The following is a 60,948-nucleotide window of genomic DNA, read 5'->3' as shown; positions in this document are numbered from 1 at the left end:
GTGGAAAACTCAGCAGTGGCCACAGGAATGGAAAAGGTCAGTTTTCATTCCCATCCCAAAGAAAGGCAATGCCAAAGAATGCTCAAACTACTGCACAGTTGCACTCATCTCACATGCTAGTAAAGTAATGCTCAAAATTCTCCAAGCCAGGCTTCAGCAATATGTGAACTGTGAACTTCCAGATGTTCAAGCTGGTTTTAGAAAAGGCAGAGGAACCAGAGATCAAATTGCCAACATCTGCTGGATCATCAAGAAAGCAAGAGAGTTCCAGAAAAACATCTATTTCTCCTTTATTAACTATGCCAAAGCCTTTGACTGTGTGGATCACAATAAACTGTGGAAAATTCTGAAAGAGATGGGAATACCAGACCACTTGACCTGCCTCTTGAGAAATCTGTTTGTAGATCAGGAAGCAACAGTCAGAACTGGATATGGAACAACAGACTGGTTCCAAATAGGAAAAAGAGTACGTCAAGGCTGTATATTGTCATCCTGGTTATTTAACTTACATGCAGAGTACATCATGAGAAACACTGGGTTGGAAGAAGCACAAGCTGGAATCAAGATTGCCGGGAGAAAGATCAATAGCCTCAGATATGCAGATGACACCACCCTTATGGCAGAAAGTGAAGAGGAACTAAAAAGCCTCTTGATGAAAGTGAAAGAGGAGAGTGAAAAAGTTGGCTTAAAGCTCAACATTCAGAAAACGAAGATCATGGCATCCGGTCCCATCACTTCATGGCAAATAGATGGGGACACAGTGGAAACAGTGTCAGATTTTATTTTTCTGGGCTCCAAAATCACTGCAGATGGTGACTGCAGCCATGAAATTAAAAGACGCTTACTCCTTGGGAGAAAAGTTATGACCAACCTAGATAGCATATTCAAAAGCAGAGACATTATTTTGCCGACTAAGGTCCATCTAGTCAAGGCTATGGTTTTTCCTGTGGTCATGTATGGATGTGAGAATTGGACTGTGAAGAAAGCTGAGCACCAAAGAATTGATGCTTTTGAACTGTGGTGTTGGAGAAGACTCTTGAGAGTCCATTGGACTGCAAGGAGATCCAACCAGTCCATTCTGAAGGAGATCAGGCCTGGGATTTCTTTGGAAGGAAGGATGCTAAAGCTGAAAGTCCAGTACTTTGGCCACCTCACGCAAAGAGTTGACTCATTGGAAAAGACTCTGATGCTGGGAGGGATTGGGGGCAGGAGGAGAAGGGGACGACAGAGGATGAGATGGCTGGATGGCATCACTGACTCGATGGACGTGAGTCTGAGTGAACTCCGGGAATTGGTGACGGACAGTGAGGCCTGGCGTGCTGCAATTCATGGGGTCGCAAAGAGTCAGACACGACTGAGCGACTGAACTGAACTGATTCTGAATGGTGTGAGGTGGTACCTCTTTGTAGTTTTGATTTGCATTTCTCTAATAATTAGCAGTGTTGAGCATCTTTTCTTGTGCCTATTGACCATCTGTATTTTTTTCTTTGGAGAAATGTCCATTTAGGTCATGAAGACTTTTATTTTTAAGGTCAGGTTCTGAAATTTTATTATAGTATAAGCAGGCCTATTAAAAAGAATTTTAATGATGGAAATGGAGAAAGGAATAAAAATGTTATTTAATAACAGTAAAATAAAGAGGCTATTGTTTTCCTTCTTCTATTTTTATTTTACTTTTTGGCCATATTGTGTGGCCTGCAGGATCTTAATTCCCTGACCAGGAATAGAACTTACATTGCCCTGCAGTGGATACATGGAGTCTTAGCTACTGGACTACCAAGAAAGTCTCTCCTTTTTTTTTTTTATTAAATGCCTAATATACTTACAAATTCTTCCTAAAAAGACCTTGAAACTTCAGAGAAGAAAAATGGTCTATCCTTGGGTTTAAGTTATAGAATATGTGCATTCTGGTTTAATAGCATTCCAGAGAGGAAATATTTAGGGCTTTTACACAGTTCAATATTTGTCAACAGTGGAGATGATTGACTAAAGAATATACAAATGTAACCTGCATTTAAAGGTATATTATTCAGAATAGGTGTTTCTCAGACTGCATATGGAATATTGAGTTTAATAATACTTAACAATATGTACTTAGGAATAAAGAGGACATGGTGGTAAGGGAGAAAGAATTGTGTTAGGCGGCTTCAGCTAGAAGAGGGATTGAATTTTGTGATGCTAAATAGGAAAAGGAGTACGTCAAGGCTGTATATTGTCATCCTGCTTATTTAACTTACATGCAGAGTACATCATGAGAAACGCTGTGCTGGAAGAAGCACAAGGTGGAATCAAGATTGCTGGGAGAAATATCAATCACCTCAGATATGCAGATGACACCACCCTTATGGCAGAAAGTGAAGAGGAACTAAAAATCCTCTTGATGAAAGTGAAAGAGGAGAGTAAAAAAGTTGGCTTAAAGCTCAACATTCAGAAAACTAAGATCATGGCATCTAGTCCCATCACTTCATGGCAAATAGATGGGGAACAGTGGAAACAGTGTCAGACTTTGTATTTTGGGCTCCAAAATCACTGTAGATGGTGATTGCAGCCATGAAATTAAAGACACTCCTTGGAAGGAAAGTTATACCTAGATAGCATATTCAAAAGCAGAGACATTACTTTGCCAACAAAGGTCTGTCTAGTCAAGGCTATGGCTTTTCCAGTGGTCATGTATGGATGTGAGAGTTGGACTGTGAAGAAAGCTGAGAGCCGAAGAATTGATGCTTTTGAAGTGTGGTGTTGGAGAAGACTGTTGAGAGTCCCTTGGACTGCAAGGAGATCCAACCAGTGCACCTGAAGGAGATCAGTCCTGGGTGTTCATTGGAGGGACTGATGCTGAAGCTGAAACTCCAATACTTTGGCCACCTCATGCGAAGAGTTGGCTCATTGGAAAAGACCCTGGTGCTGGGAGAGATTGGGGGCAGAAGGAAAAGGGGACGACAGAGGATGAGATGGCTGGATGGCATCACTGACTTGATGGACATAAGTTTGACTGAACTCCGGGAGTTGGTGATGGACAGGGAGGCCTGGCGTGCTGCAATTCATGGGGTCGCAAAGAGTCGGACACGACTGAGTGACTGAACTAAACTGAGAGAACAGAACTAGGGAGGCAAACTTTAGTTTTAGCCATAAAGAAAAATTTGACCTCTTTGCAAAGCACCTAAAGAATTTTAAAAGTGGCCTTGCCTTCAAAAAGCTGTGGTCCAGTGATAATTTTGAAGAATCAGATTAAATAATGCACATGAAAGTACTTTTAAAAATGTCAACTATGATATATGTTAAAGTTGCTGTTGTCTCCCTGAATTCTTTTTCTCAAAGGAAGTGTGTGAAAGTGTTAGTTGCTCAGTAGTGTCCAACTCTGTGACCCCATGGACTGTAGCCTGCCAGGCTCCTCTGTCCACACAATTCTCCAGGCAAGTATACTGGAGTGGGTTGCCATTTCCTACTCCGGGGAATCTTCCCAACCCAGGGATTGAACCCCAGTCTCCCACATTGCAGGCAGATTCTTTACTGTCTAAGCCACCAGGGAAGCCCATTTTCTCAAAGAAAATAGATGGAAAGATATTAAAGAAACAAACACCAGAGGGCATTGTGGTAGCGTTTAGAAAACAATGACAGTCCAAGACAGTTTGAAGACAGTTAATACATGTTAAAAAATCATTTTTTTTCCTTCTAAGGAGAAGTGATGGCATTGCTTTTATCCAGGTATTATTCACCCTGTTACCTGGCATTCTTAAAGATTTCTAATAATTGCAGGTCACAATATCCTTAAAAAACACACCTGTGTATCTTACTATGTTAGAGAATACTAACCTTTACCTGGTGGATTTTTCGTCTCATATTTTTATTTTGGAGGGGTCAAATTCCATTTCAGTTTTGTTTCAGTGGCTTTGTGCCTTAGAAATACTATAACTTGTATTGCTCCTAGTATTTCAAAAAGTAACACTTTAGGGAATTTTCCGGTGGTTGGTCCAATGATTAGGACTTGGAGCTCCCACTGCTGGTTAGATCCCACAAGCCAAGAGGCACAGCCAAAAAAAAACCTGGTAACACTTTGGAGAGGGATGAATTGAGAGTTTGGGGCTAGCAGATGCAAACTATTGTATGTAGAATGGATAAACAACAACGTCCTACTGGACAGCACAAGGAAATATATTCAATATCCTATAATAAACCATAATGAAAAAGCAAAAATTTTTTAAGTAACATTTAAAAAGTAACAGATGACTATTAGAGCCCTCAGGAAAACCATACAGTTGTCAGTAGTTGGCAGATTATTTTTTATGTCTCTAAAGTGCAGGTTTTAAATGGAAGTTTTCTGCATATTAGCAAATGAATTATTGTTGCATGATTTTTATTGTTTCTGGAGTACTCTGTAAAAACTCAGCATTATTTCTTACCTTAAGAGGGAGCTATTTGGATAACTTCGACATTAGATGTACATTTTGGAGAATTAGGCTATTTAAATTCACTAGTAATTTCAACTGGGGACCTGGATGAGAAAAAAGGCCTTTGCTGCTAAAGGAATGATAATGGTTAAGCCTTAAACCCCATATATATCACCCTGAGTTTTCACTGATTTCATAAATATTCCCAGCATCTTTGTTAGGAATAATGAGCCTTTTTTTGTTTTTCAAATCAAAGAAGCAGATATGGAAAAATAGAAGACTGATAGAGGCAGGGATGGTGAGCATGAGTGTTTGGAGAGAGAGAGGGAAACTACTGCTTCACAGCTTAGTTAATTGTTATTAGCCTAGTTATTAATTTTACTAATTAACTTTATTAGTTAATATTTTTAATTAATTAATATTACTAATTAAAAATAATATTCCTAATGGCTATTCCAAGTTATTAGGGTTAGATTTGCATTTCTCTATATAGGAAAAAAAGAGGGCTATAGAAATGTTTTGGAAAAATTTCATTCAAAAGGTCTAATACAAACTATTCGGAGACTTGTTGAAGGAGGAAACAGACAGAACAGGCTCCATCTTGAAAGCGGGACTCCATCTTGGGCTGGACTGTGGACTTTGAGCTGTATGCCCAGTATCTATGGAGACGACATACCAACTAGAAAACCAGACCCCCACCCCCTCCATGGAAGAGCGTCAAGGATCGTACCTAGACTCTCCGTTACCTAAAAGAATACCCTAATTATCTGTGTAACCAAATAGAATCATAAATTCTATTATGCTTATTGGGGTATGACCACAGGCCTATTGATAATTGTCCACTGTTAACTACCTAGGCTTAAGGCATATGAATCACAGGTTAACTTTGATTGTATCTTTCTTTTCATTTGTTCAGACTAGTTTCAGGGAATTTGGGGAGGCAGGTTTGAGTGGGTACACTTAGGGTATATAGTGAAGTGAAGTCGCTCAGTCGTGTCCAGCTCTTTGCGACCCCATGGACTGTAGCCTACCAGGCTCCTCTGTCCATGGGATTTTCCAGGCAATAGTACTGGAGTGGATTGCCATTATATATAAGGTTTTCACAAAAACTGGTCGGGGTCCTTGGCTAAGAGGAGACTCTGCCTTGGGCCCGCCGGTGTAATAAACTGCACTCTGCTATCTGCATTGTCCTTCTGAGTGAGTTTGTTTCCTGGAACGCATGGCTACAACATTGTGAGGATAAATTTTGGTATCAGACACCATGTATCCATTGAGCATTTCTAATAGAAGGGTGGATTCAAGGATTGTTCTACCTTTAAGGAGTTTACCAACATAGACTTGAAAATAACAATGGAAGAAGCTGCATGCGGTAAGGTTTCACTAAAGACACTAAGAGCCAAAGGCGATCAGGGAATAAATACAGCTTTGTGGCTGCCAAGATCCGAGAGGAGGTGGGTCTCAAGCTAGACCTGGGAAGGACTGAGGAAGCCAAGGAGAGGAGGGCAGGGCATGAGGAGAAGGAAGAGAACTACCGTGGGAATGGCATGAGAAGGGGCCGCCACACGCGGGGTGCGTCCTATCCCCCACAATGCCAGCAAAGGGAGCCTTTACTGATGGATCGACTGGCTGCTATTTCTAAGGAGAGAATTTACATAAACAGAAATATAAGTTTCTACTTTGAGATACTACCACCTTCCTCAGCCAAAACTTCAGAGAAGTTTATCTTCTCTCAGAGTTCAGTGTGTTGTAAACATTAAAAACAAACAAGCAAAACCCCAAACTGGTAGATTTCAGAAATTATGCTAAACTGAGAAATAGTCTTTGTTACTCTGAACTGAATTATTATCTATCTTAAACTGTCCATTGTAAAATCTGTTAGTATAATAGTTTGAAAACTCTCATTTTGCTTTTCATATAAATCTTATTGTCTATTATGTCCTGCAACTATTAGTAGCTTTATTTACATTTATAATAAGTACATTGTTCTTTGTCATTTCTAGTATACATCTGTGACTCTATCTCTGTTTTATAAATAAGTTTATTTGTAATAGTTATTTAGATTCCACATAAAAGCAATATATATTTGTCAAAAAAAAGAAAATAGATTAATTGAGTTATTAATAGATTATTTAGTACAACTTTAGTAAATAGATGTTCACATTGTACATTGTGATAATTCTGAAATAAAAAGGGGACTTATTTAATAAAAACAGAAATTAGAGAGTATAAATACATTTTCTTAAAAAAATATATATATACACTCATTTATGTAGTTTCTGATATCCCACTACTTGTGATTATAGTTCACAGTGGTGAAGTGGAGCTAAGAGAAATTAACAGGTATTAAAATTATTTAGCAGCTAATTAAGGAAGAATAGCTTGTTACTTATTTTAAATTGTGTTACATATATGATGTGTATTTTAAAGATATATGTATCTTATTACAGTCTACATATCAATAATGATTTTTTTCTGGCAAAAAGGTTTTTATTATGGAAAAATTAAAACATATATATACAACAGTAGAGAGAGCAGTATAATGAAACCCCATATATATATCACCCCACCTAAAAAATTATAAACATATAGACAATCTAGTTTAATTTATGACCCCTTCATTCCCCACTTCCAGCTCTCAGAACTAGTTTTAAACAATGTCCAAACATCATATGACTCTCTTCATAAACATATCAACTATCAAGGTTATTCAACATAGGAAATATTGATGTATTTTATAGCTATTTAATATTGAGTATTAACTGTAAATATCTGTTTAAACTCATGGCTATCATTAGTCATCATATCAGGTAATGGATTAACAAGACAGGTTCAGATTTAGTCAGCTAGTATTCCAAATTGTTCCTGGTGTTGTCAAAACAGCAGGACTGTCCGAATGCTGTTAATAATAATAAAACAACAATCAGTATAATTTTCATGGTAAATTTCACCAAAATCCACAAATAATTTTTCTTTGTTTGTTTCAAGATTGGGTTTAATATTTCTGTATAAATACCTACTTTGCTAAGCCTAACTTCTTTTATCTTGTCACCCACTTCCATTCATGACATTACTAATATTTCATATGGTGTTAGTAACCTGGGGAAAAATTGGAGACCCTCACTTGACTCTGGCAAAGTTCTTGTTGCCCACTGGTGTTATAGAGAAGTAGAGCACTCCACTACAGTGGAGACTGTAGTGTGATTTTCATCTTGGGGTAACTGTTCTTGGCTCTCCTGTAGCTTAGAGAAAATTGGGCACCAAAAAAATTAGTGGTTGATGTGGTGGAATGCTGCTTTCAGAGAATTCAAAGATTTCTACTCCTTCAATATATGCAATCTTCTCCTGGACCTTACTGTTGGAGCTGTGAAATCCCTGGCATCAGCACGTTGCCAGCATACATACTGTTTTCACCCAGGACCTGGAGCTGCACCTTCCGATGGAAGGAGAACTTCTGTGGCCTTTCCACAACATAAGTCAGGGTCACTGCACCTTAAGAGGCCAGCTGGGTGCTGTGTTCCCTCCACTACCTTGCTACTATGCAGTTAGTATGGCAGGAGGGTCTAACCTCAATTGTACTTCCTGTTCCTGTATGGTATCAGCATACCTGGCTGTATCAGCATCCCTGGGGAGGCCCATCCTCTGCCTTCTCTTTTGCCACCTTTCTAGCTGTGTGGGCAGTCAACTGGTTTTCTTGGTGAGCCAGGGGGAAGCCGGAGACCTCATTCAGGTGGTCTACCTCTTGGCCTCCATTCTCCACTGATTATCAGGCCTACATGGTATAGTGTGGGAGTCTTGCCCAGGTATTGCTAAAGTAGTGCAACATTTTCCATTTGGCTGCTACTTAGTAGTCCTTGTGGATATATGCCATGACTGAAAAAAGAGTGCTGGAGGAGCTTGAATGCCAGTAAGGCTCTAAAGTGAAAGTGAAAGTTGCTCAGTCATGTCCAAGGCTTTGCAACCCCATGGACTGCAGCCTGCCAGGCTCCTCTGTCCATGGAATTCTCCAGGCCACAATATTGGAGTGGATAACTGTTCTCTTCTCCAGGGGATCTTCCCAACCCAGGGATCCAACCCAGGTCTCCCACATTGCAGGCAGATTCTTTACCATCTGAGTCACTAGAGGAGCCCAGTAAGGCCCTAAATCCTAATCCAACTCCTAATGTGATGAATACTACTTTACAGGGTTATTGAGATTGTACAAGATATTGTGGGGCTTACACACTAAATTACTCTGTGTAGCTTAAAGAATAATGCTTATTTTTCCTCTTTTTTTTTTTTCTCTAGAAAATCTTCACTTTGCAATAGCTAGGAAGTAAACCAACTTTATATCTGTATGGATTAGTTTCAGGTTAGCTCCTAACCACTGTTAGGATACCAGAAAAAGACTGAGTGAAGTCAAGATATTAGGAAAAGTGTGGACAGGGAAAGACCTTGTGAAAAGGAAGGAAGGAGAGCCCAGAAAGAGCAGCGAGTGGGAAGGGACTCATGAGAAGGGACAGAATGCAGATAGTCATAAACCGAACTCAAGGATCCCTGGGAGTGGCTCAGACAGAGCCCACACATTCCACCCCTGTGCTTTTGTCATTCGCTGGACTTCTTTCTTTTGCAGAAAGAGCTCTGCAACTTTAAAATAGAGGTCTAAAAGCAAGGGCTATGACAGATAGTTATGGTCATTGTCAGTGCCCACAGATAATTAGAAACATTTGGGAAAAAAAACTACCTCTACCTAACTCTTAAAACACAACCATGTGTGCCATGTTACAGCTCCTTTGTAGGCATGATTTTCTGGCAGAATCTACTGCCTCCTGGAAGAGCAGAGGCCTTTGCCCACCTGTAGAACTTGTCTGACCTTGATGTCTCTCTCATTGGGCTTGCCATTACTCTTGATACAGAAGATGTCTTATGTGGCCAATTCAGTATAGCTCAGGGGTGTCCAGGTCTCTGCCTTTGATGTAGTTTGATGTATTTCTGGTAGTATTCTGGATTCAGATCTATATCCATAGGCTCCTTCTGTGAGTGTTTTACAGGAATGGACAGCTGCGTGTCCACCGCGAAGGCCTCAGGGTAGAGGTATATACACTTTCACCCACTTGATATTGAATGGCATGCTTGGTAACTGAACCATAGGGAACTCGGCCATCCAGGTGCTCAAGCTGCTCTGTGATCTTGGGAATTTCTTGTTGCCTCATTTCAGTCAGATACGCACAGCTTGTGTAGACTTTTTACTTTTCCTCCATCACCTGAGTTTTTGGAGGGAACTTGAATCTCTCACAGTCTTGATCATACCACTGCTTGTGGATATAGGTCTCCCTATCATCCTCTGCCATCAGGGCATCAGAATCCACGCCCCCTCCAAGGCCTAGTTTTCTGACAGAACTTTCTAGACCTTTACTTTGCTGTGAATGTGTGAAAAGCTACATGTCCTCACATTTGCCTACTAGGAACAGCTCCAAGAGGTCTGATGTGATATCATCCAGGTACTGTCTGCATTGAATGCACTTCAGAGGGTGGGTCTTGGAGGACACCACTGTTTTAGTTTGAGCTGTTTTTTCTTTTTCTCAGTTGGGTCTTTGGATGTAGTTTTCCGTCTCTTCTCCTCTCTGCTGGCACTTTAATCTTGGACTTCCAGTGTCCAGAATTTTTCATCCTTATCTTTGTAATGAGAAACTTGTGATTTTTCTCTTTCAGGTTATTTTTCTTCCTGTCTCTGGCAGCTAGAGTCTTTGGGCTGTCTTTTGTGTTTCTTTCCATCTTTCTCATCTCCTTTACCCATTTCAGCCTGAACTTCTGGTTCTGTGTGGCTCCTCCTTAGATTTCTGTTTAGGCATTGGTTCTTGGCTTGACTTCTAAATCTCTTCATCTCTTTGTTCTTCCATTTCCAAGTGTGTTTACGGGTTTTACTCTTTCTGGTTCTTCTGCAGCGAGTGGTCTAGCAACTGGTTCTCTGGATGTGACTTTATGTCTTTTTTCCTCTTGGTCCTTTTCTTCTTCATTGACAAAATTGTCCAATTTTGGTCTTTCAATTTCTTCCTCAGGTCTCCTTGTGAAATGAGATGTGATGGTGGTCTGCCTGCTAGTTTGCCTTATAATCCTGGGTGGGCCTAAACTTTGTTTCTCATCAGACTTGCTTTTTCTAGGTATACAAAGTTTAGAAACAAGTTTGGGGGACTTGTTTTCCTCTGCTGTTCTCATTCTGCAGTCTTTACCACTTGTTTTCTAGACATCCATTCACTTCTCAACTGAAAGCCTGAGCTCTGTTCTCCAAGGACAGATCTTTATATAAAAAGGATTTGATTTTACCCAAGTAGCCCTCCACTGATAATTCTTCTTTATGTAATTTACATAGTCACATAACTGCTTCTTTATTTCTGTTTGCAGAAATTCATGCAAGAGATTCAGTTTCTTCTTCACACATTCCTTTTCTGTTAAGCTATCTGAAAGCACAGGGAGTCTGCTCTCAAACTGCAAAGAAAATTATCTTCACCTCACTCAGCAGGGATGATTTCCTTTCTTTTTATTGACATTCCTTTTGATATGTTGCAGTGAACACATTTGCCAATTAGGAAGTTCATATAGTAGAGATATTTTCTCAGGTTTCTTCCTCAGGAAATATCCTGGGTCTTCACACTGTGGACCTATTTTCTTCTTTTGCAACATTTATTCTCTGCTTCAGATTCCTGTCATTTAACTGTATGGTTTTCCCCTGCCTCTTTTGTGATATATTTTCTTTTTGTTGCCTTTTTGCATTTTCTCTATTCAATACTGTTCCTGGTGTTTTGTCCTGTGCTCCCGTTGACCAATGCTGTGGTTATTTTAACCAAAATCATTGATCCTAGTCTTGCTCCCCAGTTACTAGGGATCCCATAATTGGGATACTTTTATAAATCAGTTCTTAGGGTCTGTGCCAAGAGAGAACAACATATCTGAAATTGTAGACTTGAATTACTTACAGGATACCCATGACAAACCTAGAAAATGAGAAAGTTGGGACATCCTTGAAGTATTGGACATCTGCCCCCCACTGCTCACATTTTCATGGTTTTCATTTGAATCTGATAATGAAGGGCCCGGAGTGGGCCTTCTATGTCAATTGCAGACCACAGTGATTCCTGAGCCAGGGCAATAATGTACCAAAGGAACCTGACATTATAATCTAGAAATCACTCTCTCTCCAGAGTAGCCCCAACTGAGTTAAAAATTGTTTACAAAGGGGAAAATGTGTGTCAGTTTATACCATCACTCTATTTTGGAACAGTGTATGGAAATCAACTCTGAATATTCATTGGAAGGACTGATGCTGAAGCTGAAGCTCCAATACTTTGGCTACCTGATGTGAAGAGCTGACTCACTGGAAAAACCCTGATGCTGGCAAAGATTGAGGGCAGGAAGAGAAGTGGGCGACAGAGGATGAGATGGTTAGATGGCATCACTGACTCAGTGGACATAACTTTGAGCAAAGAGAGAGTGAATTAGTGAAAGAGAGAGAAGATAGTGAGAGACAGTGAAGGACTGTCTGGGAGATAGTGAAAGACAAGGAAAGCCTAGTGTGGTGCAGTCCATGGAGTCGCAAATAATCAGACATGACTTAATATACTCCATGTATATTTGGGAGATAGAGTAGGAAGCTTTTCTTTTTTCCAAATGGCCACTATTTAATCTTTTAAGGGTTTTGAGTACTTCTGATAATGTGGAAGTGTCAGAAAAGAAAAACTGGTTAGTTTTCAACATCAAATGAAAATAGAATCATTGTAAAGATTTTTGAGACTGCTCACTCATCTGGTAATTTACCTTTTTCCTTGGTACATTAGGTCAAATGCCTCATTGACTTTGTCAAAAGGCAGGGTATGGGAGATCAATGCATCCAAATCCAATTTCTTATTCTTGTAGTCAGCAGCCAGCTTTGGAACAGAAGTGACACTTTTCCAACCTGTAATTGCCCAAAATGTCAAATAAACCCATGGATCTTGACATGAAGGGATAGTTTAACCAGTGTTTGTCAAATGAACGAAATTTTTAGGTCAGATATGGGTTGTTTCAAATAGATTATCCTCCTGCCATCTTTAATTTTTTTTTTTTTGTATTTTTAATCTATTAAATTTTTTCTTCAAGAGAAAAATTCAAGATTATTTTCTATTTCTAGATAAGAAATTATCTCAGTTTGATCCAAGTCTACCTTTTGTTCCCTTATGTTGGTCTATTTTAATGTAAATTGAATTTCAATTTGCAAATTACAGTGATCCTTCTATAAAAATTCTGTTTACTTTCAAGTAACCAATAGAGTAAATAGCTTTCATGTAGTCTTCAGATATGTTCTAGGCACTCAATATTTTAAAAAATAATTTTTCTTTCCATTCAGTAACCTTCATTATGATAATTTGAGTAGTACTGTGAAGAAAAAAGAAAATAAAAACTGACCACCAAAGCTTGTGCCAGTTAGAGTACGGCCCATTAATAGCTCCACTGCAGAAACATTCAATCCATTGTCACCAACGTTTACTCCAATGATAGTGCATACTCCCCAGCCTACTGTTACACTGTCCAGGGCTGCTCTCTGGAAGGTCAAACAAAAAAAGATTAGCTGAGTAGGTAGAAAAGTAGAACATGAACTGCAATGTGGGTGTGTTCAGTGCTTCGGGGAAAATTTACACAACTCTGCATTATGACCTTATGGTCATAATATAGATTGAGACTTGCACTTATGTTCTGTTTCAGATAGCACATCCAATAAAATTCTGAACATCATCAAAAATGATATTTAAACAAAACAAAACATATTTTACTCTGTTTAATACCACAGTTACGCTGAACCTATAGTGTATTTCATTGTATGTCAAGAAAAATACACATACATGAAGTTAAGGAAGGATCTATAGACGATATTGTAAACTAGAATCAACAAGTTTTTGACCATCTACAATGGAATGTGCAAAGATATTTGCAATTCCAGAGGCTTAGGATCTAAATTAAGTCATGAAGAGAGTGAATAAGTAAATATGAGGCATATACTGTAACTTAATAGATCTCAATGTAGGATAAATGAAAAGAAATGCTATTTAAAACAGAAGACAGAACAGTTAAACAGAAAATGATAGTGGCTGCTGCTCATCAAACATTTTATCTGCTTCCCTATAGTTCTGAGCTCTCCTGCTGTTACATAGAGTCCCATGACTAGTTCTGGGCTACAGGACAGAGTGATGTGTGCCATTTCCTGGCCAAAATGGAAAAGCCAGTGGGCAACCTGCCAGCTATCCCTTCTGCTCTAACAACCACAAGAACCTCGTGTTAAGATTGTAAAGCCATAAATTAGAACTTCCTTCATTGCTAAGTCACCGCATGGAAAACAGGGACCCAGAGGATTTGCACTGATCTTTGCATGATAGAAGAAAAAATATTGTTATCTTAACCCACTGCAGGTTTGGAGTGAATATGAAATGCCTAGATTGAAAACATAAATAAGTTTAAGAAAAATATAAACCTGTGGATGGCCATTCCACATGGAAGCCCTGTGGTATAGTTGAACATTTAAAAATCTTTGAGACTAATATTATAGAAGAAAAGTATAATTTACCCCATATCCTTTGCCATGCATGCTTAGTCACTTCAGTTGTGTCTGACTCTGCGACCCCATGGACCGTGGCCCGCCAGGCTCCTCTGTCCATGGGATTCTCCAGGGAAGAATACTGGAGTGAGTTGCCATTTCCTTCTCCAGTGATAAAGTATGAAATGAGTGAAGTGAATAAAGTGAAGTCGCTCAGTCGTGTCCTACTCTTTGTGACCCCATGGATTGTAGCCTACCAGGCTCCTCTGTCCATGGGATTTTCCAGGCAAGAGTACTGGAGTGGGTTGCCATTTTCTTCTCCTTTGCCATAGTACGTAGTCAACTTGATTCTCGCTTGTCAAGGTGACTTTTACTTCTACAGAAGTTCCACTAGAAATACTGTTCCTTTTCATCACTGATCACTATATGAAAGAAGCAGTCTGAAGTATAGTATATTCTCTCCCTCTTCTCTCGCTGTCTCTGTCTGTCTTACTAGGGATGGAAAATGACCTAGAACTTTTAGAATGTGTTTTGAAATCTTTATTTGAATATGTGTTTATTTATAGTTTTGAAAATTTCTAACATTTCTAAATAGCAACTCTTTTACTTTCTACACTTCTTGTATGGCAGAAGCATTTTTGTTTAATGCATATTGTACAGAAGAACCCACAAAGAGAGGAAAACCACACAGGCACTGCTTGTTACCTTAAGGGAGCTGCTTAGATTATTCCCATTTTGGGTTTGGCTGTGCATATGGCTTAGGGATCTTGTTCGCTGGCCAGGGATTGAACCTGTGCCCTCTGCAGTGACAGTGTGGAGTCTTAACCACTGGACTGCCAAGGAACCCTCCTATTTATTTTTAAATGTAATGTCTTTCCTATTGCCCTTTTCTCCATTTCTGAGCTTTTCTCCAAGCAGGGAATTGACCTCCATAAATATGACTTAGTTAAATGGGTATTATATGCAAATAGAGGGTTTTATTTAGTAGTCTCTGAAAAGTTTTGATGAGAATTATTTTTAATTTTCAAAATCTTATAAAATTGTCCATTACTGTAAACTTCTAATTGTTTTGTTGGATTTCTTAGACTGCTTTAGAGCATTAGAAATCATCAGAATGAAGTTCATACCCTTTACTGGAATGTCTTCCACAACCTAGCAATTTAGCTTTCCTTTCCCTTTGTGGAAGTGTAGGCAGCTCATTTTTTGTGGTTAAATAAACCCATCTCTTTTTATTCGGATTCTCTAGTGTGATTCTGTTCCATGATTTAAAATACATTTCTTGGTGTAATAAATAAGATAATAATGGAACCTGAAAGATTTAGATCAGTGGTTCTCAGCTTGAGAAACTTGTAAAAAATATTAGTACCTTGGTCCCCAGTGCATGAGAATATCTTAGGTATGGGTCTATTCATTGACACTGAAAAACAACTCCCTTGATACTTCTAAAGTATAGCCAGTTTTGAGAATCTCTGTACTAGAAAAATAAGGTTAAATGGGCTGAATTTCAATGTTTGTGAAACATGTGAGCTGTGGGAAGTGGAGGAGTGGATGTGGCACATTGCAGTCCTCAGGTTCCAAGGGCAATTTAAAAAGTAGGGCCTGAAGCTTTGGATGCAGGGGAGCAGTGCAGGACAAGGAGCCCTCCCTGCATGAATTTCAGTAATAGCATTTATTGAGTCCTTCCCAGGTGGTGCAGTGGTAAAGAATCTGTCTGCCAATGCAGAAGACACAGGTCGGGAAGATCTCCTAGATGAGGAAATTGCAATCCACTCCAGTATTCTTGCCTAGGAAATCACATGGACAGAGGAGCCTGGTGGGCTACAGTCTGAATCTGTGGGGTCACAAAGAGTCAGACAGGACTGAGCAACTGAGCACATATGCGCATATGCTTATTACCGGCCAGATCCTCTCTCTCTCTCTCTCTTTTTTTTTTTCTTGGAATGCCCTCTTCTGAGGTCTTTATTTATTCATTTTTTTTAATTTTTATTTTTACTTTATTTTACTTTACAATAGTGTATTGGTTTTGCCATACATTGACATGAATCCACCTGTTAAGCAGTCGCCCCATTTGCAGTGAAACCATTCTGAGAGGCAAGACCCAGGAAGGGCAGCCTATTGCTCTCAGCAGCTCTTCCCAATTTCCATTCTCTCCTGGGGAAGACATGTCAGGTGAGAACTGAGGAGAAGAATTAGCAAAGCCTGCTCCTGGGAGATTGAAGTACAGAATTGGATTCTTTATGGCCTCCCAGTGCCCAGTTGTGTCCGCCTCTTTGCGACCCCTGGTGTTTGGATGGCAAAGAGTCTGCCTGCAGTGTGGAGACCCAGGTTCAATCCCTGGGTTGGGACGATCCCCTGGAGAAGGGAAAGGTAACCCACTACAGTATTCATGCCTGGGAAATTCCATGAACAGAGGAGCCTAGTGGGCTACAGTCCATGGGGTCATAAAGAGTCAAACACGACTGAGTGACTAAGATACACACACACTTTGCAATCCTGTTGACTGTAGCCCTCCAGGCTCCTCTGTCCATGGAATTTCCCAGGCAAGAATACTGGAGTGGGTTGCCATTTCCTTCTCCGGGGATTACACCCTCGCCTCTTGTGTCTCCTGCATTGGTAGGTGGGTTCTTTACCACTAGTGCCACCTGGAAAGCCTCTCCTTAGAGGAGAGTTTTAGGAGCCAGGCTGAGTGAAGGTGCAAATAAAAAGGAAGAGTGTCATAACTATTAATACTTCACAGTTCTCACTAATGAAAGAAAAGTTCTCTCTAATTTCTCCACAGGCAGAAAATTTAGTTGATGATTTCTCTAGTCATCTTGTTAAAAAAAAAACAAAACTCTTCCTAATGGTGTCTTTGAGCAAATATGCATTAGGCGAGTATTTGCTGGAGACTGAGGCTGTGCACTCTGGAGGCTAACTAATCCTTACGTTGCCTGTTGGCTCTTTATCCCATCTTTTGGAGCAGAACATACAAGACTAGAGGTGTGGATTTGCAATCATGCAGTTGCTCAGGACCCTACACTTAGAAGGGCCCTCCTTTCCTGTCCTGAGAGGAGAAGAAATCTGAATGAATCAAAATTGTAGTGTTTAGGAAAAAAGGATTTAGATTTAATTTTGCAGCTTGTTGATTTTTTAATTGAAAATTTCACACATAATTTGGACCTAATTCTGCAGACCGTTTATTTAGATCTAATGGACAGAACTGGCTTGTTTGCAGGTTGCTAACCTCTCCTGCCTGTACTTTAATGTGAGAGTGGATACCTTTGGCTGTTAGGAGGGACACCAGTCACCCTGTCTATTCCCTCTTCTAGGACTGCCTTTTCTTTTTCCCTCACTTCTCATAGGCATAATTCTTTTAATTTGTAAGTTTTCTCTTAATGTTTTTGCTGAATTTCATGTGAAAGAATAAACAAATGTTAATAACACATTAATATTAAGTAGTAATTAGGAATATAACAAAAATTAATTACATGTTATATAATGTATAATGCATCTAATATATTAAGTAATGTTTATATAAACTTAACATATATACATAAATATAAATATTAAATATAAGCATATTAATATATTTTCAATGTTAATTATGTCAATAAGCAATATTTATTATATCTTATTATAAAAAATACATACCATGATTTTAGCTCCTCCTACACACTCAAAGGCAAAGTCCACACCTCCATTGGTCATTTCAACGATGACCTCTTGAATGGGTTTGTCTAGGTCTTTAGGATTGAGGCAGTCAGTGGCTCCAAGGGCTTTGGCCTTTGTAAACTTCTCACTGTTGATGTCAATAGCTATGATTCGGGAAGCTCCTGATGCTTTACAACCCATTACAGCAGAGAGACCGACACCTCCTAGGCCAAAGATGGCACAGGTAGAACCAGGTGTGACCTGCAGGCAAGAACATTATAAATTAACTTTTCAAGCAGCTGGTCCCATTTTTGAAAAAAGGACAGAATGAAGTGGGAGCAAAAAAAGGGACAGAGTTAAGTGGGGGCAGGAACAGATATATAAAAGCCTGTCTGTTGTAAAGCTAAATGATATAGCTAAATGGGGGAAATTTGCCAATGTGAAAATGTATGAATCACTGGCTAAATTTGAAGAAACATTTGAAGGCTATTAGAATTAGAATTATCAGCTCATAATTCTACAAACCCAAGTAAAAATCATTCCCTTGTCTTCCTTTTCCCTTTAGTGTTATGAGAACAAAAACTGAAGCCCAGACATTTTAAAAGGCTTATTGGTTTCTTTTTAAAATAGATCTTTCCTGGTGGCTCAGACGGTAAAGCGTCTGCCTACAATGCAGGAGACCTGGGTTCAATCCCTGGGTCAGGAATATCAACTGGAGAAGGAAATGGCAACCTATTCCAGTATTCTTGCCTGGAAAATCCCATGGACGGAGGAGCCTGGTAGGCTACAGCCCGTGGGGTTGCAAAGAGTTGGACATGACTGAGCAACTTCACTTTAAATAGATCACAAGCCCCAGTGTTCATTGCAGGACTATTTACATATGAATATATGTATATGTATAACTGAATCATTTCACTGTACACCTGAAACTAACACAACATTGTAAATCAACTATATTGCATTATAAAATAAAAAATTAAATTTAAATAAGATATAGATCAAAAAAAGTCAAGTAATTTGACATCTGTATTTCTAATAGGTCTTTTTTATTTTTTTTGGTATTAATGTTGTGATTGGTTTTGAATGACCAATAATATGCCTCTAAATATGAATTAATGTTATCATCCCAAATCATCACTTCATTCAAATGGAACAAAGAAGGTATGTCTTTGCATGGTATTGAAGGATTTTTATTATCTTGGTCTGATACCTTTCAACTTCTTCTCCATAATCATTGCAGTACTACAACTACGGCCAAATGTTGCAGTTTTCTTTCCCCATGCCTTAGTTCATGCTGTTCCCTCAGCTTGATGTGCTTTTCACCTTATTTCCTTTAGTCAAAATATAATCTGTATGTCTAGATCTAACTTAAATCACACTCTACCCTCGAAATGTTTCTTGATTCTACAATTAGAAATTAGTACCCATCTTTTTGCATTTTCTATATCATTTAATTCAAAATTAGTTTTGAATGATTTTGTGTGTGTGCACGTGGACTAAAGTCTTTGAGGGCATATAACTTTTCATATTGATATCAAGGAGTCTTCTGTATGTTTTGTCTTTAGTAAATGTTTGTTACATTGAATTCAACAGAAACATAATATATGAGATGACAAGGAAAGCTGCTGTAACTGGAATATGCTATTTTGTAGAGTGGTATAGTGGGAAAAATACTATACAGAGATATGTTCAATTAATATTTTCCAGTGGTGATAAGAACCTGTTAGAATTAAAAGCATAAACACAAGAGAAAGAGAAAATGTGTCCAGGAAAAGTCCTTGATATATTCTAATTTGAAAACAAAACCGTTAAGGAAAGAGAGACTTTTTTACTTTAGTTTATGTGTCATACTCCGGAGAAGGCAATGGCACCCCACTCCAGTACTCTTGCCTGGAAATCCCATGGGTGGAGGAGCCTGGTGGGCTGCAGTCCATGGGGTCACTAAGAGTTGGACACGACTGAGTGACTTCACTTTCGCTTTTCACTTTCATGCATTTGAGAAGGAAATGGGAACCCACTCCAGTGTTCTTGCCTTGAGGATCCCAGGAATGGGGGAGCCTGGTGGGCTGCTGTCTATGGGGTCACACAGAGCCGGACACGACTGAAGTGACTTAGCAGCCGCAGCAGCAGCAGCAGACGTGAATACACTGGCTTCTGCCACTCAGGGAAAAAGAATATATATATTTTGCATATATTCAGAACACTGTTCTATACATACTATGTAATCTTTACTATGATACTGTGGCATGAGTTTAGTATATTTCCAAATATATTTCTCCAGAGACTGTTATAAATTTCGCCAGTAAGTCTAACTGGAAGTAGACATGCATTTTTCTCATTGAAGCAATGTTGTACACAGTTGTTGTGCATAGCTTACAACAGTGCATAAACAGAATACACTGTACCAATTGTGTTATACAACTGGACATTTGTGTGTAAAAGTGTGTTTAATTGCAGTTTGGGGTGGGGGGGGTCATTATAAAGTATTGTTTTTTTTTTGTTTGTTTGTGTTAGTTGCTTAGTCATGTCCGACTCTATACAACCCCATCGACTGTAGCCCACCAGGCTTCTCTATCCATGGGATTCTTGGAGTGGATTGCCATGCCCTTCTCCCAGAGACCTTCCCGATCCAGGGATTGAAGCCCAGTCTCCTGCATTGCAGGTGAACTCTCTACCATCTGAGCTACAAGGGAAGGTTATCAGGTATCAGTCAATCAATCAATCAGTTCAGTCACTCAGTTGTGTCCGACTCTTTGCAACCCCATGAATCGCAGCATGTCAGGCCTCCCTGCCCATCACCAACTCCCGGAGTTCACTCAGACTCACATCCATCGAGTCCATGATGCCATCCAGGCACCTAATCCTCTGTCGTCCCCTTCTCCTCCTGCCCTCAATCCCTCCCAGCATCAGAGTCTTTTCCAATGAGTCAACTCTTCGCATGAGGTGGCCAAAGTACTGGACTTTCAGCTTTAGCATCATTCCTTCCAAAGAAAGCCCAGGGCTGATCTCCTTCAGAATGGACTGGTTGGATCTCCTTGCAGTCCAAGGGACTCTCAAGAGTCTTCTCCAACACCACAGTTCAAAAGCATCAGTTCTTCAGTGCTCTGCCTTCTTCACAGTCCAACTCTCACATCCATACATGACCACTGGAAAAACCATAGTCTTGACTAGACGGACCTTAGTCAGCAAAGTAATGTCTCTGCTTTTGAATATGCTATCTAGGTTGGTCAAAACTTTTCTTCCAAGGAGTAAGCGTCTTTTAATTTCATGGCTTCAATCACCACCTGCAGTGATTTTGGAACCCCAAAAAATAAAGTCTGACACTGTTTCCACTGTTTCCCCATCTATTTGCCATGAAGTGATGGGACCGGATGCCATGATCTTCGTTTTCTGAATGTTGAGCTTTAAGCCCACTGTTTCACTCTCCTCTTTCACTCTCATCAACAGGCTTTTTAGTTCCTCTTCACTTTCTGCCATAAGGGTGGTGTCATCTGCATATCTGAGGTTATTGATATTTCTCCCAGCAATCTTGATTCCAGCTTGTGTTTCTTCCAGCCCATCGTTTCTCATGATGTACTCTGCATATAAGTTAAATAAGCAGGGTGACAATATACAGCCTTGACGTACTCCATTTCCTATTTGCAACCAGTCTGTTGTTCCATGTCCAGTTCTAACTGTTGCTTCCTGACCTGCAAACAGATTTCTCAAGTGGCAGGTCAGGTGGTCTGGTATTCCCATCTCTTTCAGTATTTTCCACAGTTTATTGTGATCCACACAGTCAAAGGCTTTGGCATAGTCAATAAAGCAGAAATAGATGTTTTTCGGGAACTCTCTTGCTTTTTCCATGATCCAGCGGATATTGGCAATTTGATCTTATAATCCCAATTAAAAATAGAGCTTTAAATAGTGTATGATTATCTATCTACAGACAACACTCTTAGGACATTTTTATGCTTTCAGAGATCTCTATGAAATGTAATTAATTTGGCAATAAAATATGCAAACAGATTGAAAAGAACAAGGAGTTCTGGTGATGCTGGAGGAATGGTCCTTAATAATTAATCAGAGTTATTGTATCACTTTTCTTCTCAGAGGTAAATAAAAAATTACCAAAGCTCTTGCCTTTTTCTAGATTACTGACAATTCACTTCTTTTTACTTGCTCCTATCAAATTTATTTCTCTTTTTTGAGTATGTCATGAGGTGGATTAGCTGTTCTTCAGCATCAGGAAGATCAGATTCTGGGAATTTAGGTAAGCTTTGACTAGATTTAAAAGAAAATTATGGCTGAATCGCGAGGCTTAATATCCCTGAAGAAAGACTCCAGTGGTAGAAGGTGATAGTCGACATGGAGTCCAGAAAAGGGCAGGGTGAAAAGGTGGCTGTGGTGGTGGTGGTGCTGGTGATTGTAGCAAAGAACAGTAATTCTTTCCCGTGTCTCCAGTGTTATCTAGAGGAAAATATGCCTGGACTGCCAGGGTCACATCAGCTTTTAACTCCTCCCAGCTAACAATGCCCTTCCTGAAGGAGCCTTCAGATTATAGTTTGACTTCCCATATAGTCTTAAATTTTTGCTAACGAATAAATGAATGAACCAATTTTTAGAAAGAGATAATATACTGAGAGCCAAGAATAGCATCCCTATCTGCTTGACTGATACAATTCTCAACGAAAAGTTGTATCTTGATATTTTGGCTACTAGATCAGCCTTTTATTTTGGTTAGGCTGACTTCATTTTCTTGACACTGAACAACTCTATGTAATCTTATAAAAAAGAACAGTTGGATTGCAAAGCTGAGGACCAAGCCTCACCAAGATGTTTTAGGGATTACATATGAACCTGGCTTTATTCATTCACTTGCTGAAAACTTTCCAAGCTCATACTATGTGCCAGGCACAAGGCTAGGCTCCAGAGCCATCACAATGAACAAGAGAGAATTCTTGTCCTTATGGAGCAAATCATCTAATAAGAAGGAGAAATAAGTGGGAAATATCTCCATAGTGTGATAAGAAGGAAGAAAGGGATAAATACAGATACTTCAGGGGAAACTGTGAGGGATGCCCAATGCATGCCTGGGAGGATGGAGTAGGTTTCCAATGGGAAGTGACAAATAACTGGAGTCAGACAGAAGAAGTGGGGGAGCTTTCCAGGCAGTGTTGGTGGGAGCCAGGTGTCAAAAGTCTAGAGGCCACATTTAGAACCCAGAGCCTGGGGGTCAGGCCCAGGGGAACAGTGAGCCATGAAAGGAAATAGAAAGGTTGACTAGCATATTGAAGGAAAAGGGGACTACTTAAAGGGGAATGAAATCTCCAGATTTTGTTGTTTAGGAAGACCACTCTGGTTGCATTTTGCCGTTTAGAGTTAAGGGATAAAGATTGATGTCAAGGAGGTTCAAATAAGGAGGTCACCAGTATTCTTGCCTGGGAAATTGCATGGACAGAGGAGCCTTGTGGGCTACAATCCATGGGGTTGCAAAGAGTTGGACACAACTTAGCAACTGAGCATGCAAAATCCTGCAGAAGTGGTAGAGTGGGGTTTGAACCTACATGTGCCTGACTCTGGCAGCTCTGTGCTTTCTCTCAGCCTCCTGAAGCTCAGAATGAGGCCCTTGAAATAGGCAGAGAGCGAGCGCTAGTGGACAGATGGAGAGAGGGAGAAAGGGTAACTAAGGACAGGACGACAAGAAAGATGGATAGTGTGCTCAGATCTGCCCGTGGGGGCGCGCTTGGAGGCAAGGGGGTGGGTTCACCTATCCGGGGTGCTGCATGGGGACAGCGAGGGCAGCCTGGGGACCAGCTTCTCAGGTGGCACCAGAGGGAGGAGGAAGTAGGAATGGCTGGAAGGGGAGCCTTTGCTCGCAGGCAGGCAGTACAAATTTGAAAAAAAAAAAAAAAAAAAGGAGGTCATTTGAAGCATCCAAGTGATAGTGAGATCTCCCTAGTCTGTCAGTTGAAGAGCTTTGTAAAAGCTTCTAAATTCTAACATGGAATTTCAGGGACACATCTTGCCACCATCAGGACTGCCATCTGAGACCCTCCCTTGAAGCCACATAGGGGCAAAGTGAGACATAGAGATGAATTACTACACTTGAGAGAGAGGAAATGGCAACCCACTCCAGTATTCTTGCCTGGAGAATCCCATGGACAGAGGAGCCTGGCTACACTTCACGGGGTTGGACACGACTGAGCGACTTCACTTTCTTTCACTTTCGCTTTCTAATCTGCCGCATCAGGGAGAAACTAGGTGGCTATATGGGTGTAGTTTCTGTTGTCTCTTGACCGGATCTGCTGTCCCAGGACAAGGGACATATTTAAGGGACATGTTTAAGCAGACTGTACTTAAATCAGGGATAGTCAATAATCTAACATACTAGTAAAGGAAAGGAAATGAGCATGAACTGGGTGCCAGCTATATGCTAGCCTCTGGGCCAGATGCCTTGCATATGTAATATGATTTAATTATCCCCACAACTATTTGTAGTAGATATTACAGTAGAGAGAGGAGTGGAGAGGGTAAATATCTTGCCTAGAGTCACCAAGGTAATAAATGACAGGGCCAGTTTTTGAAGATAAGTCTGGCTGCTTTATCATGCTGCCTCCCAGTGACATCTATCTTACACAGCCTGGTGATTAACCATTTTACCTTGGCGTTGTTGATGACAGCTCCATAGCCAGTTGAAAATCCACATCCAAGCAGACAAACTCTCTCTAAATTGGCATCGTCATCTAGTTTGGCAAGGTTGACATCTGAGACCACAGTGTATTGACTGAAGGTGCAGGTCCCCATGAAATGGTAAATTGGTTTTCCTTTGCAGGTAAACCTGCTAGTTCCATCTTCCATTAATTTTTGATCACCAATAGGATTTTTAAAATTCCTAGGGAAAAAAAGATACAAAAAAGGGAAAATTGATGGACAACTGATAACTTTCCTGGAAAAAAGTGCTTACCTGCTCCCTGATGCAAGCACCTACCCTCCCCACTTTGGACTATTTTCAAGTAAATCTCAGACATCACTGTTTCATCTGTAAATATTTCAGTATGTGTCTCTAAAAGATGCTTTTAATTCTACAGATTTCGTTTCGTTGGTATGTCTCTTATGTCTCTTGATTTATAGGTTCTCACCCTAGCCCTTGTTTGTTCCCCTGCAGTTTTTTTGTTGAATAAATAGTGATTTGTCCTACAGAATGTTCTTCAATCTAGATTTTTCTGATTATGTTCCTATAATCTGGTTTAACATATTTCTCCATCGCTGTATTTCCCCTAAACTAGTATTTTTGATTTAAATGTTTGATCTGATTCGAATTTTATGTTTTTGTAGGAATATTGCTAAAACAGTGTAGTGTATTTTCACCTGGAGGCATGTAATAGCTTATCTCTTTGTGATGCTGGAAAGAACTGATGGTCATTGTCAAAATCTGTTATTTCATTAGAGGTTTGCCAAAGGGTCTATTCATTTTTTGAATATCTGCAACAACCCTGTGAAGTAGGTATTATTATTGTCTCCTTTTTATAGATGAGTAAATTGAGGCACAGTATGGGCAGAAGAGCCTGGAGGGCTATGGTCCATTGAGTCGCAAAGAGTCCAACATGGCTGTAGCCACTGAGCACGCATGCATGCATAGATATGAGTAGTAAAATTTTAGCTTCTGAAATAACTAGTTTCAGTTAGCATTAAAGATAAATATTTCATTTCTATAGTCTAAGTAAAAAATAAGGCAATTAAGATTTTTGACTCTGGATCCAGACTGCCTAGGTTCAAAATCTAGCTCCAATCCGTGTGGCCTTGGAATAAATTACTGTGACACATTGCATTTCTCTCTCATCCTCTGTAGAAGTAAGAGGGTAACAGGCAGGTAAGGAACTGAAAATCAGTCTGGGATGCCATCAGGTATACCCCTGATGCATCTCCACCCCGCCTCGGTGGTAGAACCGGGAGGTATGAGTATGGTGCCTGCGTCAGTAAGGGACAGACTAAGTCAGACCAGGGAAGGGAAGCTTCGGTGGAAAGTCTGTCTACATCCCCATCTAGAGCAGGGAGGGACGCCTCCGGTAGAAAGATGGCACTGGTCACTTTTTTTCTCTCTTACAGATGGGAGCTAACAATTCCAGCCTCACTCCTTTGAACTGTATCCTGAAAAACTGGGATAGATTTGATCCTTAGAGCTTAAAGACGGTATGCCTGATCTTCCTATGTGATACTGCATGGCCACGGTATCCATTGGAGGAAGGCAAACAGTGGCCAGTTGGAGGGTCTCTTAATTATAATACTATTTTACAATTAGGCCAGTTCTGTAGAAAACAAGGGAAATGGGTAGAAGTAGCATATGTGTTGACCTTTTTCTCTGCAAGACATGCCAGACTTATGTCCTAAGGGTATAGATTTGGGTATGAAACCTTCAGCTCCCTCCTGTCCTCCTACTTTTCCCCTGTACCCAGGGCTCCAAACTGAAAGTCAGGCCCTTCCCCGCCCCTGCCCAGAAGGGTTGCCTCAGTAAAAACCCAAACTGAGATTCAAATTGCCCAAGTAGAGGTCCAAACAACCCCTGTCTTGTTATGACCTCAGACTACGCTGGTTTCAAAGAAATTCAGACAGTTGAAGTAAGAGAAGCTCAGACAGCTGTAAGGTGAGTGCAGAGGAAAAAAGAGTGAGCTGGGCAGTCAGGCAAGAAAAAGGAAATTTATTAGAGGGAAAAGAGAGAGTGACTGGCTCTTAAGGAGAACCAGTGTTCTCTCTTTCTGATGGAGTCCTTCTTATACCCCACCAATGAAAAATTCTGTGAAGAGATGGTCACATAGCCAGAGGTCTGGAATCTGGTGGTCTTGCAGCTTTGAGAAGATAAGTGCCAGTGAGATAACAGGATGCCATTTGGGCAATTTGGTCAGTCTCACAGATCACTGTGATTTTAGTCTTCATTTGCAAGGTCGACATAATGAGCCATCTTATCAATGAGACCCCATGTGGGTCCTATCATTCCAGCCTTTTTGATTTAGGATAAGGGCCAAAGGCCACTCTTCTGTAACTGCTTCCTTCAGGACAGGGGCATCATGGGGGTAAGATAAGACATTGTAGGGTTAGATAAGAAAAGGCTGGAATGTGGGTCAAGGGGATTTGTGTGGGGTCAAAGTGTTTGATAATCTGAGTGAGTTAGAAGTAGCTCATGGATAGTTCAGTTGGTGAAGGCTTGTAAGCGGTCTTGCCACTGTAAGAGTTACCCTGGGCTCCGTAGAGGTAATGAGAGTCGGGGCCTGGGGCCCTGGGCACCTTCAGTCTTCAGTGGCAAGTCTGTGGAAGCTGGGCAGAGCTGGTCGGAGGACTCCTGCTCGGAACCAGGAGGGGAATGTCCAGATCCCTGGAGGTGGACTTGGGCAGTTGACCTTCCAATGTCCCGTTATGCCACAGCTGGGACATGAACCTGGAGGGGGCCTTGGCTTTAGGCACGAGCGGGTCCAGTGGCCTTCTTTGACGCATTTGAAGCAGGGTCCAGGTGGCTTCCTTTCTTTATTGGTTGATGGTGGCTTGGAGCCACGTAGGGCAAGGGCTAAAAGGTGGCATTGCGCCTGATCTCTTTGGGCCTTCTCTAGCTTTGACTATTCTTCCCGGTTATGGAAACTCTTAAAGGCTAAATTTAAAAGGTCTCATTGAGGGGTTTGAGGGCCTTCTGCCTTTTTTAGTTTCTTTCAGATATCTGGGGACAGCTGGGAGATAAAATTGGTGTTAAGGACAATGGTGCTCTCTGCTGAAGTGGGGTCTAATTTTGTATTTTTGGTAGTGGTTCTGTTAACCTGGCTAGAAATTGTACTGGGTTTTCATCTAGCCCTTGAGTTATTTCCCAGAGCTTATCAAAGTTGATGGCTTTATGCCCTGCCTTTTTTTTTTTTAATGCCCTGCCTTTTGAAGGCCCACAGTGAGACAAGCAACCATGTGATTACAGGCTACTCATCCAGGTCTCCCTGCCTGATAATCCCAGTTGGGAACTTCTTGGGTGACAGCTGTTTCCCCTACGGGCTTAGGGTCATCTGTCCTATGTATCTTATCAGCATGCACCTGAAAGGCTTGCCATACTCATTCTTTCTCTTCTGGGAGAAGAGTGGAGGAAAGTATGATGTAAATATTATGCCAGGTTAAGTCATAAGACTGGGTAAGACACTTGAATTCTTTTAGATAATTCTCCAGGTATGAGGAGAAGGAGCCAAGATGGTTTTCAGTCTGAGACAGATCGTGAGGGAGAATGGGACATGAACCCTAACAATGCCTTCTGCTCCAGCTACTTCCCCTGAAGGGAGGACTGGAGCAGGGGAAGGACTGGGGTCCTGCAGTGAAGTTTCCTGTTTTAAAGTTGTTCAGGACTGGCTGTGGGGAGGAGATCTAGGGAGGTCTGGGTAAAGCCTTGGGACCCTCAGGGTAGAGGGTGGGGCTGAGAACTCAGAGCTTACTACAGGCAAAGCCTGGGGAGGGGAGTTGGGAGCTGCCTTCAGAAAGAGGGAGAGAAGAGGGGATGTAAGGTGGAGGCTGTGGAACTGGATCTGGAGCGACTGCAAGGGGATTGGGAGTGATAGGGGGTAGTCTGTGGTTGGAAGGGTCAAGGAAGAAGAAGAAAAGTCTGAACAGGAATCGAGAGACGTTGTATTAGGAGGATGTGGCCCAGAGAAGGCTAAGAGTATTTGAGAAGTAGAACTGGATTCACAGAGAAAGGGTTGAGAGCGGAGAAAGAAAGCCTGAACATAAGGATTTCTAACCACTTGCCATTGTGGCAGCAGATGTTATCAAGGTCCCATCAGTTCAGTGGCTCAGTCGTGTCCAACTCTTTGCGACCCCATGAATTGCAGGACGCCAGGCCTCCCTGTCCATCACCAACTCCTGGAGTTCTCTCAGACTCAGGTCCATTGAATCAGTGATGCCATCCAGCCACCTCATCCTCGGTCGTCCCCTTCTCCTCCTGCCCCCAAATCCCTCCCAGCATCAGAGTCTTTTCCAATGACTCAACTCTTCGCATGAGGTGGCCAAAGTACTGGAGTTTCAGCTTTAGCATCCTTCCTTCCAAAGAAATCCCAGGGCTGATCTCCCTCAGAATGGACTTGTTGGATCTCCTTGCAGTCCAAGGGACTCTCAAGAGTCCTCTCCAACACCACAGTTCAAAAGCATCAATTCTTCGGTGCTCAGCCTTTTTCACAATCCAACTCTCACATCCATACATGACCACAGGAAAAACCATAGCCTTGACTAGATGGACCTTAGTCAGCAAAGTAATGTGTCTGCTTTTGAATATGCTATCTAGGTTGGTCATAACTTTTCTTCCAAGGAGTAAGCGTCTTTTAATTTCATGGCTTCAGTCACCACCTGCAGTGATTTTGGAGCCCCCCAAAATAAAGTCTGACACTGTTTCCACTGTTTCCCTGTCTATTTGCCATGAAGTGATGGGACCGGATGCCATGATCTTCGTTTTCTGAATGTTGAGCTTTAAGCCAACTTTTTCACTCTCCTCTTTCACTTTCATCAAGAGGCTTTTTAGTTCCTCTTCACTTTCTGCCATAAGGGTGGTGTCTGTATATCTGAGGTTATTGATATTTCTCCCAGCAATCTTGATTCCAGCTTGTGTTTCTTCCAGTCCAGGGTTTCTCATGATGTACTCTACATATAAGTTAAATAAGCAGGGTGACAATATACAGCCTTGACGTACTCCTTTTCCTATTTGGAACCAGTCTGTTGTTTCATGTCCAGTTCTAACTGTTGCTTCATGACCTGCAAACAGATTTCTTAAGAGGCAGGTCAGGTGGTCTGGTATTCCAATCTCTTTCAGAATTTTCCACAGTTTCTTGTGATCCACACAGTCTAAGGCTTTGGCATAGTCAATAAAGCAGAAATAGATATTTTTCTGGAATTCTCTTGCTTTTTCCATGATCCAGCAGATGTTGGCAATTTGATCTCTGTTTCCTCTGTCTTTCCTAAAACCAGCTTGAACATCAGGAAGTTCACGGCTCACATATTGCTGAAGCCTGGCTTGGAGAATTTTGAGCATTACTTTACTAGCATGTGAGATGAGTGCAATTGTGTGGTAGTTTGAGTATTCTTTGGCATTGCCTTTCTTTGGGATGGGAATGAAAACTGACCTTTTCCATTCCTGTGGCCACTGCTGAGTTTTCCAAATTTGCTGGCATATTGAGTGCAGCACTTTCACAGCATCGTCTTTCAGGATTTGAAATAGCCCCACTGGAATTCCATCACCTCCACTAGCTTTGTTTGTAGTGATGCTTTCTAAGGCCCACTTGACTTCACATTCCAGGTTGTCTGGCTCTACATGAGTGATCACACCATCGTGATTATCCAGGTCGTGAAGATCTTTTTTGTATCGTTCTTCTGTGTATTCTTACCACCTCTTCTTAATATCTTCTTCTTCTGTTAGGTCCATAGAGGAGCTCTTCCACTTTGAAGGTCAGGAAGGGTGGCGGTGAGGAGATACCCTTCGTCCACGGTAAGGAGCAGCGGATGCGCTTTACTGGAGCAGCCATGAAGAGATACCCCATGCCCAAGGTAAGAGAAACCCAAGTAAGATGGTAGGTGTTGCAAGAGGGCATCAGAAGGCAGACACACTGAAACCATACTCACAGAAAACTAGTCAATCTAATCACACTAGGACCACAGCCTTGTGTAACTCAATGAAACCAAGCCATGCCCGCAGGGCAACCCAAAACGGGCGGGTCATGGTGGAGAGGTGGTCCACTGGAGAAGGGAATGGCAAACCACTTCAGTATTCTTGCCTTGAGAACCCCATGAACAGTATGAGAAGCAAAATAGTAGGATACTGAATGAGGAACTCCCCAGGTCAGTAGGTGCCCAATATGCTACTGGAGATCAGTAGAGAAATAACTCCAGAAAGAAAGAAGGGATGGAGCCAAAGCAAAAACAATACCCAGCTGTGGATGTGACTGGTGATAGAAACAAAGTCTGATGCTGTAAAGAGCAATATTGCATAGGAACCTGGAATGTCAGGTCCATGAATCAAGGCAAATTGGAAGTGGTCAAACAAGAGATGGCAAGAGTGAACATTGGCATTCTAGGAATCAGCGAACTAAAATGCACTGGAATGGGTGAATTTAACTCACATGACCATTATGTCTACTACTGTGGGCAGGAATCCCTCAGAAGAAATGGAGTAGTCATCATAGTCAGCAAAAGAGTCTGAAATGCAGTACTTGGATGCAATCTCAAAAATGACAGAATGATCTCTGTTCATTTCCAAGGCAAACCATTCAATATCACCGTAATCCAAGTCTATGCCCCAACCAGTAACGCTGAAGAAGCTGAAGGTGAATGGTTCTATGAAGACCTACAAGACCTTGTAGAACTAACACCCCCCAAAAATGTCCTTTTCATTATAGGGGACTAGAATGCAAAAGTAGGAAGTCAAGAAACACCTGGAGTAACAGGCAAATTTGGCCTTGTAATGGGGAATGAAGCAGGGCAAAGACTAATAGAGTTTTGACAAGAAAACACACTGATCAAAGCAAATACCCTCTTCCAACAACACAAGAGAAGATTCTACACATGGACATCACCAGATGTTCAACACCGGAATCAGATTGATTATATTCTTTGGAGCCAAAGATGGAGAAGCTCTATACAGTCAGCAAAAACAAGACTGGGAGCTGACTGTGGCTCAGATCATTAACTCCTTATTACCAAATTCAGACTTAAATTGAAGAAAGTAGAGAAAACCGCTAGACCATTTAGGTATGACCTAAATCAAATCCCTTATGATTATACAGTGGAAGTGAGAAATAGATTTAAGGGCCTAGATCTGATAGATAGAGTGCCTGATGAACTATGGAATGAGGTTCATGACATTGTACAGGAGACAGGGATCAAGACCATCCCTATGGAAAAGAAATTCAAAAAAGCAAAATGGCTGTCTGGGGAGGCCTTACAAAAAGCTGTGAAAAGAAGAGAGGTGAAAAGCAAAGGAGAAAAGGAAAGATACAGCATTTGAACCCAAGTTCCAAAGAATAGCAAGAAGAGACAAGAAACCCTTCTTCAGTGATCAAGGTTCCATAGAGTATTATAATTGAGAGTTCTGTTTTCTGGCCATTGGAGCCTGTTATCAAGTTTGTATTGTGCCAGCCAGTGTTAGTATTGTAAATAAGCCTTTTTGGTCTTATCTCCCCTTGGAAGCCCAAGGTTTTTAGGTTTTGGAGAAGGCATCTTCAGTTCAGTTCAGTCGCTCAGCCTTATCCGACTCTTTGTGACCCCATGAATTGCAGCACACCAGGCCTCCCTGTCCATCACCATCTCCCGGAGTTCACTCAGACTCACGTCCATCGAGTCCGTGATGCCATCTGGCCATCTCATCCTCGGTCGCCCCCTTCTCCTCCTGCCCCCAATCCCTCCCAGCATCAGAGTCTTTTCCAATGAGTCAGCTCTTCGCGTGAGGTGGCCAAAGTACTGGAGTTTCAGCGTTAGCATCGTTCCTTCCAAAGAGATCCCAGGGCTGATCTCCTTCAGAATGGACTGGTTGGATCTCCTTGCAGTCCAAGGGACTCTCAAGAGTCTTCTCCAACACCACAGTTCAAAAACATCAATTCTTCAGCGCTCAGCCTTCTTCACAGTCCAACTCTCACATCCATACATGACCACAGGAAAAACCATAGCCTGACTAGATGGACCTTAGTCGGCAAAGTAATGTCTCTGCTTTTGAATATGCTATCTAGGTTGGTCATAACTTTTCTTCAAGGAGTAAGTGTCTTTTAATTTCATGGCTGCAGTCACCATCTGCAGTGATTTTGGAGTCCAGAAAATAAAGTCTGACACTGTTTCCACTGTTTCCCTGTCTATTTCCCATGAAGTGATGGGACCAGATGCCATGATCTTTGTTTTCTGTATGTTGAGCTTTAAGCCCACTTTTTCACTCTCCTCTTTCACTTTCATCAAGAGGCTTTTTAGCTCCTCTTCACTTTCTGCCAGAAGGGTGGTATCATCTGCATATCTGAGGTTATTGATATTTCTCCTGGCAATCTTGATTCCAGCTTGTGTTTCTTCCAGCCCAGCGTTTCTCATGATGTGCTCTGCATACAAGTTAAATAAGCAGGGTGACAATATACAGCCTTGACGTACTCCTTTTCCTATTTGCAACCAGTCTGTTGTTCCATGTCCAATTCTAACTGTTGCTTCCTGACCTGCAAACAGATTTCTCAAGAGGCAGGTCAGGTGGTCTGTTATTCCCATCTCTTTCAGAATTTTCCACAGTTTATTGTGATCCACACAGTCAAAGGCTTTGGCATAGTCAATAAAGCAGAAATAGATGTTTTTCGGGAACTCTCTTGCTTTTTCCATGATCCAGCGGATGTTGGCAATTTGATCTCTGTTTCCTCCGTCTTTTCTAAAACCAGCTTGAACATCAGGGAGTTCACGGTTCACATATTGCTGAAGCCTGGCTTGGAGAGTTTTGAGCATTACTTTACTAGCATGTGAGATGAGTGCAATTGTTCGGTAATTTGAGCATTCTTTGGCATTGCCTTTCTTTGGGATGGGAATGAAAACTGACCTTTTCCAGTCCTGTGGCCACTGCTGAGTTTTCCAAATTTGCTGACATATTGAGTGCAGCACTTTCACAGCATCATCTTTCAGGATTTGAAACAGCTCCACTGGAATTCCATTACCTCCACTAGCTTTGTTCGTAGTGATGCTTTCTAAGGCCCACTTGACTTCACATTCCAAGATGTCTGGCTCTAGATTAGTGATCACATCATCATGATTATCTGGGTCACGAAGATCTTTTTTGTACAGTTCTTCCGTGTATTTGTGCCACCTCTTCTTAATATCTTCTGCTTCTTAGGTCCATACCACTTCTGTCCTTTATAGAGCCCATCTTTGCATGAAATATTCCCTTGGTATCTCTAATTTTCTTGAAGAGATCTCTAGTCTTTCCCATTCTGTTGTTTTCCTCTATTTCTTTGCATTGATCGCTGAAGAAGACTTTCTTATCTCTTCTTGCTATTCTTTGGAACTCTGCATTCAGATGCTTATATCTTTCCTTTTCTCCTTTGCTTTTCACCTCTCTTCTTTTCACAGCTTTTTGTAAGGCCTCCCCAGACAGCCATTTTGCTTTTCTGCATCTTTTCCATGGGGATGGTCTTGATCCCTGTCTCCTGTACAATGTCACAAACCTCATTCCATAGTCCATCAGGCACTCTATCTATCAGATCTAGGCCCTTAAATCTATTTCTCACTTCCACTGTATAATCATAAGGGATTTGATTTAGGTCATACCTAAATGGTCTAGCGGTTTTCCCTACTTTCTTCAATTTAAGTCTGAATTTGGTAATAAGGAGTTAATGATCTGAGCCACAGTCAGCTCCCAGTCTTGTTTTTGCTGACTGTATAGAGCTTCTCCATCTTTGGCTGCAAAGAATATAATCAATCTGATTCCGGTGTTGACCATCTGGTGATGTCCATGTGTAGAGTCTTCTCTTGTGTTGTTGGAAGAGGGTGTTTGCTATGACCAGTGCATTTTCTTGGCAAAACTCTATTAGGCATCTTAGAGGAGTAGATTTTGACGGCTAGGATTGAGAATTTCCCATTGTGGCTGAATAGGGAGGTTAGACAAGGGTTAGAGCGAGCAGATAGGTCTGAGAGAAAAGGCATACCCATTCTCAGGACTTTCTCAGGGAGTAATAATAGTCTGCTTTGTAATGGGAGTCCCCTATTTCAAAATCAGCTGGGGCACAAGGCCCAGGGCCCGAGGGCTGTGGGGATCCTCCTGCCTAGCGCTAGGACTTGGAATAGAAGAGAGAGAGAGAGAGAGTCTGAGGGAATGGGATTTCTCTCACTCTCATAACTGATGGATGAAATGTGGGCTGGTGTATGGATGTCACTCCAGCAAGGCAAGTGGAGAGTCCCATCCTGGAGGTCATCTCAGTTTCTTGGCAAGGTCCAAGGGAGGGGACCACCGGAGGAGCCCACCCAGTTGCGGTGGATCTTCCCTCCCAGGTTTTCTGACAATGAGGCCCCATGTGTGTTAGGGCCCACATGGGGTCTCATTGATAAGATGGCTTTTTATGTCGACCTCGCAAACAAAGAATAAATCACAGTGATCTGTGAGATTGCCCAAATTGCCCAAATGGCATTTGCTTATCTCACTGGCACCTAACTTTTCAAAGCTGCGAGACCACCACATTCTAGACATCCGGGTGTGTGACCATCCCTTCAGATAACTTTTCATTGGTGGGGTATAAGAAGGACTCAGTCAGAAAGGGAGAACACTGGTTCTCTTTAAGAGTCAGTCACCCTCTCTTTTCCCTCTAATAAATTTCCTTTTTCTTGCCTGACTGCCCGGCTTGCTCTCTTTTTCTCTGTACTTGCCTTACAATGTGGGACCTGCTGCTGCTGCTAAGTCACTTCAGTCATGTTTGACTCTGTGCGACCCCATAGACAGCAGCCCACCAGGCTCCCCTGTCCCTGGGATTCCTCAGGCAAGAACACTGGAGTGGGTTGCCATTTCCTTCTCCAATACAATGTGGGCCCTATCAACAGCAAAAACTAAGGGTAACATACAGGATGAGATGGAAGACAGGAGACAAAGAGATAAAGAAAAGTAGGTTTCTCCAGTCTATCCCTGGGATCATATGCGCAGAGCAGCCAGAGGGGCTGAGGAATAGCCACACAAGCTGTTGCATCTTCATGAAGCACCCACTGGGAGAAATAATCAGTCTATGAGAGTTAATAAGCCCTTTTCTTATCAAGAAATACAAAGAATCAAGGAGGATCTGGGAGACTGTTTAGAGCACCTAGAAAAATATATTAGCACTTTTAAGGGTGTTACTCTGCTTTATGACCTTACTTGGAAGAGTGTGATATATGTCTTAGGACAAACACTAACTCTTTCCTCAAAAACTCGAGTTTTGGGGAAAGCGGTTGCTTATGGAGATGAATGGCTTGGTAACGAATCAGTAGGGAAGATAGAGTACAAGATAGCCACCCTCCCCACTAAGAATCAGGAGGTCCCAACTATAGAATGAGATTGGAACTGTAACACAGCTAAAGAAAGATGGGATCAGAGTCATTTTGTTAGATGTGTTTTTGAAGGACTCAGGCAAACATGTGACTTTAAAATAAGTCTTTAAACTTTGCCAAACTGGCAAACAGAAAACAGAACAGGAAGAGAAGGAAGCTCCTGGTGAATTCCTAGGTAGACTGATCCCAAAAATGAAGAGGGAAGAATGATCTTAAAAGATAGATTTTTCACTCAATCGGCTCCAGATATCTGCTGTAAGCTATTAAAACAGGTATATGGGCCAAATCAGTCTTTAGATAATCTGTTGCAACAGGCTCAGACAGTCTATTCTGGCAGGGAATATGAGGAAAGAAAGGCAGAGAATGACAGAAGAACAGGCAGAAGCCCTTGTAATGGCTGTCCGAACCATTCTTTAACAGCCTGAGAAAAATTCCCAGAGGGACCCAGGTGAACAGGGATAGGCTTGCTATTACTGTGGAAAGGAGGGGCACCTCAAACAGGATTGCCCTCAGGCATCTAAGTCGCCAGCTCCATGTCCGGTCTGCAAGGGACCACACTGGAGGAGAGACTGCCCCCAGAGGCATAAGTTTCAGGGGTCAGACTCCCAAGAAAATCAGGATTGAAGGTGCCCAGTGGTCCCCACACAAGCTCCCGTCCTAATTTACATCTGAGGAACTCTGAGTATTAATAACTGTAGGGGTGCCAATCCGTCAATTTCCTTTTGGACACTGGGGCAACTTAGTCTGTGCTTACTGAAGCCCCTGGCCCACTTTCTCCCAGATCTGCTTCCATAATGGGACTGTCTGGATGAGCCAAATGTTATTATTTCAGTATGCATTTTCATACGAGTTTCAAACTCTGCTATTTTCATACGAGTTTCTGATCATACCAGAGTCTCCCTTACCCATTTTGGGGAGGGATAATAGTGAGTAAGGTCCATGCCTGTTTTTGTAAATATGGAGCCCTACCTTTCTCTCCCTTTAATTGGACAAAATGTAAATCCGAGAGTGTTGGCTGATGGAAAGTCTGTGGGTCAAGCACAAAATGCTATTCCTGTAGTTGTCAAGCTCGAATACCCACACTTATTTTCACATAAAAAGCAGTATCTGCTGAAACCTGAGGTTAAGGGAGAGTTAAAACCCATTGTTGAGAATTTAAAGGAGCTGGGGCTATTAATTCCCTGTAACAATCCCTGCAACATTCCTATTCTGGGTATAAAGAAGTCAAATGATAAATGGAGACTAGTTCAAGATTTACAAACAATAAATGAGGCTGTAGTTCCTTTACACCCCATGGTGCCTAATCCTTATACTCTATTGTCTGAAATTCCTGAACGAGTCAAATATTTTTCAGTCATTGATTTGAAGTTTGCTTTCTGAGTTAAACCTATAAATCATCCTCTACCTATGACTTTAAGACAATTGAGAGGATTTTTTGGAATCATAGGGTACTGCTGCATTTGGATTCCCAGTTATGGGGAACTTGCCCAGCCTTTGTATAAGCTTATAACTGAAACTCAACAAGCCCAAACTGACAAACTGCTTTGGTCTCCATATACTCAAAGGCTTTTAAGGCTCTTCAGACTGCTCTCCTGCAAGTTCTAGCTTTGAGCTTGCCCACAGGGTCAGAAATTAACTTGTTTGTCACTGAAAGAAAAGGTATGGCCTTGGGATTTTTGACACAACCCCGAAGGCCTCACCAGCAGCCTATAGGAGTGTATTCTTAAACTCTAAGGTTAATGTTTGGATGACAGACAGTTGGCTTCTTAAATATCAGTCGTTGTTGTTAGAAGGACAAATAACTAACCTTTAAGTTTGTGGAAACTTAAATCCTGCCACTTTCCTTCCTGAAAAGGAAAATGAGACACCTGATCATGATTGTTCCCAATTTCTAACTTTATGCAGCTTGGGAAGATCTGATGGATACCCCATTAGACAATCCTGACATGGAAATATTTACAGATGGCAGTTCTTTTGTTTGGGATGGGAAGCATAAAGCAGGTTATGCCATGGTAATGGCTGAACAGGTTTTAGAAGCAAAATCTCTCCCAGGGAATAAGTGCTCAGTTAGTGGAGATTGTGATGCTGGCTCTTGAGTTAAGCAAAGGGCAGTGAGTAAATATCTACACTGATTCTAAATATGCCTATTTGACTTTACATGCTCATGCTGCAAACTGGAAAGAAAGACAATTTAAAATAGCAACAGGAGAACCAATTAAGCACATTTCAGAGAGACTGAGAGACTTAACTGCTATATATTGTCCTAAAGAAGTAGCTGTTATGCATTGCAAAGAGCACAGCAGGGACAGGAGTAAAGGAGCCATGGGTAATCAGCTGGCTGTCAAGTCAGAAAGGTGGCACTTAAGGAAACCCCTTCACTGCAGAGGACTTTGATCTGGACAGGTCCTGTGGATAAGGAAAACCACAATATACTGAGGAAGAATTAGAAAGATATGAGAAACGAGGAGCAAAGTTTACTGATAAAGGATGGTTACAGTCTGAGGATGGACGATCAGTAATTCCTGAAAATGCTCAGTGGAAAAGTTTTCCTAAAGCCCTGGAATTAACTGATTATGTAACTCAGCTCTCAGCTTTTCAGCAGGCATTAAAGGAACTCTGGGAGGTAACTCCTGACCCAGCCTCTGAATCAAAAAAGCTTCTGTTTGAGCCAAGAACAGAGGTCCTGACAAAAGCATTGGGATCTGGGGGCCAATCCCTCAAGCCCCTCTGGGAAGGCCCTTACCAGGTTATTCTTTCTTCTCCCACAGCTGTCAAAGTGCCAGGAATTGATTCATGGGTGCACCACACTTGAGTTAAGAAGTAGCACCCTGACCAGAACTAAGTGATGTCATTTTATGCCTTTACTTTCTATGCTCTTACTTTGTATGTTTCAGATGGGCCTGATAATTTATGTGAGCCTGCTTCTGCTGACTCCAAAATTCCCGAGTCTGCTGTTTGATCCTCAAGATTATGCCTTCCTGTCCTGGGCTCACTCCCATACTGCATTCCACAATCTATGTAACTACTGGGTCTGTGGAGTGCTCCCCTCTTCATCAGTGGATGGCTTCCCGTGGTGGGAGTCCTTCCACTTCAGGGAAAGGACTTCCTCCAAATCTGTGACTACCTTCGATAACAACAATCATGTGATGCCTCATTAATCTGATGACATCTAACAATCCTAAAATCGACAGGTGCAACACTTTGTACCTTAACTATGGACATAATGTGACTTTTTGCTTATGGTTCTGTTTTTGCTGTTTGCTCCCTGCATCTGTAACTGTGTAGCTGGATTTCTTTCTAGTTGCATGGAGGTTTTTAAGTTACAAATGGTTGCTCAAACTCCTGTTGACTGTGGCAGCTTCCTCCAACTACTACTTGGGGCCCCTGGATCAGAGACCCTCAATATAAAGGTTAGGAGAATGGGTTGCCTCACCAATTTAGGGACAATGCCCGTTACCAGCTTGGAAGCAGTTACAGAATGAGAATGACTCCCCTTTCCCTAGACAACATAATTCTCCTAAAAGAAAAGGCGGGAATGAGAGGGTAAAAGGCAGGAAGGCTAGGGGTCTCCAAACAGAGGAAATGGGGTGCAAGTGTCAGACATTTTTTCTCTCTCTGTTAAGTGGCAGAAGGAAACAACTACAAGGGTCAGATTTTTCCCCCTTTCTCTATACAAACTTAAAGGGAGGTTTCTCTTAAAATTCCGTGTTGACATGACAACACCTGGCTCCACCTGAACTTAACTTTTCTCAAACCTTGAGCAAACCAATGTATTTTTCTTATGAAAATATTTCTCTTAAGCTACGTTAATGAACTATGTATTTACCCTAGAGTCTGTCTTCAAGTAGCTTCCACCTAAGACTCAGAACCCAATATGTTTTACTCATACAATTGTTCTCCTAATCTAGGTTAATGAAACCTGCTTTTCTTCAAGATTCATGACAATCGTTTTATGGCCCAGGATGACTCACTTGTGCCAATGTTATCTCAAAATGCATGTTGTGGGTGAGAGGCCTGGTACCACTCTGAGTTTTGAGACATTTCCTTTCTCTAATTAGCAGCCTGCTAGAAACTATATAATATCCCACTAAAGACTACCGGGGGATTGCGGGGGAGGCACTCTGTCTGCCCTCTTCTGATATCTATGTCAGAAGATTTCTCTCTTTTATACTTTAATAAAACTTTATTACATAAAAGCTCTGAGTAATCAAGCCTTGTCACTGGCCCCAGACTGAATTCCTCTCCTCTGGAGGCCAAGAATCCCAGTCTTTCATGGCTCAGCAACAACCTTGAGTAGCTATTATTCTCAATTTGGCACTTATCATTTTCTTTACTATATTCAGATAAACCATAAACAATACAGTATATGGTATTGTTATTGTATATGGCTAAATATATGTCATAAACTTGCTTCTTTCCCTTACCATTATATGTGTGAGATTATTCTGGGTTGAAACATTCAGAGCAAGTTTAGCCATTCTCACTTTTATACGGTAATTCCATCGTGTTACTACACAATGATTGTTAATATGTTCTCCTATTGATAGACATTTGCCCTTTTTTCAATTTCTTGTTATTACAATGTGGCAGTGATCATACTAGTACATGTCCATTTGTGTGATTTTGCAATGGCTTCTTATACACACCAAGAATTGGTGGGTACAGAATATGAACATTTTCAACTCCATTTAGGTATGCCAATGTACTGCTCAAAATATTTGTACCAGCTATCTTACTAATAGCTTATAGAGCTTACTTGAGTTTTCCACAAAAATTTGTGCGTGGACTCAGACAGAACTTGCATTTTCCACACTGAGGTGCGTAGAGTGGAATTACTTTGTCACCTAGAAAAAAAAGGCCATGTGTTGGATGATGCGTGGTTGTTACTTATAAATAGTTTTCACCAGGCGAATTGGTGGAAAATACTATTCTTTATCGTACATATCTTATATTCGATAGGAAGTATAGGTAGTTACAATACTTTGTTAACCTACAAGATTGCTGATTCTCCCAAGTACTGCATATGTTATCTTTTTTTTTTCTTTTTTTCTGGGCTGGACAGTCAAGCAACACATCTGTATTGATACCATCAGGTGCAGAATCCTGTCTGACACTCTGTTGTCCTTGCAACACTCTGCATCATGACTAATATTTACTATATCATGCCTATTATTTATTACATTTGTAAACACCTTAATTATAGGAGATGTGGGCAATAGGCTTGATATGGAGAGTAAATTATATATCATCTCCATGTTTCACCATAGTTCACTCAAATTCTACATTTTTCTACTTTTTATTCAATTTGAATTTAACAAAGACTTCTAGCCTCTGATGACTAAAGTCCAATAATGATAATTAACATTTGTTCAACCTTTAGTATGTGTCAGTCACCATTCTAACTGCTTGCATATATTACCTCTTTAATTCTCAGAACAACTCTTTGAGATGGGTACTATTATTATCCCCATTTTAGAAAATGGAAATCTAAATTGAGTCACAGAAAAGTGACTTAGCTAACTAAGGTTACACAGCCAGTAAGTGGCAGAGCTGTGCCTTAATTGGCTGGACTTCTTTGTAGATTCCAAATTTTGAAGAGCGATTTGCTTCTATAATCTTGTTTGGAATAGAAATGTGATGAGACATTAAAGCCCTCGGCGTGTCACAGCTCTCGGGTCTTGGACAGACCGTGTTATAGTTCTTAGACAAATCAGTGTTACAGCTCTATTTTAATTTGAAAATAGGAGGAAAATCCATCCTCTAGGCATGAGGGCATGCCGACCCAAAGACGCGAAGAGAAGAGTACCCCAGTGCGCAGGAGAGAGAGAGACTCCTGGCCCTTTGGCTCCTCTTTTTATATGTCTTTTCCTCTCCCCTGGGCCTGCCCTATTTAAATTGGGCCAGGAGTGCTGTTTGTTCTATCTGAGGTCCTCACTGTGGTCCTCGGACCTTCCTTTCTTCTATTTTCGCGGGCTTGTCCCTTTCCTTGTCTTTTAGCCACCGCCATTTTGGACTCCTGTTTCCTATTCTAACTACCTAACAGAAAGATACTAATATACCTCTCAATTTGGAACATCTTCATTAAAGGAGGAAAGAAGGATATGGTTCATCCTAGATAAGTGACAATTGCCTAGCTCATATTCCAGTATTTGGTGGATCTGTTACAACATGTAAAGTAAATAATTTCGGCTATTGGCATGCTTTATATATCTTACAAGTTCCCAAGAAAACGTTTCAGCTAACATGGACATATGCAAATATTTCCCACTTAAGCTACCTAAGGGTCTTCAGTCTTTATATATTAAAATAGTTCTGTTTTATTTAGAGAAGGTTGCTGTAAATTGTCATCTGTGCCCCATGGAGGCTTCAGTGTAAGCTCACTTTGTAGCTTTGCTTTGTAGGACAACTTCTCAGTGCTGGATGTAAATAAAGTGACTGTGTTTTCCAGATTTCATTAGACAGTTCTGACTGCAGATATTCTGCCTCATTGCTAGATTGTGATAGATTGTGTGTCTTAGTTTTGTTTTGGAAAAGATGGTCCCCTTATGTAAGTAGAGATCGATTATAGCATGCAAAGGCAAGACTGTAGCAGAAATTATCCCTGAAATACCCTGATGTTTCTGTTTAGTTGGAACAGAAATTAAAATACCTGGTTTGAAGTTGGTCACTCCTGGCCCAACACTTTCCACAACTCCTGCAGCCTCATGGCCAAGAATCACTGGAAAAAACCCCCCCTCAAATTGAGGATGGAGGATATGGGCATCAGAATGGCACAGGGCTGTGGCAATTATCTGCAAAGCAATCACAGACTTGAGTCCTGTTTCTGTAATTATATCATTAGGGTGGTTAGGATAATTTTAGGCCAATGACACCTTGAAACTTAACAACACTCATTGAGGTCAATAAAAGAACTGCATTTTGAAAAATAAAAGGAACAGTTAAAAATATATTAGGATATATTCTTTCCTCTTAATGCATCTTTGTTTTCTTCCTTTCATTGTCCCTGAAAAATGACACAGAGAATTGGCAGTCACTGTCTCTAGGACAGGAGAAATCAAAGGTAATAAAAGTCTATTAGAGGGAGTGCAGGGAACACAGGCTTCCAGGGCTTGTTCAGATTTTATTGACACTAAATGAAATATAATTGAGGTAATAAACTTTTATAGTTAAAAGGGCTATATCAAATAAAGGATTATCTTAATTAATTAGAAAGTATCCCTGCATTATTCTTCAAGATTCTGTTCATGAGGATATCTCATTCATTCTCAGGCAAAAACTCTTACTGGGTGATCCCGAGGAAAAATATAAGCCAGGTCAACTGTAGGGAAAATAGAGAAATTGACCCACCTTGTCATCTATGATGCCTCTCTGCTCAGTACCGTCTCTTCTTCCTGCCCTCTCGCTTCTGTTCCCTCCTGTGAGCACCCAAGACCCTTAGCACTTCAGATCTTTTCTTATTTTGAACCAAACTCTCAATCTTCCTTTTAAAACATCTGTCAATAACTGGCAACTGGAAAACAAAAAGAAAACCTACCTAATTCTAATCTAATGTAAATTCCTGTGTCTGATTCTTATAATTTATCCTTCCTGAGAATAAATACCTGTTTTTGATGTGAACCTAAAAACGTAATCCCCCCACAGTGGGAAACTCCTGAGACTCTCAGTCAAACCACATAGGTCTGACCTGACCAAAGCCAAGTCAGCATTTGGTGTCTTGTTTATCCTGCCCTGGGAAAGTCCATACTTACCTGAATTCGAACTTCATGATCCTTGGGGGGAGCTACTTCAACCTCTTCAATGCTGAGGGGCTTGTTTGCTTCCCAGGCGATAGCTGCTTTGCATTTAATAATCTGAGAAAAAGGGAGAAAGGAGGAAAGGGGCAGGGGGAAAGGCCAAATGGGAGGAAGAAAGAGAAAGAAAAATATCGTGGAAAAAAGTGAAAGAACATGTTGATACCATTATTTCATGAAAGAGAGTTTTGGGGTTTGTGGCTGGATGTTATACATAGTTATTGTAAAGACAAGGGACCTTGCTTGACAATAGGAGGTTAAAGTCTACATTATAGTCATTGCAACTTTTAATTTTTGAAAAGAACAGCTGTATTAAAATTTACCTTAATGTAAGGCCTTGATTTTTCTCCCTCTCCAGAACAGAGGATAAATTTATAGGATTTGGAGAGAGTAGATGACCAATAAGTATTTTATGATTGAGCGACTGATTTTTCAGCTCTGTATTACCTGAATCCTTATTGCTAGAGCGGATGTGTTTTACAACTTTGCTACTCAAAATGTGAACCTCCTTGACACCAGCAACATCACCTGGGAACTTGCCAGAGCTATAAGCCCTGTCCAAAATCCACTGAATCAAAACCTGCTTTTGAACAAGATCCCCATGTGATTCATATGCACAAAAAAGTTTAAGAAATGAGGCTTACATAATTATTAAATTTATCAGTGGAATGTACATTAAAGATTTGTCCCTTTGAAATCTGGATACAAATATATGAAAAGAAATGAAGCATTAAAGATTCCATAATCTATAATTTTAGCCCCTTAAAATTTCATTTTTAATTTTAAATGTAGGTAATATTGAAGGAAAGTAGAAAGAAATAAACCTATACTTCATTCTAATGCTACTATATTTACTTTTGGTATGATATTCCTAGTCTTTGTCCACATGAACAAGTATTTTTGATACTTGTTATGCAATTTGAATTATATTTTAAATATCATTAGTCTTATTATAAGTGAAACATAAAATGCAAATAAGAAAAAAAAACACAAAACCCATCTGTAATTTTGTCTTCTACTTTATTATTTTGAGGTAGATCCTTTGAGCTTTTTCGCTTGGGACAAAATTGTATGTAATATTTTTAATCTCTTTTCTACTTATTAATATACAATGAATATTTTCCATATTCTTTTCTAAAATGTTAACAAATACAAATTTCATGATTATGGCACAGGTACTGAAATCTCTCTTTTTGGGCCACTATAAATAGTATTTGATTGAACACCCTTGTAGTAAGCATTTTGGCAAATTCAATTATTTTCTAGAGTAAATTCCTAGCATGAAGGTCACTCATATCCTTTTGATCATCTTTATTTTTTTTCTTCAGATTTGTTAAAATATGATTGATATACAGCCCTGTGTAAGTTCAAGGGGTATATAGGATAATGATCTGACATACATACAGGATGAAATGATTACTACAGTGGGGTTAGTGAACCTCCATCATCTCATATGACATAAAATTAAAGGAAGAAATAAAATTTTTCCTGTGATAACTCTTAGGATTTACCTTAACGACTTTTAAGTATAACATACAGCAGTGTTGATTATATTTACCATGTTGTACATTATATCTCTACTACACACTTGTCTTATAACTGGAGGTTTGGAAGTTTGTACCTTTTGACTAACTTCATGCAATTCTTCCTCTCCATCTCCCCCTCAACCCCAACGCCCCTCACCCCCGCCCTGCTTCTGGTAACCACAAACCTGACCTCTTTTTCTATTTGGTTTTGAAGTATAATTGGTCTCTGCTTTTTAAATATTCTGTCTAGGTTGGTCATAGCTTTTCTTCCAAGGAGCAAGCATCTTTTAATTTCTTGGCTGCAGTCACCATCTGCAGTAATTTTGGAGCCTAAGAAAATAAAGTCTCTCACTGTTTCCATTGTTTCCCCATCTATTTGCATGAAATGATGGGGTCGGATGCCATGATCGTAGTTTTCTGAATGTTCAGTTTTAAAATCATTGGAAGGAATGATGCTGAAGCTGAAACTCCAATATTTTGGCCACCTGATGTGCAGAACTGACTCACTGGAAAAGACCCTGATGCTGGGAAAGATTGAAAGTGGGAAGAGAAGGGGATGACAGAGGTTGAGATGTTTGGATGGCATGACCGACTCGATGGACATGAGTTTGAGTAAGCTCTGGGAGTTGGTGATGGACAGGGAAGCCTGGCATGCTGCGGTCCACGGGGTCACAAATAGTCGGACACGACTGAGCGACAGAACTGAACTGAACGTTCATTGTGTGTGTGTGTGTGTGTGTGTGTGTGTGTGTGTATACCACATCTTCTTTATCCATACATCTCTTGATGGGGACTTAGCTTCTTTTTCTGGCTGGCCATGTGGCATGCAGAATCTTAGTTCCTTGACCAGGAATCGAACCCGTGCCCCTGCAGTGGAAGTGCAGAGTCCTAACCACTGGACCTCCAGGGAATTCCCTGGGACTTAGCTTTTGATCAGCTTTAAATTGCTGCTTTCTGAGAGCAATACCCAAGGAAACTTCTTTTAGCAGATGTACAAAGAGACATGCACAAACACAAAATCCCCAAAGAATTGATCAAAGAAATGGTATATTTGCTTACTTTTCCCTTGGTGCCCATTTTCTTTGGGAAATTTGCCTTGGAAGTTTCTCTCTGATTTAAGAAGCTCTTCTACTTCTATCCAGGGTGCTCTATGTCCTGTAATGAATTGACTTTGAATAAATACCATTTTGGCTCTTGCGTTCTCCAATCATTTTCTCTTCTTTTTGTTTGCTGTAATCTGAAACTTTGCCCATCTCTTCACGTCATCATTTGTGCTATCTTGTTTCAGCTGCAAACCCTCATTTCTTCCAAATGTTATTGGGAGATTTTTGTTTACTTGTTTTTTTTCCTTTATTGCAAAATATAAGATAACATAGAAAAGGTCATTAAACTTATTGGTTAAGTCAACAGTTAATTATAAAGGTCATTAAACCTATTAGATAAGTTATCAAATAATTATAAAATTAAAAAACATCTCCAGTGCCTCAGAATCCCTTCTATATCCATCCTTCTCTTTCACAATCCTAGTAATAATTTCCTTGCATTTCTTTTATGATTTATGCTTCTCTATACAATATAGTTTAGTTTTACAGATTAGAAGTTATATGGATAGAATCATAGGGCATGTGTTCTTTCATGGCTTTTTTCCCTCTCACCTATTTTTGTGAGATTTAGCCACATTGCCTGTAGCTATACTTTATTTTAATTATTGTAGAGTATTCCATTATATGTATTGACCACAACTCTTTTCATCAATTTTGTGTTTTATAGTGAATCAGGATTGCTTAAAAATTCCTTTCATGTATTCTTGTTGTGTTTGTGCTTGAGTTTCCTTAGGGAAAGTTCAGGGCTTTTATGCAACCAACATACCCTATTAAGGCGAAGCCAACTGTTAAAATATTGAAATACTTTTCATCTTGTTGGTAAAAAGCCATAGTATTCTACTATCTTCTCCAGAGAGATAGTAGAACTATGTTTATATTAGTTAAATATCTTTATATTAGTTAAAACTTTAACTAATATTTTATTATTGACTAAGTTTTTCTATTACAATGTTTAAAAGTATGATTTATACTCTTCATTTCTCCTTTCTCACTACTCATGTTTTCACTTCTCGACTTGTCTGGTTTCTGTCTCTCTCTATTTTTTTTTCTTTTCTGTTTTTTATTTTTATGTTTACTTTATTCTACTTTACAATACTGTATTGGTTTTGCCATACATTGACATGAATCAGCCACGGGTGTACAAGAGTTCCCAATCCTGAACCCCCCTCCCACCTCCCACCCCATATCATTTGGAAAATTGTCAGTGGCCTCATTTTTTAAAAAGTGACATTTAAAAATTTCTTTCTAGTGTTTGATTTTTCTAGCATTTCTTATTTTATTTTTAAGACTTCTTTCTTTTAATCCAAACTTTTGCCAGGAGTTTCTGTTTGCTCCTAGATGTTTCTGTTTTTTTAGATGCTTCTATTTTAATAGTGTTCACAGAATAATTTCATCTTCTTTCTTGACTCCAGGCTCCTTTCTCTAGCTTGCCTGTTTTGGCACTAGTATCTCCATTCTTCTGAAACCCCTCTTGACCTTGCTTTCTGTATTATTTACAAGCTTTGTGTATTTTACCTCTCGTGTGCCTTTCATTTCCTTCTTTCTGTTTTTATTATCACATGTAGATAAGCTAGATAAGAGTAATCTTACTTATTGCTTATGTCATCACAATAGCCTTTTTTTAAAAACTGATTTTCCTCTGCAGAGCTCCCTCTGCCAGTCTGTGTTTCAAAATGTTGTTAGTTGGGTATTCTGTCTCTCTTTTTTTTTTTTTCGGCTGTGTACATAGGGTTCTTTATTCTCCACAGAGTGACACATGCTAAGGTGGGTTGGGCTTGGGCCGACATCCCCATATGTACAGAACTGAATAAAGTGGGTCTCTGAGAAGAAGTCTGATTTGCCTTGGTGTGGAGGGGAGCTGGGGAGGATGGAGATGGATATGACAACCAGGATGTGTTCAGTCCTGTGCTGGTTCTGGCCTGGAATGTAGGGAGTTATGGCAGCTCTCAGGGTGGTCACTCCCAGGCAGGGGTGGCCTGCCGGGCTTGGAGGGCCTTCTGTACCACATCTTCCCACTGGGCATCTGATATCTCATGAGCCCAGGCAGGAACCCCTGGCGCAGGCAGGTTTATGCCAGCCATCGTCCTTTTCACCAGCTCTACATGTTCTGGGTCCATGGGAATAGAGCTGTGGTTGTTGAATGCTGTAGCTCTCTGCTTATCTTCATCCTCACTTTCTAGTGGTGGGTCTAGCAAATGAAGCCCCAGGGCCTGGGTCTGATCTTGAATATCAGCAACTACATCTTCTCCATCCCTCACTGGTGCCAGTTTCACCTCCTCTTACTCAGGATCTTGGTTCAGAGGCTGGTAGGAGTAGCCAGCTGGTCCTGCCCCTCTTTCCTCTTGTTCTTCCTCTGGTTCCTCACTGCTCCAATCCCCAGTGCCTTCCATGGGACCCCAATGTGGCCCCAGTTCCTCAGTCTCATTGGGGAAGATACATTCAGGACCCCCTAGAACTACTGCTGCCATTGGGCAGGGGCCGCTCAGAGCCCATGACCCAACCCTAGATGACTATTTTCAACAATTTTTATTATATCATTCTCTTGGTCTAACACCATCAAGAACTCTCTAATCCCTACTGAATTCTCATTCTGGCATTCAAGACCATTTATCTACAACCCAGGTTGTGTTTCAAAACTTATCTTCCAGCCTTCCTCCAATGTACTGTGTGCCTGCCTTCCTGCCTCCATGATTTTATCTAAACTGGTTCCCCTGATTAGAACCAACCTACTGCTGCCAGTTCTGCCTCCTAAACTAACATATTCTTTTTTAAAAAGATTTATTGATTTTTGCTTGCACTGGGTCTTCCTTGCTGTGTGCCAGCTTTCTCTAGTTGTGGTGGAGTGGGGGAGCTATGCTTTAGTTGCGGTTGTGTGCTTCTCATTGCGTGACTTCTCCTGTGAAGCATGTGCTCTAGGGCACCTGAGCTCAGTAGTTGTGGCACACACCCTTAGTTGCCCTGCAGCATGTGGGGCAAGTGGGGCATGATCCCTTTCCAGACCAAGAATCATTGAACCAGTGAATCCGCTGCATTCGTAGGTGGATTCTTAACCTCTGGACCACCAGGGAAGCCCTGAACTTGTTCAGGACCTTAAGAACATATTCTTAAGGTTCCTTTTCTGATACTTATCTTGCTAGATAAGAAGCTAGAAATTCAGAGCTAGAAATTCAGGATGATCTTTTCCCTCTTTGAATCCCTACAGCATTCATTGTGTTTCCATCCCCTTACTGCTCACAAATAGATAGCTACATGAAGCAAAACTACTCCGTCTCCAGCCTCCAGTGTCCTTAACTATAATGATTGTATTTGCTTACATTTTACACACTTCAGAGAGTACTTCAGAGTCCTGAAAGATACTAGGTACTTAACAAATGCTGGGCAAATTGAGTATTTACCTTGGAAACCCAATATGTTTTAACATATTTTCTGAATGTGCCTTTCTTTTTGTGCTGCACTTTGATGAACTTCTTTGAAGATGGGGACTGTCTTTTATATTCTTTCATAAAAAACCTACTAAGAAGTGTTTTGAGTGGAAACTTGATAAGAGATATTGAAATGGTAGAACCCTGGGATTTTGAATGTGAAGGTGTCTTCCAATTCTAAAATTAATATTGTAGATTCTTTCCATGAGGATGGCTTTACCTTTTTTAATAGTTAATTTTCGAACTTGTAGTTCTCAAAATTTCCAATGTTATATATGTTTAAAAGTATAATCTCTCACCTGCTGAATTAGTATATACATTATTTTAATAGTAATTCATTAATCTCAGTATAAATACCCAAACAACATATTTGGAATCCATGATGGTTCAAACTGAATTTGTTGTGTTTCTACACAAACTAGCTCTTGCTTTTTAATGCATGTTTTCTCTATTTCCTATATCTAATTATGTTTCTTTGATTTTAGCTTTTTTTTTTTTTTACAAGTTAAAATCTCTGATATTAGTTGAGTTTAGTTCCTCAGTCATGTCCGACTCTTTGTGACCCATGGACTGCAGCATGCCAGGCCTCCCTGTCCATCACCAACTCCTGGAGTTTACCCAAACTCATATCCATTGAGTTGGTGATGCCATCCAACCATCTCAACCTCTGTCATCCCCTTCTCCTCCCACCTTCAATCTTTCCCAGCATCAGGGTCTTTTCCAGTGAGTCAGCTCTTCACAGCAGGTGGCCGAATTATTGGAGTTTCAGCTTTAGCATCAGTCCTACCAGTGAACATCCAGGACTGATTTCCTTTAAGATGGACTGGTTGGATCTCCTTGCAGTCCAAGAAAAGAGTCTTCTCCAACACCACAGTTCAAACCATCAGTTCTTTGGCACTCAGCTTTCTTTATAGTCCAACTCTCACATCCATATATGACTCCTGGAAAAACCGTAGCCTTTGTTGGCAACATAATGTCTGTTTTTTAATATGCTGTCTATATTGGTCAAAACTTTCCTTCCAAGGAGTAAGCATCTTTTAATTTCATGGCTGCAATCACCATCTGCAGTGATTTTGGAGCCCCTAGAAATAAAATCAGCCACTGTTTCCACTGTTTCCTCATCTATTTCCCATATGTATACATGTATATCTGATTCACTTTGCTGTACAGCAGAAACTAACATTGTGAAACAACTATACTTCAATAAAAATTAATTAGTAAAAAACTTGCTGCTAATCCAACAACTAATTTTTTCAGAAATCACCAATATCATACACTGTAACAGAATGTGCGTGACAGATGGGATATAAGCTTGCCTTTCATTATTAAACTGACTGTGTAGTTGAAAATGTCTGTAAAAAAATAATGCTTCTATATCTCAGTAGAGTTCAAATTATGAAATTCATGTTGTGCTTCATGACAGCTTTCCTGTTAACATACTAATTTCAAAATTATTGGCTGTGCTTAATATCAACTCCTGACTTTTAACAAAGAAAGCCTAAACATTAAAAAAAAAAAAAGTAGACTGTAATTTCTTAACATTTCCCTCATTTGTCCTTCTAGTCACATGACTACCATTGTAGTTTATTTCTTCAGTATTTTGTCTTTGTTTTTAAAAAATGGGATAAATTTAGCATAAAACTCACCATTTGACCATTTTAAAGTATGCAGTTTAGTGATTGTTAAATATATTTACAATATTATGCAGCCATCATGAATACTAATTCCAGAATATTTTCATCACCCCGAAAAGAAACCCCATACTTAGTAGTTTATTTATCCCTTTGCCTATCCTTATGGCAACCACTAATCCACTTTCTGTCTTTGTAAATTTGCCTGTCCTGGAAACTTTATTTAAATGAAATCTTATAGTGTATGGCCTTTTGCATTTTCACTTATAATGTTTTCAAGTTTCATTCATATTGTAACATGTATGTCCTCAGTATGTCCTTCTTTTTTATTGACAAGTAACATTTTATTGTATGGATATACCACTATTTATTTATATTTTTTCAGCTGATGAACATACTTTTCACTTATTGGCTGTTATAAATAAATATTCGGCTAAAATATTCATGTACAAGTTTTTTCATGTAGAAAACATATATTTTCAATTCTTTTGAGTGTATAGCTAGGAATGAAATTGCTAAGTTAACTCTGTGTATAACTTTTGAGCAACTGCCAAAGTTTTTGTCATGGTTGTGCCATTAACTTTTCCACTAGCAATGTGTGAGGCTTCTAGTTTCTCTACTCTTCATCAGCACTTGCTATTTTTTTTCTCTTTCATTGTAGCCATCCTAGCAGGTGTGAAATAATATTCCTCACTGTTTCTTAAGTGGTATTTCTCTTACAACTTCTTCATTGACCTCCTGGTCTCTTACTTCTTCAGAATAGATTTCCAAAGGGACATTAAAATCATTTAATTTCCTATTCAAAAATCTAAATGGTTGCATAATAGATCTATCAAATTAGATATGAATTTGCTATCCTGTAACTCAAGGATTTTTAATCTACTAATATGTATGGAGCTACACTTTGGTTGCTAATGCATTAGTTTTCAACAAAGCTGAAAAGTTCAGCTGTCACCTGATTATCTCTTAATATTGTCCTTTTACCTGACTTTGTTAATTTTGTTTCTTGTACCTCCACTTCTGTAGGTGAAATTATTACTTTTCCTTCAAGGCTTATCTTAGAAATCATTTTTCAAATGAAGCCTCTTCTGATCCTTCCATTCTTTCCCTTCTTTTGAACATCCAGAGTAATTGGTATATTTTTTACATCATCTATCTTATTCTGCCTTATAATCTGAAACACTGAGTTCTTTCCTTGACCTTCCTCCTTAGTACAAAGACTTACTCATCTTGTGTCCCTGCAGTGCCTTACACATAAAATATTGAACAATGATCAACTAATTTGAAATTGTTCAATGGTTTAACAGATATCAGATGAACTTTTTAAGGTACAGAGTACTGTGTGGTACTGAAATGGAGCAGGACCCTATGCTCCTTATTCTTCATGTCCTCTGCCAGCCTTTCGTCTGTGGAAAAACTTTAGCCAAAGGATAAATTTAATCAGAAGTGAGAAAAAGCAAAGAAAAACAGTCGGATAAGACTAATCATGAAAATTTTGCACCTTGTTTTATGTCCTTGGATACTGTTCAGTGTCTCTTGGTTTATAGTCTATGGGAACTTGGATAGAATTTGTACCCTGCTGTTGTGTGAAAATTGTATAAATCTTAAATTATGTTGTATTGGTTCATGGTGCTTTTCAGGTATACACTATCCTTCTACTTTTCTGTGTATTCATTGTATTAATTTTTTGAGAGTTTGATACTGAAATGCCAACTAAAAATCTTAATTTTAAAAAAAGAGAAGGGGGGAACAAGATGGCAGATGAGTAGGTGGACATGGAGTACATCGCTCTCCATGGACACATCAAGAATACATACACCTTCAGACACACAAATGCTTGCAGGACACCAGCTGAGAGTGGACAGGAGTACCTGACCAGTGGAAAAGAATATATAGAACCATGCAAAACTCAGTAGGGCCAAGGAACTAGAGGGAAAAACAGGAGTGTTGGTAGGACTGGACCTGCCATCAGCGGGTGGGAGAATTGAAACGGGTTCAATCCCCACATTGAGACAATTGTCTGAGTCAGAGGAGAAACATTTACGGCTGAGAGTGAAACAGCTGACCTGTGGCAGCCTAAATGGAATGAGAATCAGACAGTCCTTGCCACAGCCATACATACCCCGGACAGGAACCCTGGTTCCCTGGAAGGTGCAGTGGCTGGGAGCTGGAGTTTAGGGATTGTGGAGCAATCCCAGAGTGAGGGCTGCTGTTGACTGCAGAGAGACAGATTGAGGGGATGTGAGGGAGGAGATCATGGTCGGAAATGCTGGTGGAGGAAAGCCAGGCAGCCATGGAAGCAAGGCAGTACTGCTAAGTCACATGCAGAGGGTGGAGCCATCACCATAGCCTCTCTCTCCCCACTCGCCAGCATTGGCAGGTAGAGAGGCTGGCCCATCAAACACGTGATGCACTGAACTACAGAGTAGGACCCCACCCAGGGTGCCCCTTTAATGGCCTGATGCACCGATCAGTAGAGAAGGACCCCAGGCAAGGGAGCCCTCTAAGTACCTGAATGGGCAGAGCTGTGGAGAAAGACTGGCCAAAGAGGCCTTCTGTTTGTCAGCTACAAGAGGCTCAAAAAAAGACTGATAGGGCCATAACTCCTGCACCTGAGGCAGTCCATGTCCCTGCACACTAGGTGCCGCCAGGGTCCCCGCAAGCCAAGCAGCTGTGCCACCCTCACGCTCAATTCTCACTGGGGCAGAGCTGCCACAGGCAAAGAAATTCTTGCATCAATGTGTGCAGGGTCGCTCCAGTCATGTTGGACTCTTTGTGACCTGGTAGACTGTGTGGCCTGGCAGGCTTCTCTATCAGGGAGAGAGTATCTCCAGGTAAGAATGCTGGAGCGTACTGGCCAATACTTGTTGCCGTACCCTTCTAGAGCACTATATTTCCTGTTGCCCTAGCTGTCAACTCCCCTGAGTAGCCCTGCGACCCAAGCAGCTGCACCACCTCTACGCCTGGCCCTCACAGGGGCAAACCCAAGTTCTCCAGGGCAGCCTCAGGAGCAAACACCAGTGGATGACCCACATGTAGAGGTGAAAATAAAACCACAATTGAAAACCAGGGGCAGTATGGCTAAGGAAGAAGACCCAAAACCTTCCCACCAGCAGTACAAGCTGCAGATTAAATCCACATGATCAACTAGGCAGACTGTGTCTATGGAATATATAAAAGGTCATTGAGAACTCCCACAGAAGAAAACGCACTAGTTCTGATAGCTGTGGACATTGGAGGCAAGTATACACAGGAGTAGGACCAGATTAGAATCTGAGCTGCCCCCACAGTAGGTCCAGAGCTCAGTAGAGTGTTGGAGGGCCTCCTAGGGAGGTAAGGTGTCCTGTGACTCCCAGCGAGGGAAAGGACTCTGACAACAGTGACTCAAGAAAAGCACTTATTATTACATTTTGACTTGTTCTGCGGATTCTTTTGGATTTTTTTTCTTTTTTCTTTTCCTTTTTTCCCTCTCCTCTATTGTAGTTGTCGATTTTATTGGCTCTATGAAATCCAATTAAGCTTTTGAGCTTTTTTCCCCCTCAGTCACATTTTTTATGGTTGTTATAAACCTCTGCCTCTGTCTTGGGCTTCTGAAGTTCTGTGGAGTTTTTCTCTTTTTTAGATTTTAATTAAAAAAAATATATTATTATTTTTTCTACATTGATTCCTTTGTTTGCTTTTCCTACTGTTCTTTTCCCTTGCAGTTAATCTTTAATGTATATAAATATTCTTTATCTACCTCTATTTAACTTTTCATATCTATTCTGTCCTTCTTTTCTTTCTCTCCTTTCCTCTAAACATATTTGTTAGTTTTATTTTCATTACTTTATTCCCCAATTGGCACCTTGGTTTAATTTTGTTTTCTAGTTTATGCTTTAGTTAATTTTGTTCTGGTAGATATAATTTTTGATTTCCTTCTGGGTCAATCTATTGACTTTATTTTTGTTTGGACTGTTTTGATTTTGCTTATGGGTGTATATATATATATATGTGTATATTCACTCACTTTTTTTGTTGTTATAAACCTCTGCCTCTACATGGGGCTTTTGCAGTTCTGTGAAGTTTTCTTTTTTTTTTTCTTCTTCCATTTTTTTCTTTTCTCTTTTTTATAATTTTAATTTTTAATTCTTTTAAACCTGCTATATTTTTTCTACATTTATTTCTTTGTTTGCCTCTCCTACTGTTCTTTTCCCCTTGCAGTTAATCTTGTAGTTAATCTTCATCTACCTCTGTTTAACTTTGCTTGTCTATTCTTTCTTTCTTTCCTTTCCTCTCAACATATTTGTTAGTTTTGTTTTCATTGCTTTACTCCCCCTTGGCACCTTGCTTTAGTTTTGTTTTCTAGTTTGTACTTTAGTGAGTTTTTTTTCTTAATTGGTGAATATAATTTTTAATTTCCTTTGTTCATTGGGTCAGTCTACTGTACTTTATTTTTGTTGGACTGTTTTTACTTTGCTCATGGATGTATATGTATATATGTATATTCCATTATTTTAATTATTATTTCATTATTTTGTAACTGCCACTTGTCTGGGGTTCATCTTTGGTTTTTCATTTTTGGATATTTAGTTAAATCTCACTTAATGCCATAGCAAACCACTTGTGGAATCTTTGTTCCTGACCAGAGATCAAGCCCTGAGTCTTTGGAGTGGGAGCACTGACTCAAAGACCCTAGACTACCAGAGAACTAACCCTGCTGCTGCTGCTGCTGCTGCTGCTGCAGAGAACTAACCCTAGGGTGTATCAAATAGTGAGAACTCACACAAAGGAAACCTCTTGAATACAAGACCCAATATTACCCAACCGCCAGTAGCACCCTGTATAGGAAGTCTCATCTATACAACAAACAAAACAAAAATACAAACCCAATCATCAGTAGACAGGAGTACCACCTCATTCAGCCTTGCCCATCAGAGGCAAAACAAACAAACAAACAAAAACTCAGCACAAATCTCACCCTATATGAAGCTTACACACACCACCAGACCAACCTTCAGTTCAGTTCATTTCAGTCGTTCAGTAGTGTCCGACTCTTTGCGACCCCATGAATCGCAGCACGCCAGGCCTCCCTGTACATCACCAACTCCGAGTTCACTCAGACTCGCGTCCATCGAGTCAGTGATGCCATCCAGCCATCTCATCCTCTGTCGTCTCCTTCTTCTCCTGCCCCCTATCCCTCCCAACATCAGAGTCTTTTCCAATGAGTCAACTCTTCACATGAGGTGGCCAAAGTGGAGGGCAGAAACCAAAAGAAAGAAAGAATTCAACCTTCTTCAAGGAAAGAATTGAAATTTCCTTGAAGCCTGGGAAAAGGAGACCTTATACACAATAAGTTAAAAAAAAATAATGAAAAGGCAGAGAAATACTACACAAATGAAGGAATAAACTAGAAACACAGAAGTCCAAGTAAATGAAAAGGAAATAGGCAAACTACCTGAAAAATAATTCAGAATAATGATAGTAAAGATGATAAAAAACCTGGAAAATAAAATGGAGAAAATGTAAGACTCAGTTAACAAAGAAGAATTAAAGAATAAACATGCAGAGACAAGCAACACAATTACTGAAATAAAAAATACTCTAGAAGGAGTCAATAGCAGAATATCTGAAGCAGAAGACCAAATCAGTGAGCTGGAAGATAAAATGGTGGAAATAACTTCTGAAGAGGAGAATAAAGTAAAAAGAAAGAAAAGAATGGAGGATAGTCTCAGAGACCTCTGGGACAATATAAAACACACCAACATTCTAATTATAGGTGTCCCAGAAGAAGAGAAAAAGAAAGGGTATGAGAAAATTTTTGAAGAGGTTATAGTTGAAAATTTCCCCAAGATGGAAAAGGAAATAGTCAATCAAGTCCAAGAGTCCCATACAGGATAAATCCAAGGAGAAACATGCCAAGACACACAGTAATCAAACTAACAAAGACTAAACACAATGAAACTATTAAACACAGCCAGGGAGAAGCAACAAGTAACATACAAGGGAAATCCCACATGCTTAACAGCTGATCTTTCAGCAGAAACTCTGTAGCCCAGAAGGGAATGGCAGGATATACTTAAAGTACTGAAAAGGAAAAATCTATAACCATGATTACCATACCTGGCAAGGATCTCATTCAAAATTGATGGAGAAATCAAAAGATTTTCAGACAAGCAAAAGTTAAAAGAATTCAGTACCACAAAACCAGCTTTACAACAAATGTTAAAGGGACTTATATAGTCAAGAAATACAAGAGAAGAAAAAAGATCTATAAAATCAACCCCAAATAATTAATAAACTGGCAATAGGAACATATATATCAATAATTGCTTTAAATGTAAATGGATTAAATGCTCCAACCAAAAGACACAGACTGGCTGAATGGATACAAAAACAAGACCCATATATATGCTGTCTACAAGAAACCCACTTCAGACCTAAAGATGCATATAGACTGAAAGTGAGAGGGTGGAAAAATATATTTTATGCAAATGGGAAGCAAAAGAAAGCAGGAGTAGCAATCTTCATATCAGACAAAATAGACCTTAAAATAAAGAAGATTACAAGAGATAAGGAAGGATACTACATAATGATCAAGGGATTAATCCAAGTGGAAGACATAACGATTGTAAATATCTATGCACCCAACAGAGGAGCACCTCAATAAATAAGACAAACACTAACAGACATAAAAGGAGAAGTTGACAGTAATACAGTAGTAGTAGAAGATTTTAACACTTCACTCACACCAATGGACAGATCATCAAAACAGAAAATTGCCGGGGTCCAAGCCCCGCAAGATCTAGGGAAACCCGAAGGAGAAACGGCGACGGCAATTGCGATTGATTTAGAGAGAGAGAGATAGTTAAGAATGTTGTAGATAAGAAAATAGAGGAGAGAAGAAAAGAGGCTGGTGTTCCTTGGTTTATACAGAAAATCAATAAAGTCTCAAGACAAGAGACTTGCACCATCTACGTGAGGCCACCCACAGGTGCCCTCCTGGTCTCCTGAGGGAGTGAAGGCGCCTTCCTGTTCAGGTCTTAGAAACCCAGGCAAATAAGTAGACACGGTGGATTTCTGTACTCCAGATGGGAACTAGCCTGAAAGAGAGAGTAAGAGGAGGAAAATGATTGACACGAGGAGATCAAGCTGCTTTGATGAGCGAGATCCATAGCTTTATTTTTAAACTGTACTTATATACCTTTTTTTGTACATAGAGGGAAATGAAAGATACAAGGTCATACAGAGTCAGCCCAACATTCCAACAGTATTGTCCTTATTGAAACCATGATTTTCCTGCATACCTTTTCCGCAAAAGATGTTGTGTACAGTATCTTCTGGCCTTGGAGCCCTGTGAACATTTTATGACCCTCTTTTGATAAAGGCTGCTCAACCAGAAAACTTATTTTCCCTCAAAATGTTTTTTCTTCATATTTCTAATCTATGTCAGCCTCAGAAAATGCCAAACAGAGTTAACGTTTTTCACAGAACAAAGGTGCAGTGAGTTACAAGAAAGAACCAATTAGCTCAAAAGTCTGATATGGTTAAATTCAAGGCTACACTTGTTTTTCTTGCATTCTCACTATGTTAACTAATGCATTCCTAGGTGTGCAGTGGATAAGAGATATGGGAACTTAGCAACAAGCATTGGCCCAATAATGAAATCCTACATCAGCACTAGCACTACTCTAATAACTTTTAACTCTTTCAAAGGCTCTATGTTTTAGGCTCTCCATGCTTCTCACAGTTGGGAGGCTGTAAATAATTGTATGCATAGCTGCAAGAGTCTGGATAACCTGCCAAGCAAGCTAGAATGCTAATAGAGGGGGTTTGATTTGAAATATTCCTCTCATGTCCAGGAGACTTATTAGCTATAGCCCTAAGTTAATTTTCTCCAGAGAAAGGTGGTCAGGGTTAGCCCCCTGTTAATGTCAGAGGAGTTGGGGAAAGTCATGAAACACTAAAACAGACAGATTCTGGTTTTGGGGTAGATGCTCGAGAAAGCCTAGGGAGCCCCTTGAGTTCTGAAGCCTTGCTTAACAGTTCTTTTCCACATGACCTTGTCATGGGTGGGGGGGATCTCCCATGGTGGCTCCTGGCAGAAAATTAATAAGGCAACACAAGTCTTAAATGATACATTAGATGAGATGGATCTCATTGATATCTTCAGGACATTCCATCCAAATGCAGAAGAATATACCTTCTTCTCAAGTATACATGGAATATTCTCTAGATAGACCACATCTTGGGTCACAAATCAAACCTCAGTAAATTTAAGAAAATTGAAATCGAATCAAGCATCTTCTCTGACCACAGTGCTATGAGACTAGATATCAATTACAAGAAGAAGAAAACTAAGAAACACAGGCACATGGAGATTAAACAACACATTTCTAAATAACCAACAGGTTACTGAAGAAATCAAAAGGAAAATAAAAAATTTCCTAGAAACAAATGACAATGAAAACACGACAACTCAAAACCTATGGGATGCAGCAAAAGCAGTTCTAACAGTGAAGATTATAGCAATACAATCGTACCTTGAGAAATAAGAAACCATCGAATAGAGAACCTAGCTTTACACTAAAAACAACTGGAAAAAGAAGAACAGAAAAACCCCAAAATTAGTATAAGGAAAGAAATCATGAAGATCTGAGCAGAAATAAATGAAAAAGAAATGAAATAGACAATAGTAAAGATTAATAAAACTAAAAGCTGTTTCTTTGAGAAGATAAACAAAATTGACAAAACTTTAGCCAGACTCATCAATAAAAAAGAGAGAAGAATCAAATCAACAATATTGGAAATGAAAAAGGAGAGGTCACAACAGACAATGGAGAAATACAAAGGATTATAAGAGACTATTATGAAAAACTATATGGCAATAAAATAGATAACCTGGAAGAAATGTACAGATTCTTAGAAAAGTTCAACCTTCCAAGACTGAACCAGGAAGAAATATAAATTATGAACAACCCAATTACAAGCACTGAAATTGAAGCTGTGATAAAAAATTTCCCAAAAAAACAAAAGCCCAGGACCAGATGGCTTCATAGGAGAATTCTATCATTTAGAGAATAACATAGATGCAAAAATTCTCAACAAAATTTTAGCAAACAGAATTCAGCAACACACCAAAAAGCTCATACACCATGATCAAGTTAGGTTTATTCCAAGGATGCAAGGATTCTCCAATATACACAAATCAATCAATGTGATACACCATATTAACAAACTGAAAGATAGAAACCATGTGATACTCTCAATAGATGCAGAAAAAGTCTTTGACAAAATTCAGCACCCATTTATGATTAAAACTCTTCAAAAATGGGCATAGAAGGAACTTACTTCAACATAGTGAAGGCCATATATGATAGCCAATGGCAAACATTATTCTCAATTGTGAAAAACTGAAAGCATTCCCCCTAAGATCAGGAACAAGACAAGGGTGTCCACTTTCACCACTCTTATTCAAAATAGTTCTGGATGTCCTAGCTACAGCATTCAGAGAAGAAAAATAAATAAAAGGAATCCAGATCAGAAAAGAAGAAGTAAAGCTCTCACTGTTTGCAGATGACATGATACCTTACACAGAAAACCCTAAAGATAGTATCAGAAAATTACCAGAGCTAATCAGTGAATTTAGCAAAGTTACAGGACACAAAATAAATACACAGAAATCACTTGGATTTCTATATACTAACAATGAAAAATCAGAAAGAGAAAGTAAGGAATCAATCCCCTTCACCATTGCAACAAAAAGAATTAAATATCTAGGAATGAACTTACCTAAGGAGACAAAAGAACTGTACCTGGAAAATTATAAGACACTAAGGAAAGAAATCAAAGGTGACATAAACAGATGGAGAGAGATTCTATGTTTCCTGGCAGGAAGAATCAGTATTGTGAAAATGTCTATACTACCAAACACAGTCTAC

The 60,948-nt window shown here is 40.2% G+C and overlaps 1 protein-coding gene and 1 pseudogene across 1 annotated transcript; both read right to left on the bottom strand.

Annotated features, from left to right (window-relative positions):
* Positions 1-6,485: 6,485 nt before the first annotated feature.
* On the bottom strand, positions 6,486-46,028 carry LOC138082456 (all-trans-retinol dehydrogenase [NAD(+)] ADH4-like). Its single transcript, XM_068975794.1, has 9 exons — positions 45,935-46,028; positions 43,308-43,409; positions 42,209-42,350; positions 40,316-40,403; positions 24,199-24,430; positions 17,557-17,817; positions 12,804-12,939; positions 12,177-12,315; positions 6,486-7,284 (listed from the first exon to the last, which is right to left on the bottom strand). Exons 1-9 carry the CDS (start codon positions 45,950-45,952, stop codon positions 7,260-7,262), a joined length of 1,143 nt encoding a protein of 380 aa, XP_068831895.1. The 5' UTR covers positions 45,953-46,028; the 3' UTR covers positions 6,486-7,259.
* Positions 46,029-47,933: 1,905 nt separating this feature from the next.
* LOC138082321 (male-enhanced antigen 1 pseudogene) lies at positions 47,934-48,446 on the bottom strand (annotated as a pseudogene).
* Between the last annotated feature and the right edge of the window lie 12,502 nt (positions 48,447-60,948).

This window comes from Capricornis sumatraensis, chromosome 7 (assembly GCF_032405125.1).
Source record: "Capricornis sumatraensis isolate serow.1 chromosome 7, serow.2, whole genome shotgun sequence".
Classification (NCBI taxonomy): domain Eukaryota; kingdom Metazoa; phylum Chordata; class Mammalia; order Artiodactyla; family Bovidae; genus Capricornis; species Capricornis sumatraensis.
This window is presented reverse-complemented; position numbering and strand designations above follow the sequence as displayed.

Bases quoted from the DNA above. Each gene is read 5' to 3' on its own strand.
- LOC138082456 (XM_068975794.1), bottom strand. The intron at 17,818-24,198 runs GTAAAATGGTTA...TCTTGCCTGCAG, and splicing joins CTGTCATCAACAACGCCAAG to GTCACACCTGGTTCTACCTG. The intron at 12,316-12,803 runs GTCAGTTTTTAT...GGGCAATTACAG, and splicing joins AACTGGCACAAGCTTTGGTG to GTTGGAAAAGTGTCACTTCT.